This window comes from Tetrao urogallus (genome assembly GCF_951394365.1).
Source record: "Tetrao urogallus genome assembly, chromosome: 1".
NCBI lineage: Eukaryota > Metazoa > Chordata > Aves > Galliformes > Phasianidae > Tetrao > Tetrao urogallus.
Window position 1 is genome coordinate 178,104,050 of NC_136813.1, and position 72,089 is coordinate 178,176,138.

At 40.5% G+C, this 72,089-nt stretch overlaps 1 protein-coding gene across 1 annotated transcript; it reads left to right on the forward strand.

Annotated features, from left to right (window-relative positions):
• Positions 1 to 381: 381 nt before the first annotated feature.
• On the forward strand, positions 382 to 43,127 carry CERK (ceramide kinase; the record flags this gene model as incomplete). The annotated part of the gene is made up of 13 exons (XM_079536802.1): positions 382 to 520; positions 10,474 to 10,587; positions 11,681 to 11,803; positions 14,824 to 14,949; positions 15,347 to 15,410; positions 20,477 to 20,622; positions 28,818 to 28,892; positions 30,111 to 30,263; positions 31,743 to 31,848; positions 34,617 to 34,687; positions 39,860 to 40,065; positions 42,053 to 42,261; positions 43,028 to 43,127. The coding sequence occupies 13 exons, from the start codon at positions 382 to 384 to the stop codon at positions 43,125 to 43,127; spliced, it is 1,632 nt and encodes a 543-aa protein (XP_079392928.1).
• Positions 43,128 to 72,089: the final 28,962 nt, after the last annotated feature.

Here is a 72,089-nt window from a genome sequence, read left to right on the forward strand (position 1 = left end):
TCACCCTTTCATTGCTTCACTGTCGCTTTGAGAGGTATTTGATCCTCCCACAGGAAGCACAACAGCACTAAGAGCTCGGCAGCACCTGAACCCACTTCCCAGCGTCGAGGCCTCGCTGCCTCGCGCGGGCCGAGCAGAGCGGGACCGAGCCGGAATCGGGCGGCGCCGAGCCGAGCCGACCCCGCGGCCCACAGGCCCCGCCCCGCGCGGCGGAGGCCGACCCGGCGGCGCTGGCGTAGACGCTGACGCCGCGTCCCGCCTCGGGGCCAGGCCGGGTAGCGGCGGGCGAGGGGCGCCGTTAGCTGCCGGGTCGCCCCGCGGCGGTGGCCCGCCGCAGGCCATGCGGTAGCGGAACGCGCCGCGCCCGGGCTCTCGGCGGCCATGGAGCGGCTCCCGGGCGGCCGGCGGCTCCGGCTCGCGTCCTCGCTGGGGCTGGGGCAGCGCTGCTGGGAGGTGACCTTAGACGAGGAGCGGGGGCTGCTGGCCTGGCGCGACCCGCGTCCGCCGCGCCGCGGCGCCGGTGAGTGGAGCTGTGGGAGCGGAACGCTCCTGGGCCGCGGAGGGGAGGGGGCGGCGCGGAGCACCTGCCGGGCCGGGCCGCCCGCGTCGGGGCCAGCCCGAACTCGCAGGGGTCGGCAGAGCAGCGACTTCGGGGCGGCGTGACCCTGAGCGCGGCCGGGTCCCGCGGCTTCCTGCCCGCGCGGGGCGCTTTGTCGAGCCGAGCGATTCCCGCACGTGTCGGGGGCTTTCCCCTGTCAGGGGCCAGCCGGTGTAACCCGCAGCGTCTGGGGTTCAGAGTCCAGCCGCTGAAGGCAGATGGCGGTTTAAGGAAACGCGGCCCTTCGGAGTGTGGCAGGCAGCGGAGCCTCAGGGCCGCGCCGGGCCGCCCGGGGGCAGAGCAGCTCCGGGGCTGTCGGCTGTCGCGATGCGGAGCCTAGAGCTGTCCCAGGAGCCCGGCACGTGATGCGAGCGCTGCGAGCTGTTAAGGGAATGAGGCTCTGATAACAAAGGGAGGAACCCGACCTGCAGCTGGATGAGAAAACCTCCGGCTTGTTTAATTTCGCCCTATTGTTTCTTGTTCATACGTGGCAGCCTGCAGCTTTTGATGTTACATTTACGTTAATCACAGTAGGACGTGACGCACTCAGGGAACTTTAAAAGTGGCTTTATTTCATCCATGTGACTTTGATACTGCTAAAAAAACACTTCCATGCTGGGGCTGTTTTGTTTTTTCTCAAGTAGTTATACTTGAAGCAGTTTGCTTTCTGAAAGCCTCTATGGAACAAAAGGTTTAACCTGTGTGCATTCCAGTCCTGGGAGTATTTAATACAGACTATAATAGTCTATAATGTGCTAACAGAGTTGTTTATAGAATTCCCATTTGTGCGGTTTCAGTAGGACTGACTTTAAAAACTGCAGATGGGAGAGTTTACTGCCAAAACGATGTGACAGAATTGTAGGATGACTTCTGAAAATACCTGTGTACCAATGGCCTCAAGTTTTTTGCTATTTTTTTAGGTGGCATTTTATCACATTGTTTGACCTCTTGGTTTTTATAGAATTGTTACTCCCATTATTCTTACGTCCCTACTAGCATGGGAACATCAGGAAATGTTTCATGTACTCCTTCTTTTCACAGCAGCTGCTGTTGTGTGGATAACTGCTGTCATCTTCACTTTAGAGATGGAGGAACTGAGACAGAGAAAGAGAGGAACTAAATGAGCGATAGAAGGGTTGACTAGAAGGTTGTTGTGGAAAGGTGAGGTGTAGATATCTCCAGTCCCAGGCAAGTTCCCAAACTTGACTACTAAAATAGTCTTCCCTTACCACATACTTTATTTAAATATTTTCCTGTTGTTTTCTTTTTAAATCAGAATTTCTTAATTATTTGTGATGTTCAAAGAAAGAAGAGGCAAAGAAGAGGACTGTATGAATTTGTTGTTGCAGTTTACATGACTGCAACTTGGCCATGGTTTGAATACGTTTTTTGAATATGTACTCTTCATAATGATAACATCAAACCCATACTTTGTTGTTGTCCTCTTGCTATTGGGCGTATGCAGTTTGACTTAGTCTAGGTTTTTATCAGCAATATAGCTGGGTAGGGTAGTTTGATACTTTAGGTGTGCAACTAAATGAACTTAAAACTGCAAAGACAAATCTGCTGAGTTAAATGATATAAAAGGAGGTAAGAGGAACTTACCTGAAATACGGAGTTTCAAAGCCTTTTGGGGACAATTGCTCCCACTAGGTGAAGTGGCCCCTCCTTTGTAGAAAATTTTGTTGAATTCTGTGAAGTCCTTCTAAAAATCCTTTTCTGAACTTCTTGGTTGACTGATAAGCTACAGCAAGTTCAATGGCAGCTCCTTTCTACTTTACGATAACTTGCTTTAGACTATACATGCCCAACCTACCATTTGATGGTTTTGTTTCTTTTGTTAATGTTTTAATAAAAAATAAAAAGTTTAGTTACGTGCATTAATTATATTACATATTTTATATGCAGCAAGAGATAATTGTTCTTTACTCAATGCGGCCCAAGCAAGCCAAAATATTGGACACCCATGCTTTACACCATGAAAGAATGCCATGGAGCTTTAAAGCTCTATTATTATACCTCTGAAGTTTACAGGTGTTTACAAGCAAGTTTTCTTGTTTATTCTGCTGAGCCAAGCCAAATATGAGCCTGTCCTGAAGCCATTTCGAGGGCGCATGTCAGAATCCTGGAAGTGGTAGAGGCTGAGTGGGACATAATAAACAAGGCCCTTTTTGGGGTGGTTTCTGAAGCGGTACTCAGCTGGAGATTGTTTAGGTGGCAAGCCTGGTTAGTGAGTGTGGCTGCTCTCCTGTTCTTACTGGACTTTGAGATATGTAGAATCAGAGGAGGAAAGAGAAAGTGGGAGAAGAAATAGAAATGCTTAAGTGTTCTGGAAGCACAGCTGTAATGGATGTAGAGAAAATACAATAAATGATGTAACTTCTCTGCTTAAAGCTCTGATTCATTTGTGTGTTTTCTGAGCTTGTGCTTCAGATGGCAGTTTTATATTACTGCCATCTTTCTGTTTTTCAGCTTTAAGACCTGGGATGGCTCATTGTGTTCCCTGCAATTATATTGGAAACATGAGCATCGTACATGATGGTATAAATAAGTTTTGTAACATGGAAGGTGGTTAGTTAGAAGCATATAATTTCAGAGGTGTAGCTTGACCAAGATTGGTATCTTTCCTCCATTTAGCGTTTAACTACGTGAGTACTGTACAGAATGCCTAAATAGAGACTTAATTATATAGTAGAAGCATTCTCTATTTTTGTTGTTGAGTAGGTAGTCATTGCAGTGAAACAATCTTTAAAAATATCAAATCAGAGCTGCCTGTATTCTGTTTATTGGCTTGCACTTAGTTGTGCAAATTAAAGTGGTTTGGTACATATTTTCTCAAAGTCTTCAGACTTTTACAGGTAAGGAACTAGTGCTATTAGTTAGAGGTACTGTGGAAGTACTGAAATAAGCATCTCTTCCTTACTACATCCAAATTCAGGATCATATAGGAAGCAACAGAGACTGTTGTGTTTAGGGAAAGTGTAGTTCTGTAAAATATGGGAACATCCACTGGTTTTGCATCTTTGCACAACGAAAATATTAAAAAAAAAAAAAAAAAAAGCACTGTTAAAATGCCACTTGTGAAGGAATAAATATTAATTCAGCAATATTACTTCTAATTCTGTCACTGAGAAGGTGATAATGAAAACATAACTTGCTTATTCAGGCTGTGGTATGTTTTTATATCCTTAACTCTTTGGTACTGTTGACTTTCCCTCGTCCTACTGGACCTTATTTAGCAGTATCGTATTTTCAAAAGCTCTCTTCAGTGCTGAGGTTCCCATTTCCTGTTCTCTGGTTGGATTTGTATGAACTCAGAGTGAAACCTTTATCTGAATTTCTTCAAACGCTTCTCATTCACTTCTAGCTATACACCTTTTTTCCTAGGCATCTCTTCAAGTACACTGGAGAACGTTCTTTTTCAACCTTGAAACACTTGTACATGAGATTGAGTTGTAAATCATAAGTAGCTTATGCAAAGCTGCATTGTTCAGTTGTTCTCTATTGTTATGTTATTTCCTTGTGTTGATGGCACGTTCTGTTTTTCAAGAAACATGATAAAACTTTATGTGCAAAATTCTGTAGGTTATGTACTGTGTGTGTGTACTTAATGGAATTTGTAAGTCTTGGCTAAGACAGGACCGCGCCTGGTTCTAAGGCGTTATAAACACAGAATGAGATTGTTCTGTCACTTTCCTGTTCTGGTGGTTGTTGTTGTTATTGTAAAGTACATGCAAGAGGGCTATAATCAAACTAGGCACTGGACTGTGTACTTTTGTTTGTTGTGTGCTCTTAACCTTCTTTTTTTGTTCTTCAAAATTCTGTTCCCTCAGCCTGTTTTTTTCCTGCTTTCTCCTTAAAACAACCCCTTGAGGAAGCCTCAGGGCAAGCGTTAACAAGACCAGTGCCATTCTGGCGGTGTGGATTGTAGAGAACACTGAGTTGAATAAACACAGTACAGAAACGAAGGAGGTGGGCTTGCTTGGCACCAAGGTCTGTTCAGCACCTGCACTGTGCTGATGCATCCCTCATCAAGGCGGCCTTCCTTCAGTTGTTTGCAGGTGGCATGGGGCTGGCAAGGGAATCTGATCCATACTTATGTCTTGGTGGTTCCACTGGCTGTGTTGAGCTGGTAGGATATGGGGAGTAATAACCCAGGCAGTTGCTTCTTCCGTGGAACATGCATTATTCAAATATAGATGAATGGTTAATTAACCAGTACATGTTTTTCTACATGTACCTGGTTGCTTTGCTGTTGTTTTGATTGTCTGCTTATTGTATTTTCTTTTAGTTTTTCCTTAGGGGGAAAACATGCAACTTGTTAAGTAGCTTCTTGTTTTAGCAGTGAAATATGCTAGTCACAACTTTCTTGTGTTGTTTTTTTTTTTTTTTTTTTTTTACTTCTGGTAATTATGCTTTGTACCCTTACGTAGAATTTTCACTTATCCTGGTCTTTATTAGATACTACTTTTTGTAGTATGTAATCAATATAATTTAACATGCCTTCTGATGGAGAGCTTTCTTACTATTTTCTAGCCTCCAGCTGAAGGGAAGTTTAAACTTAGGACCAAAAAAAAAACCAACCCTTAGTGTTTGTGCTGTCTGTAACAGGAAGCTGGTTTTCAGAGTGACTGAAAAAACGTCTTTTGTTTTTAGTCCTTAATATTTTTTAAGTCAGGGAAGTAGTCATATTGGTAAAACTGAATGCCAGTGTACTTATGGGGTTGAGCTGATTATTTAACAGAAAACTAAATGTTGTAATCACAGTTGGTTTTTATCTTTTGGCACGCTGAGCTAGTGCATTTCATAGAGAATTTGGCCTGTGGAACACATGGTTGGCAGTGATAAATGAACAAATCTTGACTTGGGTTCTGAGCAGGTTTGCTTGCGAAGTGTTCTTTGGGAGTTGCAAACAGAGATGATATACTAAAAACCCATTCCTACAGAGAAAATGTGCTTAGTGGCCTTTAGTTCCTTTATTCAGAAGGCAATCTCAGTTAGTGTTTACCTTGTGGTGTGCTTTTTCTTCTTTCTTAATGTGGGGAAAAGTAGTAGGCATTTAACACTGGTGTCATTTTGGTGATACCTCAGTTTGCACTGACTCAGAATGAGCAATGAGTGGCACAGCCATCGTATTGGGAAGATTGTTGATTGGATTATCTTTTTTTCTTTGTTATTTGCCATGTCTCTACATTCAGCTGCTCTGGCTTTATTGTGTTTTGTATGCTAGAGATTGAACAAGGTGAGACATGAAAACATGAACTTGTGAGGTTGTTTGAGTTTAAGCTTAAGAAATTTGACCTGTACTTCAGCGTTTTTGCACTTGAGATTCAGTCTCTTGAATCGAGATAGAAAGGTTGAAAGAAGCGTGTTATTTCACGTGGAATTTTGCTTAGGTAGATAGTGAGGAGGACAAGGGGAAATGATTTCAAACTAGAAGAAGAGAGATGTAGATTAGATGTTGGAGAGCGTTTTCTCTGACGGGGCAGTGAGGCCCTTGCACAGCTGCCCAGAGTAGCTGTGGGTGCCCCATCCTTGGAGCAGCTCAAGGCAGGGTCGGATGGGGCCCGGTGCAGCCTGAGTTGATGGGGAGCAGCCCTGCCTGTGGAAGAGGAGTTGGAACTGCATGGTCTTTAAGGTTCCTTCCAAATGAAGCTATTCTATGATTTTGTAACACTAAGTTATATAGTGATAGAATTATATGTCTTCTTTTTGGTACAAAGGGACGTAGGAGTCCTGGTAGGTGCCAAGTTGAACACAAGGCTGCAGTGTGCCCTTGCTGCTGAGGAGGCTAATGGTGTTCTTGGCTGCGTTAGGCAAAGTACAGTAGCAGATTGAGGAGATCATCCTTTCTCTGTGCTCAGAATTGGTGAGGCCACGCTTGGTATGCTGTGCCTAGTACATGGATGTACTGGAAAGTCCAACACAGGGCCGCCAAGGTGACGTGGGACCTGGAGAGCCTGTCCTTTGAGGGGAGAGGCTGAGAAAGCTGGGCTTGGCCAGTGTGGAGAAAAGGAGTCTCGCAGGGATTTCATCAATGTCTATAAATACCTGAGGAGAAGGTGCGAAGAAAATGGAGCCAGGCTTTTTTTGGTAGAGGCCTGGTGCCAGGACAAGAGGCCATGGGCACAAACTGGAACATAGGAGGTGCTGTCTAAACATGAGGCAGCACTTCAGCGCTGTGTGGGTGGCTGAGCACTGGCACAGCTGCCCAGGGCTGTGTAGTCTCCTCCTTGGAGATCTCCAGAAGCTGCCTGGCTGTGGCCCTTGGCACTCTGCTCTGGGGGTCCCTGCTGGGGTGGGTTTGGGCAGAGGAACGCAGAGGGCACTGCCAGCCTCAGCCATGCTGTGATTTGTACTGATATAAATTCTTGAGCTCTATTCAAACACAAAAGCTTAGTTTTCGTAAGTAGGGAATTTCTGAATAACATGTTTGTATGTGAGAGAGCTTTGCATCTTTCTGGCCCTCTACAACTGCTGTATTAAGGAGTGTGTGCTTTTGACTATACTGGAGATTGGTGAATTCTGTCAGAGCAGTGGAGCTGCTGAAGGGCATTATTGACATAGCTGGTGTTTATAGAAGTTTCTGAAAGATTCTCTCTGATTCCACAGGTTCACAGAGGGGAGGTGAGATCAGGCTAGTTTGTTGTTGTTGTTCTGGTTTTTTTTTGTTTGTTTTTCTCCCTCATGTTTTTGTTCAGTAATGTGTTTTTCAGGGATACGTAATTCTTCTGCACATATTAAACTGAAGTACTTATTCTAAGTGGGTTTTTCTCTTGCCACACCTGTGAAGAGATTTGCTAGAAAAGCAGGACTTCCACAGTCGTTCTCAGAAGGAGAATATATCTGAAGATCAAGGAGAGCTTAGTAGAGCTGATTTCAGGGTCCAAAGTTGTTAATATAAGTTAGGTATTTTGTACTAAAATGCATGCTCCAAATAAATGCTTCCTGTCATGCTGATTTGGAAGTGGTTTTCATAGGACCATGGAATCTTAGAATTGCTCAGGTTGGAAAAGAGCTTAAAGATCATCAAGTCCAACCTCAACCTAACCATACTATCCTAACTCCCCACTAATAAATCATGTCCCTGAGTGCCACATCCAAACTGTTTTTAAATGCATCCAGGGATGGTGACTCAACCAGTTCCCCGAGGAGCCTATTTCCGTGCTTAACAACCCTTTCTGTAAAGTTCTTCCTGATATCCAACCTAAACCTTCCCTGGTGCAACTTAAGGCCATTTCCCCTCATCTTGCCACCAGTGAGAAGAGACCAACACCACTCTCACTGCCATCACCTTTCAGGTATTTGAAGAGAGCAGTAAGGTCTTCCTTCAGCTTCCTTTTCCCCAGACTAAACAACCTCATTCCTTCAGTCGCTCCTTGCAGGGTGTATTCTCCTAGCTCTTCCGAAGAGCGTCTCTTGATCTGTTTGCTATTTGTGTGTTTGGCAAGCTTTCACTTTTTCCTTTTTTTTTTTTTTTTTTTTAAATACAGAAAATGCCTAATAGAACAATAACTTCTGTTGCTACTCCTATCATAGAAGCTAAACATTATCCAGTATATCATGCTTGCGTAATTTCTGGCTGTCAATAGAGTATGACAGCATACAACAATTGAGAAGAGCTGCTGACAGAAGGAGGAAAAAAAAGCAACTCAATTAGTAGCAAATGAGCTGTTGTCACCACTGTGAAGAGGTCATGAAGAATCTTTCATTTTACATTCTTTACTGTCAACATGGCACTTCTTCAAATTAGCAAGAATTATAGGAAATGTAGAGTACAGTAACAAAACTATTGCTCCTTTTTGTCTAATATCTCTTACTTTCTCATATAGCAATATATAGATATTATAATTCTCTTACAGCTACATATTATTTATGAGTTGCAGATGACACCAAGCCGGCAGGAAATGTCAATCTGCTTGAGGGTAGGGAGGGTCTGCAGTGATCTGGAAAGGCTGGATTGAGGCCAATGAGATGAAGTTCAACAAGATCAAGTGCCAGGTTCTGCACTTTGGCCACAACAACCCCAAACAACACTACAGGCTTGGGACAGAGTGGCTGGAAGACTGTGTGGAAGAAATGGACCTGAAGGTGTGGTTGATGCTTGGCTGAACATGAGCCAGCAGTGTGCCTAGGTGACTAAGAAGGCCAAAGGCATCCTGGCTTGTATCAGAAATGGTGTTGCCAGCAGGAACAGGGAAGTGATCATCCCTCTGTACTCAGCTCTAGTGAGGTTGCAGCTTGAATACTGTGTTCAGTTTTGGGCCCCTCACTACAGGAAAGACACCAAGGCTCTGGAGTGTGTCCAGAGAAGGGCAGTTGAGCTGTGAGGAGTCTGGAACACAAGCCTTAAGAACAGCTGGGGTAATTGGGATTATTTAGTCTGGAGAAGAAGACGCTCAGGGTGACTTTATAGCTCTCTCCAACTACCTGAAGGGAGGCTATGGTGATGTGGGGGTCAGCGTCTTCTCCCATGTAACTTGCAGTAGGCCTCAAGTTGCAACAGGGGTGATTCAGGTTGGATGTTTTCTTAACATATCGAAAAAAGTGGTCAGATGCTGGTACAGGCAGCTGGGGAGGTGATGGTGCCACTGTCCCTGGAACTGCTCAAGAAACATTTAGATGTGGCACTAAGGAACATGGTTTAGTGTGGAATATTGGTGATAAGTGAGCAGTTTGACTGGATGATCTTGGTGGTCTTTTCCAACCTTAGTGATTCTATGTTTCTGTATACATTTGTGTGCGTGCTGCTTGCTTGTACATAAATACACCGAATTTTCAGTTCCATTTCAGTTTTTGTTGTTGTTGTTGTTGTTGTTGTTGTTTTTTGTTTTTTTTTTAAGTCAAGATAAAGGCTTGGTAGTTTGAAAGTGCTAATGAAAATGAGACTAACTTCTCTGTTTGACAGGACTCATGAAGACTGAGAATGTGTTGAGAGCGTCAGAGAGGGGGGAAAATGTTGTGGGTGGAGAAAATTATTTCATAATGTAAGAAAAAGAGGTCTTTAGAAGCACTGTCTTTCAGAATTAATGTTGATGAAAGGGAAATACATTTAGCAGTACATAAACATAACATTTAGAATTTGCTTCTTAGGAGATCTGAAAGTTTTAAAGTCTATTGGGATTTTAAAATGTAAGAATTCATATAAATGCCCTTCTTTTGTAAGCTGTCTACTTACTGGAGAGTGGCAAATAGCCTTTGTAGTCTTTGCCACTAGATTGTTGCATGTCCTTTGAAATAACCTGTGCTATTCATTGACACATATCTGGGTTAGGGGTCATTGGAGGGGCAGTTTCTTTGCTCTGAAAGCAGCATTACTGGATTTTTGGCTTCATGTGAAAAACGTTTTTATGCTCAGAATATCTACCTTTCACAGAAATTGTAGTCATTTTAAATATTAATGAAGGTAATGCATAGGTGATTATGGATGGTGTGCTTGGAGTAAATGCAAGAGGAAATTGGAAATATTCAGCAGATTTCTACTTACATTCTTAACTGTGTTTAAGAATGAGTTGCTTTAAATGTATTGCTGTTACTTGGATACTGTTATTATCCAAGTTGAAGGAGGGAAGATTTAGTTTGGATGTTAGGGGGAAGTTCTTTACAAGGAGAGTGGTTAGGCCCTGGAACGGGCTGCCCAGGGAGGTTGTGGATGCCCCGTCCTTGGACGTGTTCAAGGCCAGGTTGGACGGGGTCCTGGGCAACCTGATCTAAATGTGTATGTTTGGTGGCCCTGCTAGGCAGGGGGGTTGGAACTACATGATCCTTGAGGTCCCTTCCAACCCGGGTGATTCTGTGATACTGTATCGTGTATAGAAATAATCATTCTGGTGCTGTTTTAAGATGTACATGTGTAAAACCTTGTGTTCATACAGATAACTGTTTTGTACCAACCTCCGAGATCATTGCTGTAGAAGAAACTGAACTGAACAAGAAACAGCGTAGTACTGGCAAATGGCAAAAAATGGCAAAGCCCCATGCTTTCACAGGTAAGGCACATAGAGGCTCGGGAGGCACACAGTGATTATTTTGTTGGAGATATCATAGGGCAGACAGGAAAGGAATCTTCAGAATTAATATTATTTTTAACAGAAAAGATGTATATAAGATATCTTTCAGCATGCATTTATATTTTCTTTGAAAAATTAAACCCTTCTTTTAGGAACTCATGCCATTTGAGTTACGTCGTGAAGTGCTAGCTAATGTTGTATTTCTGCTGCTGGATGGATCTGCAGTAGAACAATTGCTTTATACTTCACTAGGAAGTCAGAAGGCTGAAAAAAATGACCCCTACATGTTTGGGTTTGTTTGTTTGTTTGTTTTCTTTTTAATTATCCCTAACTGTCAGAATGTGTGCATATAAATGTTGTTTGTGCTACTGACTGTGATTTTGAAGTGCCAAGAAATGTTCAGACTGTTTTGGGGAAACAGTGCTGCAAAGCAGGGACAAATGGGATTGCTCACATAACAAAGGTTGATCTTATAGAATGCTTTCTTCACATTCAGTCCTTCAGTATTACTGTTTGGTGATACTGTAGATGGAAAAGTAAGAACACTTATGTTCTCATCAACCTAGTTCAAAATACACAAGAAGATTTAAACTTTTTTTCTATTATTACAATTTTTTTTAAACTACTTTTTCTCAAGTTTCAGCTTTATGAAATTAAATTCACCCTGTTCTGTTGGTTACATGGGACCTGATACAAGTATATCCCAAACCCTTGTAAGCTTATGGCCGGTTATATCAGGTAGATAACGCAGGCTTGAATATAGCTTAAAAAATCAGTGTATGCTTAGTGAACTTGTGTACATCTTGTGTATCAGTTTATGGAGAATGAATTGCATTTGGTGGTTGAGTACCTGCTATGAGGTAAGGTGAGGACCTAGAGCGGATATTTTCACTTATTTTTGCAGTTTTACCTTTTATGCTTTGAGTCCTTTCATTTGCAGAAATGTGTACTGAGGGTTAATTACCGCTTCTTCAGAAAGGCAGATGTTTCCAAGGCGTGTTTGAAATGCATTTCCCATTTTGCAGAACAGTCTCATTGTGTTTCCCCTTATTTATGTATTTCTCTTTATTAGTTTATTATGTGAAAAAAGCCCGAAATCACCGCTGGCGGTGCAGAGATGTGACGTTTTGGTGTGCTGATGAGTACTTGTGTAACCAGTGGATACAGGCACTGAAAGAATTACTTGAAATGCAGAGTAAGTTCAACTGAAGCACCAACATTGACAGCACAATTTTATGAATGTGTGTCAATTAAGATTATTTTGAGATCTCTGATATCTTTTTGAGCTCTTGAGGCTAGCTTCTGCTTATGAAGTAAGTGAGGTGGGAATTGAAATGTCTCACTTCTCTTGTCATTACTTTGCATCATGCGTATTTTCTAAGCTGTACTAAATGTGTATTTTACTCTCAGTCAGGATTAAAATGTCTTGCACCTTTTCCCTGGATATAATTTTCTCTTTTTTGCAAAATAGAGACACATTGGAAACTTAGCAGAGATTTTAAAAGATTCTGAGAAGGAGCAAGTTTAAAATTGGAAATTTGAGGTACTCTGGAGATCCAAGGGCAAGTATTATAGTAATTGTTACACTTATGGGCGACTTTTTCCGCTTTGCGTATCCACTCTTTGTATTTACCAGTGTGTGAGGGCTGCTCCAAAAGTAATGTCTCCTATTTTATTATGTTGGCCCACAGTGCCATAGGCAGATGTTGGTGGCAGTAGAAGTTGAATCTCCCCACCAGCATCCTGTTACATGTTGTTGCTGTGTGGGAAATGGCAGCAGAGGGGCAGTCTGACAAAATGACATCTGACATCGAAGTGCATATGAAGCAAAGGTGTGTCAAGGAATTCCTCTGTGCAAAAAAAAAAAAAGACCCACCTGCTGACATTCATCTGCACTTGCTGACCATTTGCGGAGACTGACAAGTAGATGTGAGCACAGTGAAGCAGAGGGTGGTGTGTGTCAGCAGTGGTGATTGTGCCTGACCAATGTGCTGGCCTTCCATGATGGAGTGACGGCTTTGGTGGATGGGGGAAGGGCGGTGGATGTCATCTGCCTGGACTTCTGCAAAGCCTTTGACATGATTCCTCACCACATCCTTCTCTCTAAATTGGAGAGGTGTGGATTTGAAGGATGGACTGTTAGATGGATTAGGAATTGGCTGGCTGGATGCAGCTAGAGGGTTGTGTTCAGTGGTTCGGTGTCAGGGAGGAGGCCCGTCGCAAGAGGCATCCCTCGGGTCGGTTTTGGGACCAGTGCTCTTCAACATCTTCAGCAGCGACGCAGACAATGGCATCGAGTGCACCCTCAGCAAGTCTGCAGATGACACCAAGCTGAGCGGTGCAGTCGATACATTGGAAGGAAGGGAAGCCATCCAGAGAGACCTGGACAGGCCGGAGAAGTGGGCCCGTGAAAACCTAATGAGGTTCAACAAGGCCAAGTGCAGGGTGCAGTAACTTCGGTCGGGGCAATCCCAGGTATTTATACAGACTGGGGGATGAGCCCCTTGAGAGCAGCCCTGCGGGGAAGGACTTAGGGATCCTGGTGGACGAGAAGCTGGACATAAACCAACAGTTGCCTGGAAGGCCAACTGTGTTCTGGGCTGCATTAAAAAAGGGGTGGGCAGCAGGGAGAGGGATGTGATCATCCCCCTCTACTCGGCTGTTGTGAGGCCCCACCTGCAGTACTGCGTGCAGGCCTGGGGCCCCCAGTACAAGAAGGATGCAGAGAATGAGTCCAGAGGAGGGCAACTAAGATGATCAGAAGGCTGGAGCATCTCTCCTGTGAGGAAAGGTTGAAGGAACTGGGCTTGTTTAGCTTAGAGAAAAGAAGGCTCTGCAGAGACCTCTTTGTGGCCTTCCAGTGCTTGAAGGGAGCATATAAGCAGGAGAGGGAGCAGGGTTGGGGTGTCCACGAGGGTGGACAGGACAAGGGGGAATGGTTTTCAACTGAGACGGGAGGTTTACGTTAGGTATTAGTAGGAAGTTTTTCACACAGAGAGTGGTGACGCACTGGAACAGGTTGCCCAAGGGAGGTTGTGGATGCCCCATCCCTGGAGGCATTCAAGGCCAGGCTGGATGTGGCTCTGGGCAGCCTGGTCTGGTGGTTGGCAACCCTGCACATAGCAGGGGGATTGAAACTAGGTGATCATTGTGGTCCTTTTCAACTCAGGCCATTCTGTGATTCTGCATGGGCATGCAGATTTTTGAGTGTGACATACATGCTCTTGTTTGTCAGTGATGAAAATGCATAGTTAATGGTGGTTCCTGCATTGAAAAAGTGTTCTGTAGGTGAGAATTTGCTCTACCGAATAGTGTTATTGTGCTCCTTATATCTGTTCTAATAAATACATAGGAGGCATTACTTTCAGGATAATATACTTACCTTTTGTGGAAAGAGTTCTGAGTAATAATTTCTGAAACTCTTGGGCATTTACTTTATGGAAGGCTAGGTATAGTTTACAAGGAATTACCTGTGTTGATATCTGTCAGGAAATAGTAAGAAGGAAATAACTCCACAACAGAAGGCAAGCCAAGGGTAACAGTAGTACAGCCTCAGCTGTGTCTGAGCAGGATGAAGGATAGCAATAGGTCCTATCTACAGTCTAGACAACGCAAAGTGATGCTGACTATCCAGGGGGCCAGGCAGGAACAGCAGAGGGTGGGTGGAGGCAGGACTGGAGGAAGGATAACTACAGTATAGGTCTGAGTTCCATTTTGAAAGCCAAAGCCAGAGAAGAGACTGGAGACAGGTACAGCTAAAATATGATTCAGGTAAGGACTTAAGGCTCAGAGACCAAAAATAGATATTTAACAAAAAATGTTTGTTTGCATGGGCATTGAGTGTGTGCCTCTTACTACTGATTTTCTTTTCCATACGGTACGTGTGGGGCCTGACTTCCAATAAAGTTATTTAAGAAATGGATTTTATGTGCCTACTAAATTGGATCTGAGAGACATATGGCCTGGGCAGTTATCTCCAAATGTTTTTTCTATTGGTAACTTTCTTAAAAGGTGACATTCTCAGAAAAGATAGTGCTTTGGGCCTTTGGTAACTTTAAACCATCCAAACAAGTCTAGCTTTGTTTAGCTGGATTTATTATGTAAGTGTATTGACCTAATACTTGTTTATTCCATTAAAATAAAAATTTTGAACATATTTAGAATGTTGTCTGAGGAAGTGGAAATGTTCTAATAGATAACTGTGTTCTATACCAGAGTGTAGACCAAAGCAGTTGCTTGTGTATATTAATCCATATGGAGGAAAGCGACAAGGGAAGAGGATTTATGAACAGAAAGTTGCTCCACTTTTCAGTTTGGCTTCTATTTCTACTGATGTTGTCGGTGAGTAAAGAATGTTTTAGTACCTTGATAAACATTATATAGATTTTGAAGCATCTCTGTGTAGTTTAGTTCTTTCCTTTATTTATTTTTTTAAGTTTTGGTACTACTGAATTTCTCCATTTATTAAATACTTTTTCAGTTTTACTGTTTAAAAACAATTGTTCACTTGCACAGTTTTTAGTGAAATTTTTTTTTACATTTACCCTATTTTTCAATTCTTTCTTTGGCATAAAATTATTTGAAGCACGGCTTATGGGCAAGTTGATTTTATGTCATACTGGCAGTAGAGTTATCCTTATTAATAAATTAATAACAATTTTAACAAATGCATATACCTTTTTATAACAATATTTTGTAACATTAATTTTTAAGTGTGTATTTTTTCATTTCTTCATAGTAACTGAACATGCTAACCATGCTAAGGAGAACTTATTTGAAGTTAATATTAATAAATATGATGGGTAAGTAACTTCATTTGGTGTTGTGGTTTTTTTAAGTTAGCTGATATGTATGTGTTCTCGTCTCTAACTTAAAATAGCATTAATTGATGATGTGTTTTTTGCAACAAATCAAAGATCCAGGATGTGTTCTTCTCCACAGTAGGACGTGCACTTTTAGGAGTGTCAAAGGAAAACTGCACCGTTTCAGTAAACGTGTTCAAAACATAATATATTCAAATGAAATATAATGATGTTTGCATGAGGCTGTTGTGCAGATCAATGTAAGATTACTTTTGCTGGTCCAGAACCTGAGCGTTCTGTGGCAGCCTGGAAGGTATCATGAATTGTTTTGTAGTGCAGATGACTTTGACACATACATGAGTCCAAAAAATTGCTTTAGTGGCATCTTGACTATGTGTAAAACCACTCTTGTCAAGTGCAGATAACTGCCGGGTTATTCAGCTTTGTATTTTTCACCTGTATTTCTTCTGTTTGTGAAGTTACTGGTTCAGAAGAAGACCCAGCTGAACAGTAAAATTGCATTCTGTTATTATGTCTGCTATAGAAGCAAAATATTTTAGTAAATAAACTAGTCATTCTAGTTCTGTTTCATGACATGAAGTGAATTATGTAGTGATATAATAATGAAAATGTGTGCAGAACCTATGTAAATAAACTCATATCTACAGTATTTTAAAGTTATGTCTTCCTATGCTTGGAGGCAGGTGCTTTTAAGCTGGTAAATTACAAAAATAAAAAATCTCCTATCTCTTCAGAGTATTCTTGCAAATCTGTATGCATGGTTGTAAATCAAGTAAGTGCATAATGTTGGCAAATTGTTACAGTTAAAAACTACATTTGCAAATTGAGTTCCTTGACTTTAAAGCAAGATCCTAGACTTGCTTTAAAATGAACAGGTGTTTTTTGTTTTGTTTTTTTGTAGTACTGACAGTTTCCTCAATTTTGCAAACATTCAAAGAAAGTAACTTAAAAGTTAGTATTCTTAACTATTTCATTTGAATTAAGTATATGAAGTATATAATACTGAAGGTTGATGCGGTTTCAGTACAGAATGGGGAAGAAAATTAAGCGAGTCAATATGTAGAATTGGTTATTGTAAGAAGAGGTTCCCAAAATGGTAATCGTTCTGGCCTGCAGGGTCAGCAGCTACCTAAATAGTCTACTCTCATGTGAGATTTAGAATCTATAGCTGATCTTGTTAGTTTAAAGGGGAGGACTCCATCTCTACTGCAACATTATAGTCTTTATAGATTTAGTCTAGTAAAGTATTTAGTAGTTCAGCATGAAAGTTCTAACACTTTATATTGATGTAAATTACTATTGATGTGAACTATGTGTTGTTGCTAGCTGTGCATGTTTATGTTTCTCATTAAGTCCATTTACCATTTCATCAGAGAAGTAAAAGTGAATATTTTTTAGGAAGTACGGGAGAACAAGTTATTAAACAAATTTTGGGACTTCTAAGGAAAGAAGGAAGGCTATAAGTGATGTTGTAATATCAACTGTGAAGACAAGCAGAGGGAACCCTTGCTTCTCTGAAAAGATTGTTAACTCTCTGAGTTAAAAACAAACAAGCCAAAACCCACAAAAACAAACTACTGAATCTTACCATGCAGTGTATCTGTATTGAACTGTGATAGTTGCATGTTCTAAGTTTAGGAATAAGAGCAGAATCTGAAAGAATAAGATGTTGAGGTGTTTAGTTCCAGACAGAGGCGGTTCTACTATCTTGGGCTATGTAGCAAAATTAAAAGGAGAATGAGTCTTCCCTGTTCCAAAGTTAATCTCTAAATAGAATCTCCTCCTGGCAACTTGCTTTTACAGTGAATGTCACTGAGTGTAGTGGTACTTGAAACACTTTTTTCACATATTCGAACAATGCCTAGTGTGTACTTCAAGGATTTCTGAATCTCTCTTTGATAGTTCCACTTCAAATCTTGTGGTGGGGATTGCTTTTACTTTCTTTAATGTGATTGAGATAAAAAATTGCCCAAAGTAGCGCATGTTCTTGCAATCTCTTGACTCTTCCATTCCCAGACTAGGCCTCAATGGCAGCCTGGGAACTGCAGCCGTGTTTCTAAGCCTGGCTTTTGATCATTATGTACAAGTATGTTTCTGTAGTGAACAATGACATTAGGAAGCAATTCTTCTACTCATGCTACTTTTTAAACAGCAGATCATGCGGTTAACTGAAAACTAAAATAAATTAATAAATAAATCATCATGTAAATGTGTTTTTATCTTCGAGTTCAGTAGACTCTTCTCACATACAGGAAAAGCCTTTTTGGATTCCTGCATCCAATGGTTGTTCACCTGTCCTTGCAGATCACTTAATTTATTAAGTGACTTTTCCTTCATTGAGTGTTTAGATTCTTTATTCAGTCTCTTCAGATTCTCTATTTAGAAAAGATGTACTTGAATTTTTTGGAACTAGATAGAGATTCCTAATGATAATTGCTTCCTTGCCTTCTCAGTGTCTATGCTTAAACCTTTTATGTGTGTTTTCTGTTTGTTCTTCCCATCTCTTCTAATACAGATTTCCTGCAGTGAGTGTACTATTCTAATAGCTCAGTGGTAGTCTGGCTTCCCCTTGAAGATGATTACTTCAAGTACCATTCATGCATTAACACAGTACAGGTTCTTGTACGTTGTTATGTAGAACGTAACTGTTTTACACGCTGTAATACTGTGCAAATAATGACTGTGTGTGGAATGAACCTGATACGGGTAAGGATGATACTGGAACAAGCCCATGTAAAATTGTTTCATTTTTTTCTAGTTTTTGAATTAGTTCAGAGAGTTTGAGGTTGGAAGAGACCATAGATCATTTAAAAGTCGTTTGTCTCATGGGCTTGCTACTCATGTCCTTTAGCATATCTACGTGAGTCACTCTGAAAGTAATGCCTGCTATTTATTTCCATGGAAACTACAACAGCTACAAAGAGCACACTAACTGTCAGCTACAAAACACTGTTTTTCAACATGGTCACCATTATAATCTGTGTTTTCACCAGTAATGCCTGCATGGAAAAAAAAAAAAAAAAAAAAAAAAAACACAAACAAACAAACAAAAAAAAAAAAAACAAAAACAAGCTTCAAGGATGTCCCTAGTGTGGCTTGTTTTCACTGCTGTCACCACTGCTGAAACATATCACTCCACTCACTGTGCCAACATCCACTGTTTGTTCTCCACAAATAATCAGCAAGCATAGATGAATGTCAGTGGGTGTCATTTTCTACACACAGAAGAATTCAGTGACACACCTTTACTTCACATGCACTTCTGTGTCACACACCATTCTGTAAGACTGCTTCTCTGCTGCCATTTGTCACGCAGCTGCAAAACGTAGTGGTATATTGGGGGGAAGGTTCAAACCTATTGCCCTACCATCAACATCTGCTTTCTGAGGTCATGGGCCAGCACAACAAAATAGGGAACATTAATTTCAGATCAGTCCTTACTGTTTACTGATATCATCTTAACAAGTGAAGTGCTATTCCATTAGAAAAATAAATCCGAAATGGAAGAAGATCGCCAAGAAGGTCTCTGTTAGAGTAGTCCTCCATGGGTACCTTCATACGTGTGTCTCGCACATTGATGACCTGATGCTTGCAATGAGTTTGATCACGCTAATTTTGTGTATGTGATTTATTTCTTTTCAACTGTCAATATTTACCCTCGATAGGGATACAGGTTCATATTATTCTGTCATCACTAAGCCTGCACGTACTGTGTGTTACATAAAGAACACTACCAGCACGGCATAGACCTTAAATTCATGTGGAAACTTTTGCCTACTTCCTCTTAGAGGCTACTCAGAAAGATGAGACAGGTTTCTGAAGCTGAGAAGTAAAGTAGCTAAGTTTTGAAAAGATATTTTCATTATGAAAATGAAAAACAAAAATCCTTTTCTCCCTTCTCTCAGTCTCTTAGGTCTTGGCTTAGAGCTGGACAGTGTATTTATAAGACTATCTTCTCCATTCGTGAAATAAAAAATGACTGGTTTCTCAGGATTTCCTCATGCTGAAAAAACAGCAATAAGTAAATGTAAATCATCAGTTCTTAAATGTAAATCAGCTAACTTGTCCAGTGGGATATGTGCTCATTCTGCAATATCTGTTGCTGACTGTGGAAGAGTGTTAGTTTCTGCATTGGAAATAATTGCTGTGGAAAACAGAAAATATTCCGAATCATATATGCGTAACTTTTGATTCGTCTCATCTCTATTCAAAGTGTATTTGAACTGCAGTCTCTGGAACTCCAAAATCATAAACATTCTTTAACCAGAGTGGGCGTTTTATAAATGTGCATGAAATGTATACTGCTGTAAAACAGTTTTTTATTTCCTAGTATTTGCTTGGGTGTGAACTCTGCTGAGCTTTAACTTTTGAAGATCTGTGTAGCTGCGGTACCATCTCTGACTTGAATTAATTTTGTAAACCAAAGCTTTGCTTCTGGTAACATTTAGAGCTCCGCATTGTTACGAGTGGCTATTTAGATATACGTGACTTCTGTCTGTCTGGGCTAGCAGCATGGTCAAAAGAGCATGCAAGCATGTGCTTTTCTGTTTCTGACCTTCACGTAATGTGTGCCCCTATTAAATGTGCACTGTTAAATCACTTCTGTCTGCATCTATAAATACTAACTTTCCCTTTTTGTAATTTATAAATACTAACTTACCTTTTCCTTTTTTGTGTGAAAACCTAATTGCCATTTTGCTTACTTCAGAAGCTGTATGTACGGTCTTGTTCAATGTTTTCATTGTATTATTATTTTCCACTGATATCTGTCTGTCTGCATACAGCAATAGAGGATAGAGAGGGCTTTTTAGGTTGCATTCCAATATTTTTCAAGCATTGCAGAACTGTCTAGGTGCATTTATGGTTGTGTAGCTTGAATTTTTTTTCTGCGTTTTGTTTAATGCTAAGTTGATTGTGGGCTATTATAGTCTGTAGAAGTGGATGAGGAGAAGACAATTTTGATGTGCATTGCATGCCCTAAGTAGAACATTTGCCGTGTTGTTTATTGACTGTTAGTGTGCATTCTAATTTGTGTTTCCTGGCAGTGTTGTTTGTGTTGGTGGGGACGGCATGTTCAGTGAAGTGATGCATGGTCTCATTGGAAGAATGCAGAAGGACTCTGGCATAGACCAAAATAATCCCAAAGCACCGTTAGTCCAGTGCAATATAAGGATTGGCATAATTCCTGCTGGTAAGAAAGGGTTAACTTTCAGATTACTTCTTTGATTTCTACCTGAAATTTTTTCTTATTCATAACTTCTCAAAATTAGAGCTAAGCTTGAGAAACAAGCAATAGTATTACATAGAAGCACCAAAATGAAGTCTTATATGGGTAGTTCTAGAGAAATTTATTGTTTCTTCCTTTCTCTTTTAATTTATGTCTTATGTTAATACAAGATAAGATGTGATAGTAATGCTTTCGCTCATCTGAACACATTAATGAGTGAACTTTATTGAACAGAGACTTACCTGGAGAAAAATAGTTTCTGAGTTGCACGTGCTCCACAGGGTTAGTTAGAATTGCTGTGAGAGCCTCATGGTGTTCTGATAGCAGTTTGATTCTGTTTTGTTGTGTTGTCTGTTTTTTTTACCACCTTGGTTGCTATTACAGAAAGCATTCAGCAACTGTAGCTGAGGAACAAACAGTCCCCAGGTTCCAGACAGAGTTGCACTTTCTGCCCTGGCTATTTTTGAAGAGGTGCAAGGTGCTGTAACTTCACAGTTCAACCACATTTTCAGGCAATCCTGACTACTGTTGTTGAAAGGCATTTGTAAAAACTCTTCATTATTCACTTTTTTGATGGTAACTTCTTCATCGATCACAGTAAGCTTTGGATCAATTTTACTGTTAAATGAGTGGCCCATGTTATCTCACTCCTCCACTTTGCAGGATACATGCATGACACTGCCACCCAAAATTATATTCATTCTTGCAGCTGTTCAGTGGCATCTGCAATTTGAAGGACTGTATGAAAAGGCAATGCACTTTTCAGTGCCGTTGGTATGCTGTTCTCTTTTGCTTGCCAGACACTTGAGATTTGAATTAAAGAACTGAGATGCGAAATAAATATTACGAGCGTCTGACTAGAACTAAAACACAGACTTTATGAGAAAATTTAACATCAGCAATAAAAATACATCAGGTGAAATAGAATATTTCTACCCTCAAGCATTAGGTGACTTTTTTATGTGCCTCGTATCTTTGTGAAGAATGCATCTAAATCTAAATGTCTGCATTGTTGCTTGAAAGAAGGTTAACTTATATTAGCAGTACAGTCAGGATTAGTTACCTGCAGGTTGTAATGTGAATATAGCTTTATATTATTTCATTCCTGCTAGCTAACACGTTAAAAGTTCTGTGTGGGACTTACTATATATAGGCATACTCTGATCTTATTTGTTGAACCTTAGTATTAAAATCAGATGTAAATTAAAGCAGTAGAATGTGAAGTGCTCCACCCTTCATCTCCCTTACTTAGTTTTGCTTATTAGATAAGAGTTTTTGCTTACATGATTTGGTTTCAGAAAAATTTGGTTCTTGGTGATATTACTGACAGTAAGTAGACATTTAGGAAAAAAAAAAAGAGAACATTATTATTGAAAGCTATTTCTTTGCTCATGGGAAAAGGAAATGAACTAGAAGCATCATAAAACTGAAAGATAACCTTGCTTTTTCAGCAGTTTCTTCATGCGTTTTTTCCTGTTGCAACCGAAATGTATGAGCTTCACTGAGGATTTAGCATTGCTAACATGTATCAAGTTATTTTCTTCTCTGATGTGCTTTAGTGCTTTTGTGAATATTGTTGTGTTGTAGCTGTTTGCTGTTTGAATGCATACTATATGCTGTGTTGTTCCCAAACTAACTTGAGGTATGGCCTTGTAATCAGTGCTAAGGCTCAAACATTTTCAAGTCATTATTCTTTACAGTGGTGTATAAGGAAGCTTAAAGTTCTGTTAATTAGCTTTTGGATTTTAGAAGCACTGAAGATGATACTTGTCTTGATCTGTTTGTATCTTGTGCAATACTTAAAATGCTTTAGTTAATGAAAATACAAGAAGATTGTTATAGGAATTTGGTCTGTTTATCAAACTCATTGAACAAATCTTCACCCTTTCATAACATACATAGCTATTGTAGAGACCTGAAATTGTGTATGAAATAACCAGGGCTGTGCAATGCAGTGTGCTTGGGAAGGCAGCATGATTTTTTATTTTTTGCAGCTTCTGCTGGAAGTTTTAGTGAAGCTGTCTTCAGTGCTGCTTATGTGACTGCTGGCAGGCAGTGTGCTTTGCTTGATGTGTTGGAGCTCTGAGCATGTATCGACTCCAGCAGATCCCTTGATTCCCAAAGAAAGTAGAGTTTGTTGCCAGATAATTGAAATGCTTAAAAAGAGGTAGTTGTATTTTGTGGGTTTTGTTTTGTTTTTCCAGCTAAACTGACAGTCCTAAAATAAAAAGTGAAAAGGGGTAATGCAGAGCAAATCATAAATAGAGGAAGGCTTTATCCATAGTGCTTTTTCAGTTCATTACAACCAACGTTTTGTTAAAACCTTAAGAACGAACATGTCAGTGGATACTGAAGGTGACCATTACCCAGAGATTAAGTTCTAAAGTCTAGTTTATTTTGTGTGGTTTATTCAGTGTTGACAGGAGCCTGGGGTAAGGTGACAGCATCTCTGTGGGTTTGCTGTATTAACATGGCATATTGCTGTGCTTTTGTTGTGTAGAGACTGTATTGAAACTAGCACTCAATTCAGCAGACTTGATCTTAGTTCAGAGACTGGCAATTAATTGGAGGTTTGAAACTGCAAATGCAACAAATATTAAAGTCTTTCAATGCAAAAATCTCTGATCTTTTTTTGAGGAATTAGCTTTATTTCATAGGCAGAATCCCATTCTCCATTAACTTCTTAACATTTAATAGTTCTTGTAAGGCATTTCTTTCTGAAAAAAGTCTTTTCTTGGCCCTTTCAGGATAGCTGGCAGTAGACTGTTCTGATTCCTTTATGTGTCTTTTGTTTAAGAAAAATAAAGCTGTTTTATGATTTCTTGTGTATTTTTATGAAATAACTTGTATTTTAGTTTACATGAATAAAGGCTTCTATTCAAATATCTTCTTTAATTTCAAAATTTCTATATTAGTTGCAGCCATTTTTTAAATCTGCCAGTTGACTGTATTTCCTGTTGAAAGTACTCAGAAGTTGTAGCAACCAGACAGTTCCACACCGTAGGGTGGTAACTAAAAGGCAGTGCACCTACAGCAACTTCTCTTTACTTACTATTTCCTGCCAGTGCCAGCTAGCCTTAAAGTAAATTCAGCTGTGGTTTTTCAGTATATCCAGAGTGATGATAGTATGCCTACATAAAACTTAAAACCAGAGAGAACCTTTTATATTTTAAATGTGACATTGAGGTTTTGTCCAGATGTTTTACTTTTAAAATTATACGCTCTAGAGTAAGCCAGAGTGATTCTTTTTTTTTTTTCTTTTTTTTTTTTTTTTTAACTAAACCTGGCGTAGAAGAAGGAGACAAAGCCATCAACTGCTGTTGGAAGCTCCTCTAGTAAAAAAAAGATCAGATTAAGTGCCTTTGTGAGCTCAGCAGGTAAAAAAATCTTGCTGCACTCTGTGTTATGGCATAATATTAATGTGGTTTCACTCCTTACGGAAGCTGATGGCCTACCCTGGGAGCAGAGGAAGAATTTTCCTAGTGCTAGGGAGGATTGTATAACATGCAGAAACAAAGTGTTAATTGCTGTCATAATTGAAGCTTCTTGCATATCCAGTTTCTTTTTGTTTTGCCTTCAGTCAGGGGTATGACCTAATGTCTGGGATTAAAGCGTATGTGCTGAATGTAATCAGCATATTGATGTGTAACTGTGCAAAATAATGCTAAAAACTGCTAAAAAAGGCTTCTTGCATGAAAAATGGTGGGGGATTCATTCACAAGTTTCTAAAGGAGATAGAAATGAAATCATTGAGTGTGACTGGATCCCTATACTACAGTCCTCTGGGCTGTAAAAATTTTTTTAAAGATTCCGGTGTATCCACAGCCTTCCCTGTTATAATGTTTGTAATATTTAATGGTCTTTGCAGTTTAGTTAGCATCTCATTTCAAGGTTGAATACATTCAATTTGGAAGCTGAAGTCCAGTGTTTTATGTTGCACCTTTATAATTCTAGATCAGTTATACTTGTGGAAATGACAGAGCTAAATACTACATTGAACATGGGACTGCTGTGAGGACTAGTAAGATGAGATAAATTTCAGCTTTTAAATTTGCCGTTGTTGTTATTCTCGTTGTGCTGTGGTATTTAACGTCTGCTGAAGTGGTTATCTACCAAAAATGAAACGTACAGACAAAAAAAATGTCCCAGATCCTTTGGAGGTGTTTCTGTTTAAGCCAGCCTGCTGTTCCAGAGGTGTGAAATTGTTTTCTTGGTTTCTGAATGCCCAGATCATTTATGTCTCCCAACAACAGTAACTTTGCTTACTTCTGAACGTGTTGGGTCCTCGTCATTTGAAAATCACTTCCCAGAAAAGTCACCTTTTAGGTATTTCGAAACACCAGGCCACTCAACCAGGAATACGCAGCTACTCTGCTGTTAAAGTGACTCACTTAAGATTTTGTTATTAGGCTGACTTAAGAAAAATTAACAGGAACCACACTAAAGCTGTTATTCTGTTTATTTGCAGTGTAACATTCTGTTACCATGCTAATTTTTCTTTGAGAATCCTGCAAGTGCTGTATTAGTGCCTTCCTCATGACCAGTTTGTGTGGGCTTCTCGCATGAAGCAATGAGTGCTTCTGTTTTGTTATTAAATTCACTACTTACCCTAGGGTCAGCATCTGACTGTTGCTTCTGTCATCTGCTTAGTTTAGTACTGTAGTCACAGTCTTCTGGTTCTTTGGGATTTCTTCACATTTCTGTCAATGAAAGTGCAGAAATGAATAGTCATCGCCCCAACAGCGTGTTTTGTTTTGAGCGAATTAGTGGTAACTTAGTAGTCTTAATTATTTTTTTCAAAAGATTAGTTTGAATACTTTGCTTTTCTCTCATTTACTTTGGCTGTTTATTGTTGATTTTTATCCATAGAATCTTATGGCATGAATTCTTCCATACAACAAGTAAGAATGCCATGTTTTTACTCATCGCTGTGGTAGTTTCTGTGACTGATCTAAAGCTTGTTAAGTGGTATCTGAGCACCTTGAAGGAGGGAAGATTTAGGTCGGATGTCAGGGGGAAATTCTTTACAGAGAGAGTGGTGAGGTGCTGGAACAGGCTGCCCAGAGATGTGGCGGGTGCTCCATCCCTGGAGGTGTTCAAGGCCAGGTTGGATGGGGCCCTGGGCAGCCTGGTCTAGTGTTAAATGTGGAGGTTGGCAGCTCTGCCTTGGTGGAGAGTGTTGGAGCTTGATGATCTTTGAGGTCCTTTCCGACCCAGGCCATTCTTTGATTCACTGGTCTGGACAATTTGTCTACTCACAACTGTTCAATAATATTTTCATGTGCACACAGTGGGAAATGGCTATCTGGTTACAAATCTGGTTGACTGTACTGCATCTTCTGTAATGCAGGCCCTTACTTTCTACCAAAAATGTTTTATGGAGAGTATGAGTTACTAGCTGTCTTACCTAAATAAATATATATTAATCACTTCTTCTTTACAGTTAAATAAAAGTTAACTTGATTCATTTTTATATCATTACTATGTTAAATGTTTTAAATTTGTAGAAGGATAGAACGTAGAAGAATTTGCCTAGATAACAGTTGTGTGGTTATATAAACCCCCCTAATAAATCCTCTGGGGAAAATCACAGAATCACAGAATTGTAGGGGTTGGAAGGAACCTCCAGAGATCATCGAGTCCAACCCCCCTGCCAAAGCAGGTTCCCTACAGCAGGTCGCACAGGTAGGCATCCAGGCAGGTCTTGAACATCTCCAGAGAAGGAGACTCCACCACCTCCCTGGGCAGCCTGTTCCAGTGCTCCGTCACCTCACTGTAAAGAAGTTCTTGCGCACATTTGTGCGGAACTTCCTATGCTGCAGTTTCTGGCCATTTCCCCTTGTCCTGTTTCCACTCACCACTGAAAAGAGTCTGGCCTCGCCATTCTGCCCCCCACACCTTAGATATTTATAGATCTGGATCAGGTCCCCTCTCAGTCTTCTTTTCTCAAGGCTGATATAAATGATATCATACATGATATGTGGTAAAGATTCAAAGCAACTAGACCCATTTTGTCATGGACCAGCTAAGCTAAGGCCAAAGAGTTGTTCTACCCTCTGCACCCCATTCTCAGTAGGTTCTTAGTATTAAAATGTTCAGGATGAGAACTTCCTTTAGCTGAGATACTTTAGGTATTTAGTCTGGGATTCAGCTGTTTATGTATGGTGGCGTGGTGCCCTTGGAAATGTACTGGTCCCCTATGTCTAGTGTACTACAGGAGCAGTTGGAAGCCAAGCAGTCTCATCTGTAGCACTTCAACACTGGTGGCTGCTGTTGTTTAGGTAACAGGATTAATCTCCTTAGGAGAAATTTAGAAGTGAAATCGATTCTCAGATCTTGATCGTTATGCTTGACTGTCTGTATGTTTGGTGGACGCCTAAATTCATGTTATAATCGGGGGGTGCCTAAACACTACAGTCAGAGGAGCCTGTCAATCTTGTGTTGTAACTGGCAGTATTTTGCATTCTTATTTTCTGGGCCTTCAAATGGTTCAAGGTGCTGAATGGGACTTCAGGCTAATCCTCGTAGCGGAATACAGCTTGAAGAAAGTTGAAAGGCTGGATAGGTATGGCTAGGTTGAGGTTGGACTTGATGATCTTGAAGGTCTTTTCCAACCTGAGCAGTTCTATGATTCAAAGTACTAGGCGTGTACATTTAGCAGAATGAGAACGGGTCATTTCTTCTTGTGGCTGTTTTTCACGTTTGTTTGAATCTTCTAAAAAGTAATGAGTTTTATTTTTTGCCTAAGTGGAATTAATAAGTATACATAACAATATGAGACACAAGTAACATTTTCTGTGTACCTTATCTAATGTGATATTGAAAGAAATTGGAGCTGTTTCCTCTTCAAATACATATGCTTGCAGTGGTACACTTGCAGCATCGCAAACCTCCATCTCTGAGGAAGAATATCTGAATCACAGTGTTTCTTTTGTTCTGCAGCTCTGCTTTTTTTTAACTGGCTCCTGCAGCTGCTCCTTGCTCACTGTGGCTGCCTTCTGCATAATATTTGCTTGATAGAAGCTTCTTCTGTGAACATAAGTGATAGGGGAAATGATGTCCTTTAACTGAGAAATGAGTCAGAGGCAGAAGGATTTTTTTGGTGTTCCTGTTCATGATGGTACATGTTCTCATTGCTTTCAAAGCGAGAAAGAACCATAAGTGAATTTTTAGACAGTGGGCATTCTTCCATTTCTAATTTTCTATTTTACTTCAGTTTAGAAATCAAGTGCTCTCTATCTGGTTGTGAATCAGTAGCAAATCTAAGATCAGATATGTAAACAAAGTAAGTTTTTGTTTTTCTGTTCCCAGCCTTCCCTTTCAGGGAATTCCTTTTGAGGAGAGGCAGTAGAGAAACCACAAGATAGACTTGGAGTCAGTTGCTGTAACAAATTATATGCATTGGTATATCTGACTCTGACTTCCAAGTGCTTGCTGCAGAATAGAGTTCAGAACTCTCCAGTCAGCTCTTAAATAGTTCTTATAGAGCTTAAGAGTATTGTGTAGCTCTAAATGGCAGCTAATAATACTGAGTGGGCATACTGAGTGAGGAGTGGCCTGAAGTAGTTAGAAAAAACAGAATGCAGGTGAAACCTAAATCTTATATTTTCATGCTTTTAGATATTTTGCTGAAGACTGTAAAAGCATATTTCTGCCTAGTTTGCTCTCCTATCAGTAAATCAACTCCTGAAAGCAAATATTAACTTTCAAATAATCAAACAATGCACAACTTTGTGTTTTTAAGATGCAGTGAAGGAAGGAGGGGATGTTGACAGCCTGGGACTTAGAGCATTCCCCCAGAAAGTGGGAGACTGGTATCTCTTCTTGAGATCAGCATACACCTTCCTTCACCCCCTTCCATAACTAATGCAAAAGCTTGTAACAACATCCTTAATTTTCTGATTTTCCTTCACTAACTGCTATACATTAATTTCATACATATTGGAGAGCCTTTGTACAAGAGCAAATAGGTTCTATTTTCTGCAGGAGGAAAGTTATTGTTCCAATATAAATCATAATTTTTGTATCATGTATTTACTTCATTCCATAAAATACAAACAGGCAGGCTGCAATAACACAAAGCTTTGTGTTTGGAGGACCATACCAATAGTGCTTGCTTTGAAAAGATATAAAGTAATCTCTTGGTCTTCATTTTTCAGGTTCAACAGATTGCGTATGCTATTCAACTGTTGGTATTTCTGATCCAGTAACGTCAGCTCTTCATATTATTATAGGTGAGTGATCACACTTCACTGTTTTGAAAATATTATCATGCTCTCTGGCACAATATTAAAACAGCAGAAAAATAGATTAAGCAGTGTAAATTATTGGATGATAAATCTCTCTTATAGAAAGCTATCATGAGTAGCATGTACGTTTTAGAAAACACTATTCGTGTAAGTAATCTTGTGCAATTTAATACTTTCATGCCAGGTTACAAGTGTGACTTCTGTTCGATTGGAATTGCTTATAATTGCCGCTTTGTAATCTGAAAATCATATATTTGAGAAGAAGGTAGGGAGGAAGACAACTATTTATCTATAAATGCTTGTTTGGTACGTTCCCATCAGTAAGTGGAGATGCTGACACTGCCACTCTCAAAGTCCTCAAGTAATAGGGTCCCTGAATTGTGTTGGGATTAAAGGAGGAGGAGATAGCTTGTGCATTCACTGTGTTGTGACTAGTGATGTCAGTCCCATCTGCCACATACTGAAGAATAACTTCATAACAGTTGCAAGCTTAGGAGCTGTTGTTGCAAAGACTTACACTTGTGCTTCTCTGCTTACTTATGATTAAAACTGTTCAGCACATCTGGAGTTTAGCACCACTTGACTAGGATTGAAAAGCTGTTTCCAATATGTACTTAATATATCACAATATTTTAACTGGGCATGTCAATATAGGTATTTAAATTTCTATGTATGTTTCTTAATTATGTGGAAAGGACTTCACAGTGATCTGTGCTGAAAGGGTGAGAGACAATGGGCATAGAGTTAAACAGCATACAGTCAGACTTTTTAAAATAAGTAAAATACAAGGCAAAAGAAAATCACATTAAACCACTCCCAAAGCTTCCATTACACAGACATTCAGAGTCCTCTTGTTACTACGAAATACAGGATCTAGTATTCGGTAGATGTACAGATGCAGCTTTGACCTCTTGTATGGTATACCCTCCCCCTCCTACATAGCATGAGTGAAGTCGTCTTTATGTATTTCTAGAATACTGTCCATTCTTTTTCACTTAGTACTAAATGGTTTTTAAATATTGAAAGAAATCAGTCCTCCAAAAATATTTTCTCCTTGTGCAAATATTAAAAAAAAGTGTAAATGACGTGTATAAATATAGGTTACATTTTTTTTTTTAATTGTACAAGTCTGTAACATTAAAGCTATTATGACACTTGCATCTTGAAAAAAAGAAGCCTTAATAGAACCTTGCACTTTTCTAGGTGACTGTCAGCCTTTAGATGTCTCATCTGTGCATCATAACAACACGTTTTTGAAGTATGCTGTGTCATTGTTGGGTTATGGTTTTTATGGAGACGTTTTGAAAGACAGTGAAAAGAAGCGGTGGATGGGTCCGATGAGATATGACTATTCAGGTAACTTGAATAATTATTATGTTCTTACGTAAGCATATTGGAGCAGTTGATGCCCCTTCCTTGAACCAAGCTTCTCTGTACCTTATAAACGTAAGGAACTTGATTTTAAATTTCTTATGATGTCAATTACGTTGAATCATGTTGTCTCAGAAGGCCAACCATATTCTGGGCTGCATTGAAAGAGGAGTGGCCAGCTGGGTGAGGAAGGTGATCGTCCCTTCTGCTTTTTCATTGTGAGGCTCTACCTGGAGTGCTGCATCCAGGCCTGGGACTGTAGATGCAGAGCTGTTGGAGCAGGCCCAGAGGAGGCCCCAAGGATGCTCAGAGAAGTGAAGCACCTTTCCAAGAAGAAAGCCCAAGGGATTTGAGCTTCTTTGTGCTGGGGGAGAGAAGGCTCCAGGGAGATAAGCCCTCAGTGGGGCTTTCTAGTGCTTAAAAGGAGTTTATAAACAAGACGGAGACCAACTTTTTGCATGGTCTCTTAGTGACAGGAAAAGGAGGAATGGTTTTAAAGTAAAAGAGATTTAGGTTATCTATCAGGAGAAAATTTTGGACTCGGAGGATGTTTAGGCACTGAAACAAGTTGCCCAAAGAAGTTGTGGATATCGCATCTCTTGTGGCATTCAAGGCCAGGTTGGATGGGGTTCCAGGCAACCTGGTGTGGTGGGAGGCATCCCTGCCACGGCAGAGGGTTGGAACTAAATGATCTTCAAGTTTCCTTGCAGCCCAAGCTGTTCTATGATACTGTGTTCTGCAAAACTGTGTAACTTGAGGAATAACGTTAAGAGTTTGCTTATTAAAGTATGAATTTGACAAAATAGCACAGTTAGCAGATTAACTTGTACCTAATACTTTCATATTTTATGATCTTATAAAGAAACAAAAAATTTTGAACTGTCATGAATTATGTTGAAAGCATCCCTAACTAAAATTTGATTATCTTCTTTAGTAGTAAAATTGCTAGCACTTTAGCACAGTTCTATATCATTCATAGAAATGTGTTGATACGTCTTGCCTAGTGATTGCTGCCCAAAATTAATATGTTTTTGGTGTTAATCGTTTTGACTTTCTTAGCTGGAAAGAGGCTCTCTTCTGTTCTGGACATTCAGCTCACGAATTGCTTGTATCTTTCAGTTTTATGGATGGAGCTGAGTGATTTAGCCCAGGTAACTAATATTTGGGCAAATCTTATGCTTCTGGAAAGTATTTGTTGCCTTTTTTGATTTACGGTATGACTAAAATTTTCTGTTTTCTTCTGAAGACATCAATCAAAGTAAGAGCCCCTCATGGAAACGTTGAAGTCTTTGTGGGGGAGAGGAGAACATGTCCTCTTCCAGTCTAAGACATCAGAGCTTGGGGAGAAAAGCTATTTTTGGTGGTCCTTAGAGAAGGAAGGAGAACAATCAAAGGATGTAAGCAGAGATGTTTGCAATGTGGCTTTGTAAAGGCTTAATGCTGCTTAATACCTCTTTTATGTAGGCTTCAAGACTTTTCTTTCTCATCATTACTATGAAGGAACAATTTCCTTTCAACCAGCAAAACACACACTGGGATCTCCACGAGATAAAGATAGCTGCAGAACAGGGTAGGCTACTGTTTATCTCTGGATACTCTTTGATAATGTCTGTATGTAAACTGAGGTTACGGCAATGTTGCTATTTGATATCAAAACTCTTGCTCTGAAGAGTTTTTTTTTTAAAAAAAAAGTTGTTTCCTCATTGAAGGGAATACCGTGTTTTTTTCAGGTTAGAAAAAAAAGTAATTTTTTTGTTAGTGTCCTCCCACTCCCGGTTTTAGATTAAACAAAGCATAACAGCATGCTGTTAAAAAGATACTGAGGGCACTATACTTTGTTACTGCTAATAAATGCCGGCTCTGGATGCCTCATAGCTTCTGAAAATGGGAATAATTACTCAGAAATTCTCAAATGTTCACACTGTAATTTGAACTAACAATTTTATAAATTGTTGTTGTCATGAGACTGAAACTTGTGAGGATAGGTCATTTAATGAACTGCTATCTATTTAGTCTTTTTTTTTTTTTTTTTTGTAGAATATTACCCTCTGTTAATTTAGTGTGATATTCTTCAGTTGTTTATTCAGTCAGGGGGCCTAACTAAATCTTCTCACTTCCTTTCTCTTTGCTTTCTCCTGCTTCAAGTTATGTGTTATTATTTATTATTCTTGATATATGATTGCAGCTAACAGGGATATAGCAGTTGTCTCAGTAGCTAACAGCACATCAGGGTACAGAGGAGTCAGAAACTGTGAAAGTATGTGGAATACAGTACCTGGTCTCCGGGAACTAGCTAGAGCTACAGTTCTGACACGAGGTGCCTTGATGCTAGCAGTGCTCCAGATGGAGAAAACTGGCATCCAGGTCTCAGTATGGAAAAGTGCCTGATGTGTCTCCCTGAACCTGGGTTTATGGGCAACAGTGGCCTCACTAGTAAAAAAAGGTTTTGGTAAAACACTGAATTGCCATCAGAGTATAGAGGTGAGCAAGCTATCTAGCAACTGAGAAGATTAACATGAGATTGAAAATATCTTTCCAGAGGCAGGAGCCCAAATCCTTCAATGCAAGGAATGAATGAAGTGTGTGATAGTCACTGAAGACTGCTTCCTACAGGAGACAGAGGAAACCACCTGCAAAACTGACTGATGTTTTTTTATGACTAAAGAACATTCTTTATAAAACATAAATTTTGTGGAGGAGTGGCACCCATCTGTCAAGTTGGAGCAACCTCTGCAAAGAGAATGGCTAGCCTTGTAAAGAGGGTCAGATTATAGGTATGAAGAGGCTTTCTATAACTTGGAAAGAAAAAAAGGCCATAATAGGTACTGAGAAAGTGTACAGAAACTACATTGAGAGTGAGAGCTTCCCCCCTGTCATACCATCCTGACTGAGTGTCTATTTCAAGTGCCTCAGCACAATTGCTGAGTGCATAATTGCAGAGCTAGTGTCTCTTTGAAGTTGCATAGAAAGGGTAAGACTGCCCATGTGAGTACTGTATGCATGTGAACTCTTTGGACTTGAGGCCGTCTTATCTAGTGGGTGACAGCCTTGCCTACAGCAGGTGGTTTGGAAATGGATGAACCTTAAAGTCCCTTCTGACCCAAACTGTTCCATGCCTTTAGACACCTGGAGGAAATGAAGATGGGGATGTGGTGGTTGATGGTAGTCTTGGCAGCAGTGACTGTGAGCTTACAAAGGTTAAAATCCCCAGAGAAACAAGCAAGGCAAAGTGTTGAATTACAGCCCTGAATTTCAGAAGAACAGATGTTGGTTTATTCAGGAATCTTGGCAAGATCCCATGCAACATTGGAGGACAAAGAGGTCTAGAAGAGTTCATTGGTTTTTAAGGATGTATGTAGTACATGAACAGACCATTCTGTTCATATGCAGAAACTTGAGTAAATGTGCAAAAAGAGCAGTGTGATAATCCAAGATCTTTCTTGGCCAAAACCGAAATGTAACTGAGAAGTGAACAGAAGGTAGAGGTGGAATGGGTTGCCTCAGAGGAGCGCAGAACACACTGGCTCAACGTGTGGGGATGCCACTGGGAAAGCCAGAGTGTGAATAGAGTTGAAATGAGTGAGGGATATGAAGAGCGTTATGTCGTAAAAGGGATTATTTATGGATGTCGATCATAAAAGATGGAAGGAAATGTGGACCTACTGCTTAGCAGTGCAGCAGACCTACTGACAGAAGATAGGGGAAATGCCTCCTTTGCCTGTGGATGAGAGAGAAACAGTGGGTGTTAAATATCTTAATTTTAGCAAGGCCTTTAATAGTGTTTTCTGTGGTATTCTTAAAATGAAGTCAATGAGGTGTATAGTACATTAGGAGATAGGTGTAAAACTGGTTAGGCTATACGGAAATGTTTCGAGTGCTGTGTCCAACAGATAGCTAATTACTAATGGTGTGCCTCAGAAAACAATTGTGAGGCCAGTACTGTGCAGCACCTTTGTTTAAGACTGAGATGGTGGTACAGAGTGAGCTGACAGTGGTTTTATGGGTGGTAGCAGGTTGGGAGGAGTGGTCAGTGTGTTGAATGTCAAGGCTGCTGTTGAGGTGCATCTTGGCAGGTTGAAGAAATGGTTGACAGGAACACTGTGAAGTCCAGGAGAAGGAGTGGGAACCTGGAGTTAGGTTGTTATTTCTTACCTCTGATAATCTTCAGCAGTGTATTAAAGTACCTGTAGGGTCTCCAGGACTATAGTGATTTGTGCCACATCAAGGCTGTTGGTGCCATGCTCCATCTTATAGAGGAGGAAGTTCTTACAGTTATTAGGTAAAGCACAGAACTGAATATGTTTGTTTTCAGGCACTGAATAGCATTTCTGTTTTCAGATGTTATGTTTGCAAGGAAAGTGAGCAACAGCTGGCAGAACAACGCAAGAAGTGTGGATTCAAACATGAAGGTAACTTATCATAAAAAGTAAAATGATGGAGTATTGTGGAACTTACTGTTTTTCTGTGTATATCAGCTCAGGTGTGTTTGTTGCTACAGGTTGCTAGAATGATGTTTCTTTTAAGGTTAAAAAAAAAGATAAATGAAAAGCATGTTAAGGCATCACTTCCACCCAAGCCTCAGACAATTCTGGTGGAATTGTATTAATTACTTACATATTTTGATGTGTTGGGCTTCCTTAAGGAAGATATGTTCAGTGAACTGGGACTTTGTCTTGCTTTTGTGAGTAGGATTTGAGTGATAAACTGTGAGTCAGTATGGAAAGAAGTTCAGTGAGAGAACTTCTGGAATAGATGAGAATTCAGCTTAGTGTTTGTTTACACACAAGTCACAAGTTCTTTAAGTTGCTAAGTACATGTGAGACAGTGAATATGGAAAATACTAGCCTAGCTAGCAAATTTAAGTATTTCTAAGTAAATGGAGGAATAAATCTAATTTAATTGAGATTTTTCTCATCTTTCTCTCATTGTTATACATATATATATCGTGTAACATATATGTTACCTCATATATATCCTCTTCTCCTCGTTCAGGCCATGTTTACACTTTCATATGGGCACACCTTTTCCTTTGTTTTGTTAAAGCAACAATTTACACGCTGGATGCTATGCAGTAGTCTTCCTATCTCTTTATGCCTAATTACTGCCTCCTAGTAGGAAGCACTGGCATTGATGCACTTCTAACTTTGCAGAAAGAAAATATGGAACTTCAATTGGCTGACTTTAGCCTCTGGTCTCAGTTTGTCTTCTTGAATATCCTCTCTCAAACATCCTTTACTTTGAGGGCTTATTTATCCCTTCTTTTTTTTCTTGCAGAGCCCAGTGCATAATATTATAGTTTTCTTAACACAACAGTTGGTTCTTATGACCTAGTTTGTCTTGTAATCACAATTACTTTGCACAGTTTCTGTGTGTGGTTCTAGCCATTTGTTTGCAAAGAGCATCATTGTGCTGTAGAGCTTCACTGATAGCCTGTAAGCCTGTATAACTGAATCAAAGCATAAATAAATGACTTTACGTAATATCGTTTTAGGATTTAAATGTGATACCAAGATTCTTTTCAGTAAGAAAATCTCATGAGTAGGAGGAAATAATTGTAGTTAGAAGTTGCCTTTTTTCTTCTTTTTTTTTTTTTTTGTTCATGATTTTTGTTCTTAATAGCTTTGATCCAGCAAAGGAGCAAGGGCTGAAGAAAGTGAAATACATACATTAGTGAACAACTGACTGCTTTAGTCTGCTTAGCATGAGACATGCAAATGATTTTGTAGGACATTGTCCTAGATTTTACTTTCAGTAGCTGCTTTTCTTTGCTGTGTAGTCTCTTCTCCATGTAGTACTGCTAAGTGAACAGGAACAATTTGTTATTCCTGATTTGCACTAAGAAGGATTTCAAACTACCACTTTGTGTAAGCTTTTACTCGTGAGATGTATTGGCTAACTCTTTCATTTGCATACTTGGTTTGTGTACAGTTCAGATGAGTTTAGAAGGATGTTTGCATTGACCATCGCTTAACATTTCATTACAGTTGTGATAAAGTCTGTGTGTATGTGCTGAGCAAATTTTCAGTGCTAGCACTTCAGGCTGATTTCAGCAACTGGCAGTATGTGTACACCATAGGCAGTTGAAATGAGTGCCATTTACCTTCTTCCTTGTTTATGATTGCCCTACTGTATAAAAGATAGCCTAGGTATGTTGCGATATTACAGGAGGCACTCTGTGCAGAATGGTTAGGAGAACAGCTGGTTATTTAAGATGTGATAAATACCCAGATTTTGTTGTTACTGAGCAGGTAAGCTTCTTTAGAGAGTGACATGCTTCAATTTTTACTGAACAGTGCTTTTCCACTAGGTAAAAATGTATGTAGCCATTCTACCCTCTACTGAGACTTGATTATTACAGTGAGCATACTTAAAAAGTTAATACATCTAGATGCATTCAGGACCAAGTTATTAATACTTCTCAGATAAACAGCTAAAAGTTGCATCATTAAAGGAGGTTTTTTTGTTGTTGTTGTTTTTTTCTGTTTTGTTGTTTCTATATCAAGAGAATGTCTGGTTTTCTTTTAAAGTAAGTGCTTGTAAAGCTCTGGACACAGATGACTGATAAGCATTGTGTGTGAAGTAAAATTCAGTATTAGCATTAGTTGAGATTCTGAAGTGATTAATATGGTCTGTTACATCTATTACAGTTTGTGGACTTTCAGATTCAGGAACATTCTTCCCCCCTCAGTGTGCAGGTACCCAGATGAAGCCAGGAAACAACACTGAACATGTTTTCCTATGCAGATATAGACATGGACGCAGCACAGTTGTGGCTGGACACAGAGACATCAATGCAGACAGGATGTCAGTATCTTCATAGATACTGACCACACAGGACATGAGCACTGTAACTATCCCAATCCTGCTTTCTCTCCTCATCAGGATTGAAGTTTGCTAATAGAACATACACATCCCTTACTGTCTTGATTCACAGTGATGTCTGTATTCAGGGATCCCTCAAATATTAGCGTGTACTTTAAGTCTCTCTACTATCAGTGCCCAGATCCTGGGTCTTTTGCCTAGTTTGCAACAAAACCTACAGATACTCTAAGTTATCGAACTGTGATCTCTGTGGGGGGGGCAGGGAAGGGGGGGAGGGTCCTTCACACTCTGGCACATCCAGAATCCAGACCCCAAGCACTGTTAGCTAGCTTCCAGCTCTGACTGGGAGTTTTTACAAATTAAGTTCTGGTTAGTGTGACTTGAAGTTTTCAGCAGGTGACATGCACATCAGGGAGGTTTCTGGTCAGTTTGTGCTCATGCTCAAGTGATGCCCTGCTATCTCTCCATGCTTGTCCTTCCTTAATCCACTTCTTCCCTTTCTCCAGCCTTTTCTTCTCCCAAATAAACAGCTGTTTCTAGCTGAATTTCACTGTTTCCAGTTTTGCTACATCAGTGCCCCGGATTGATATTGCTGATTGTACCAGTATTGCATAGGTCATCTGATTAAGTAGATGCTGTTGGCTTTTCAAGGTTCATCTCCCCTAAAGGTGGTCTCCCTCAGTTCTCTCTACAGTCCTTCCAGTAACTCCCTTTACCACCTGTGAAATTCAGACATTCTACGTGATGCAGTCTGTAACTTTTCTCACTTTCGCACACTGAGAACTGTTGGGTCGCACAATACCTCATGTTTCCAGTAGTTTCTTATGTTCTGTTTGGCTGCCTTAGTTTCAGAACAGTCTCATCATTTGCCTGCAGCCTGAACAAAGTCATTCTGTAGTTTGATTTATGTCTTTCTTTTCTCTTAAAATACACATTTTAAAGCTAATTTAAGTGATTTCTCTCTGTAATGTCCTTTTTGAAAGCACGTAAAAAATGATCAGCAGTAAAGCAAACACAACTGATACTAAAACCGCTCTGGCAAATGATGCAAAAATGTTGAATCTAACAGAGCTGCATTTCTTTTATTACTGATTTGTTTATCAGAACATACGGAGGATAGTCTAAATGGAAGAAATACGAAGTTGTTTTTAGTTTGCTTTGAGACTTCTCATATTGTCACATCACAATCCTACTCTGGTTTTCCTGGTGTTGAATTTTTCTAAGTACTAAAAAAGGGGGAATGGCAAGAAGTTTCAAAGAATTTTTTAAAATAATTAAAAAGAAAAGTTCAAGAAGCTCATCTTTGTTCTTTCAACTTCTCCATCTACATTAATTTTTTTCCTTCTTCTAGTGTATAAAGCTTTGACGAGGTCAATTCAAAATAAGTGTGTTATAGAATTTAGGTCCACCATTTACTTAGGCGGAGGTGGTAGTGACTCTGTAAAGTAAATGTAACAGATGAGATGCTGAGATTTAAGAACTAAGATAGTAAGGAATAGTGGAAATTGCAGGACACGACATATCTATATACAAATCACCCATCGTCTCAATAATGAACCACCTTGAATAATTAATTATAAATTAACCCCAACATGAGCAACTGAATAATATTAGATTTCTAAGTTGCTATTAATTATTTAATGTGGCTCAAAAACTGCCTGGCTGTGGTTTGATGATCAAATTGGTTAAACAGACTTTCATAAACAAAGTTTATCTTGTTTGTTTGTTCCTTAATTTTTACCCCCATCATCTACAGTGGCACTTGGACTACAGTTTTCAAACTGTGCATCTCCACAGACTATTCTAGATCATTAGTTCTGTGGAGTTTTTCATTTGATATATCTGAGCCCACTTATATTTGGAGATGAAGCATAATGGTATAGCTGCTTTATGGCTTTTTTTTATTATTGTAGTAAGGAAGGCAATCATGTTTAATGTAAAAATGCAAAGGCTTTTCTGATCTATTTTTATCCTCATACAAGAAGCAGTGCCAGTATAAACAATTTTCATTCCAGAAATTTCCTCTGCTTCCTGTTAGTATCTACTTCATCACACATTTAAAGTCAGTTTAGGTCTAATAGAACAGTTTTATATTACTGAAAACTCTTTTTCTTCCCAGCAGTCCCTGAATATTTTTGCAGTATCTTTGTTACTACTGTTCATCTGCAGACGTGTTTTTTAGGAGTTCCTAACAGGCTGCTGATCTGCTGCATGCTGGCCCTTCCTGCATCCAGAGTCATCTTCTCTCTTTTGATCTTTTTTTTTTGTTTTAGTTTGGTTTTGTTTGTTTTTCAATATAGTTTGTGGCATTGAGGCTGACAGAGGAGTGGGTTGGAAAGCAGACACTAAGCCACTGTCTCTGCATCATTGCTTGCTTAAGAATAACATGTTGAACAGTAAGAATAAAATTTTTTAACCCCTGAATTTTTTAACCTGCAAGAGTTGTAACCTGCCTGTGTCTTTTCCTTGCCTGAAACTTAGTGATTTTACCTCCAGAACATTGATCCTGAATTTGATATGTTATCTCAGGAATGGTAAGCAGCACTAGCAGCACTATAATGATGGTGTGTGCAGGAGGGAAGCAACTTCTTCTGTTAATATATGAGATCTAGGAGTCTTTTTTTTGTTTAGATATGTATTGACAGTGCATAAACGTGCCTAGTAAAATATTGTACAATGCCAATAAAGATTGCTTCTTACTGTTCTTATGTGTAGATCAAGTAATATCCGATATCCCTGTGTTTATTGATATGTTTCAGAAGATGAAGAAGAATGGAAGGTTATTAAAGGAAAATTTCTAGCCATCAATGTAGTAAACATGAGCTGTGCCTGTCCACGAAGTCCAAAAGGTCTTTCACCAGCAGCTCATTTAGCAGATGGTTCAGCTGACCTCATTCTAGTTCGTAAATGCTCCAGATTTGATTTTCTGCGTTATCTTGTCAGACATACAAACCAACATGACCAGGTATGTATTCCCTTTGGCAGTGAACTCTCCAGAATAAGTTTTAAGGTGTGAATGCTTATATTTATACATGACAAAAAAGAATACCTACAAAATATATTTAAAAAAAAAAAAAAAAAAGCTTATGCATTTTGTATGACTTAATCTGAATATGTGTATCATCACAAAAATCACTTAAGCTAAACCAAGTCTTGGGCCGTAGCGTTCTAAACAAATTCCACTTATGCTAATTGAATTCTGTCTTATAACATTTTCCATATATTTAATATTTGGATGATATTTAAACTCTTTTGGCTGCCAAGGCACACTGCTGACTCAAATTCAACTTGCCATCAACCAGAACCCCGGATTCTTTTCTGTGGGACTGCTCTCCTTCTTCTCAGCTCCCAGTCTGTACATATATTCAGGATTAACCCTGTCCTGGGTGCAGAACTTGGCACTTGCTCCTGTTAAACTTCATATAGTTGGTGATTGATCAACCCTCTAATCTGTCAAGACCTCAGTGCAGTACTTCTCTATCCTTGAAAGAGTCGAAGTTCTTCCTAACTTAGTATGCATTTGAATCTTGAAATCAGATTATTTATATATATATATATATAAAAAAAAATCAAATAGAACTGGTCTCAAACTGATCCTACTTATTTCTATCTGAAATTATTTTATTTTGTTGGTGTTTAATATCTCTCTTTACTCTTGTTTTCCTCTACACCCACTTCTGTAATGTAATCTGGAATTCTTTGATCAAGGCAGTGCTTTGTGTTTCTCAGCTGCATTCTGAATCACTGAGGTAAGGCCCAGTGAATTTCTACAAGACCATGTGCTGGGTCTCGTACTTTGGCCACAACAACCCCAGGCAGTGCTACAGGCTTGCTAGAGGCAGAGTGGCTGGAAGACTGTGTGGAAGAGAGAGACCCAAGAGTGTTTGTTGACACTTGGCTAAACATGAGCCAGCAGTGTGCCCAGGTGACCAAGAAGGCCAATGGCATCCTGGCTTGTATCAGAAATAGTGCTGCCAGCAGGAGCAGGGAGGTGATCAACTTCCTGTACTCAACTTTAGTGCGGCTGCTGCTTGAGTACTGTTTTCAGTTTTGGGTCCCTCACTACAAGGAAGACATTGAGGGCCTGGATTGTGTCCAGAGAAGAGCAATGGAGCTGTGAGGGGTCTGGAGCACAAACCTTCTGGAAAGTGGCTATGGGTATTGGAATTGTTCAATCTGGAGAAGAGGAGGCTCACGGGAGACCTTATTGCTCTCTACAGCTGACTGAAAGGAGGTTATGGTGAGCTGGGGGTCAGCTCTGCTGTAGCTAGAAGGAATGGCCTCAAGTTGATCCACGGGAGGTTCAGGTTGGCTATTAGGAAGAATTTCTTCTCAGGAATAGTGGTGAGGTATTGGAACAGGGAGGTGATGGAGTCACCATCTGTGGAGATGTTCAAGAAACATGGAGATGTGGCATTGAGGGACATGGTTTAATGAGGGGAATATTGGTGGTAGGTACATGGTTGGGCTAGATAATCTTGGATGTCTTTTCCAACGTTGCTTATTCTGTGATTATCCTCATTATTCTATGATAAGGCTCAGAAAAGGTCATCTTTAGAGTTGTAGTTGAACAATTCCTAAGGATGGTACAGGGATCCAAGCCAAACCTTTTTGACTTAGATTCCACATTATAATCTATTTTTATAGGGTTTTTTTTATAGTTCTTATATCCCCTTCTAATCTCAGAACCTTTTACCTCATTATCCAAAACGTGGCTGTTTGCTGCTACTTGACGAACACCATTGGAAAGTAAGATTCCAGTTTTGCTTTTCGTTTTAAAAAGCTGCACAAATCAGAAAAGATAAGTCATTCAATGCCTCAGGTAATCTTCTCTAAAAAAATTGGAAATGACAGACTTCCTTGAATGCAGAATACTACATGCTGAGTTGCTTTACGTATCAAGTATATTTAAATAATTGTAATTGCCTTTTCTGGTTATTTTTTCTTTGTAGTTTGACTTCTCATTTGTAGATGTTTATCGGGTGAAGAGTTTTCAATTTACATCAAAGCTTTCAGAAGACAATGAAAGCAGTGTCACAGACATAGGAAAGAAACGTTTTGGCCAATTTTGCAGAGATCATCCAGCCTGCTGCTGCAATATTGCTAATAGCACTTGGAACTGTGATGGAGAAACTCTGGATAGTTCAGCAATTGAAGTGAGGTGAGCATCAATTTTTCCCTGTGTGTACCATAAAAGGTATTGAGCCTTTTCATTGATTTAATTGTGCTCCTAAAGATATTTTCAAGACACATCCCCACATAGCATATTTGAGTGTTTTGATAATAAACTTAATTTGTCTTTGGTTTTGCTGTTCTGGTCCTTTCCAGTAAATAGTTCAACTATCTCTCATAAATGATCTCTTTGAGAGAAGAGAGAACCCAACCCCCGAAGTCCTGCTTAGTTCTCACCTAACATCTTGGTATTACAAAATATGGCATGTGCGCAGTATTCCTGTATGTTTTTTATGTCTGATAAGCCCAGTATTGTCTTAAGCCTTAGCAGATGGAGAAAGCAGTTTGTAGTTCTGCAGATAATCAAATTAGAAGACAAGAGTATCTTGTTTTGAAGTGCTTTTTTTGTATGGTTTGTGTGTTTTTCTGCTTCAGATCAAAGAGAAGCAAAAATACAAAACGAAATATTTGTATTTAAGTTTCTTTGGTGTATACAGTGTATATTGTATAAGGTCAGCTTCTCTTGATGTCCCATGGAACTTAATATGTGGAATAAATCACTAGCAGGAATGATGGAAGGGTGAAAGCAACCAGCCTTCTCTGCAGGGAAATGAAGGCTGTTTTTGTAGTCTGAAGTTAGGAACTTTTGCTCAAGTGCCCAAGATTCACAGATCGTTAGAACTAAATATACATTATCATTTCTTCCTTTTTTTTTTGTTTTTAAAGTATGATTAATTGACTTCCATCTTTTTCAGGGTTCACTGCCAGTTAATGAAACTGTTTGCAAGGGGAATTGAGGAAAACAGTAAAGATGAAGCTGCCTACAGCCACAGTAGCATTGAACAATTACTATAAGTACTGTTCCTCCGATGAGGAGAAGAAAAAAATAAATGCTCAAGGAAATTGAGTATATATGCATTTTAGTCAAATTGACAAGTATTTTAAAGTTTTAGGATTTTTTTTGTGATAGTTTCAGTGTAATTTTAGATTTTTATTTCACTATTTTTTTTTTTACATTGTAGTCATTAAAATATGTCTTGGAGTAATGTAATCTAAGTTATGTTAGAGAAGAGAGAATTGGCGTATGTGTATGTATTCACAACAATTGAAAAATACTGTGCTTTTTTAGAGAGCTGATTTAGCAGTTGTGTTGCAATAATATGTAATTGTTATAAAACGTTGAACTTTATATCGCCATCAAACCAAGATACAAAGACAAGATATTTTCAGTATCTGAGAGAATATGTTCTGCTGGGAGTGTGAAGTATTGCATGTGGCTTAAATGCTGGACAGCAGTGTTGTCCTTGGCATATATTTTTTTTAACCTTTCCTTTGTAGTTCTGACAATACTTTGCAACTTATCAATGCAATTCAGATACACATTCCTGGCTTTAAGTAATAACAATAACAGTCTAGAAATATTTTTAAAAACAAAAGCACATCTGTAGACAGATCATAACTTCTATATATTCTATTTATAAGTGCTTCCTTGCATGCTGCTGTTTGGGATTATAAAGCATCTAATGACTGGATTATACCAAATACTGTGTACTGCATTGAAATGTCTTGCAAGCAACTCACAGGAATGTGTGATACCAGGAAAGCATAGGCAGGGGAAAATAAAAAATATCTTATAAAACACCAGCAAATTTTACATTTCTAAAAATGGTTAAAATTAACATATGAAAAGCTTTCCTCTTCAGTACAGGATTCTTTGAAGATTCTATGAGATATGTTAAAATGTCTTTGCAAAGTAAGATGTTGGAATATTAAGTTTGAAAATATTATTTGATGATTGAATGTCTTTTAAACAATGTTTTATTTAACTAAATAGGAAGCAGAGTAATGTGTGATGTGAAGTCAAAGGAAGAAACTGGCATCTGATAAATCACAAATCACTGTGCTTATTTTTACAGCAAGTACCTTAGACTATCAAGTACGACTATGGAGCGATTATTTAAGTTATACTTGAATTTATGTGTTGTGGCTCACACACAACCAGTGTGTAGTCTTGGGGCAAAATTTTCCTCTTGTCAAGCAGGTTACTTCCTGTTTGGTAAGGATCAGAACTTAACCTCCATTTGTTAATGCTTACTGCATCTCAGATTTTTTGTGTGTGTGTTTGAACAGCTAATTATTCTCTATTCATGTATATTTATTGGTATTTCTGTCATTCAGCTTCTACTGGTTTCGTGTATATTTGCTCTGTGTAAGCCATGGTGATTGGTCAGTTTATTTCTGAAGCACTTGAAGTTTCTTTTATATGGCTGATTTATTTTCTTTTCTGCTGAAACATTCCAATGTCCTGTAATATCAGAAGTTGTGCTATATTGTTGCTACAAGTATTATTCATACTGTTGCGTATGACAGAAAACCAAAAAGATTTGTGAGTGATAATTACTTAAGTACAGTCATACAAAGTTTAGGATCTGTTTTTCATTATATAAAATGTCAGGGAGATACTTGAATACTTTTCCAAAAGTAGTACTGTTTACTTTTCTCAATATTGTACTGAGTCTGAAAAACATTGGGTAAATCAACTTTTCAACATTTGTAATACGAAAATGTTAAATATGCTGTATATTTTTAAAGCCATGTTTAGCAAGGAAAATGGTACATTTGAATAAAGAACCCTATTGAAAATGAGATGATGCAGTCATACAAATGCAGATACCTTCTGAAAGTATAAGTTGTTTAAAAAGAGCTAAAGCTTGGTCTATGCTGAATATTGTAAAAGAACTGAGATTTCAAATTACTGTAATTCTTGGCCAGGGTATGACAGTGTAAACTCCACTCACCAACAGATGAAGTGTTACAGCTATCCAGATCAATTTCTCATTTGTGAGAACAGCAGAAATGCTAACCAGCTTTTTTCCATTAGTTTGCTAGTAAGACTGTTACTTAAAAAATGGTAGATTAATCTGGTTGTGATGTTGAAATGCTTTGAGTACTTGTAATGTCTGAAACTGTGCCTGGTGTTTCCAAAAAAAAGGCCACTGGGAAGGCCTCCATTCTGAAAGAGAACTGCCACAAAAGAAGGAGGAAAAGATCATTCAGTAGTATCGTAATGAAGTGTTAAGTTAATGCCGAAGGTATTGCAACATATTAAATATCTTAGAAAATAGGAAAGCTGCATAGTTGAATTGAATAATTCTATTTGTAGCATATTGTATTAGCGAAGGTGAGCTGTACGACATCCAGTTCATTTTTAAGAAGAGAGCTGTGTAAGTAGTATATGCTTTCATTTTAATTCTAGTATTTTTCCCTGAATGTAGTCTCGGAATGAAAATCATGTGTGGGAAAACCAAGTTTGATTCCCTGTTTTGTTTTTTATTTCCCAATCTTGCTGGCTTCAAGATTAGAAAATGTGCTCTGTTTTATGAGGCTAAAGGAATTCACTGGAAAAAAAAAAAAATAATAAAATGATGTTGTACAGAGATACTGTGGTTTTCTTCTTTTTACAGATTGATTTGAAAGAAAATATCTGTTGTGAGATTTTTGCCTTTCGTAGAAAATGCATGCACTGTACTGGATGTGGGTAGGTTAAAGCGGCAGAGAAGTAATTTGTAAGCTTTCATTAGCACTGACCACTACTTTATAGGCAGCGTGAGTGCAGGCAGTACTGAGACTGAAGAAAAGCAGCTCCCGAGGCTGGATTGCCCCTAGAACTATTAATCCTATTAAGAGAAAGTAAAGATCGAAGGGGAAGGAAAATCTTGGTTGTAAGTATTTGGAGTTATTGGCTTTGGAAAATTGTAAACTACAAAATGTCAAAGACAACTGCCATTGTAAGAAGCATGGACTACGTATTATACTAAATTAATACCTACTATATGCCAAAAAGGTGCTTTTCAGACTTTAATTGCAGAAATTATTGATGCAGTACACTTGCTACTAAGAAGTAAAACACATTCTTCGTATGTGAATGGTGGGCACAGTAAGAGTAGGCTTTTCAGCACTTCACAGATTTCACTTTTGAAGTTATGCAGCAAGTCAGTGTTTGCAAGAATGTCACCATACCACTCTTGTGTTTGTGAACACAAAGATGTTATGTATCTAGAATCAGAAATTTCTCCCAACACTTGTCTTGCTGTTTCCTTGCTGAACTCCTGCCTTAATATGTATGATAGGATTTTATCTTTCTTATCAGTCACATTGCTTATTTCAAATTTTTAGCAGATTGTTAAGTACATTCAATAGATTCTAGCTGGTGTTTAGTTTCTAGCAAATGAATTCTGTCCACAATGTAGCAGCAGTTTCCTCAGGCATGTCTCACCCACTGATGTGCATGCAGCATACATCTTTGCCAGGGCTTATGCATATTCTCAATTAACATGTGACTAGTCCCATTGCTTTAAAGGAGGTGGGGCATTTGGTCTGTTTTTAGTCCTGTCAGATGCTCTGCTATGAGAGGATTAACAGTGTTTTCATTCATTTTCCCATTGTTTAGAAATAGTTCCTAGCAAGCACGTATTGACTTGCCAACAAGAGGTTGTCTTCAGAAGGTGTTTGCTTCTTTAAGACTCTTGCATGAGAAGAGCTTGCTTCTGTTTCACCTAAGGTGTGGGGTTGATTTGTTTGGTTTTCTTTTGGTAATAAAAGATTTTCATAGTGTATAACAAGGTGAAAAAAAAAATAAGAAATAACTGATAATCCATAAAGGAAAAGTACTGAAGGAATAAGAGAGGTGATGCAAATTTAAATTTTTAAAAAAAAAAAAAAAAAAAAAAAAAAGGGAGAGGGACCAATCCTGGAAAGGATGAAAAAGAAAATGCAAAAAAGTTTGTAGAAGGAAAATACAAAATACAGATATGGCAAGGTCTTTAGGGTTATTTTTTTTTTTTTTCTGGAAAGCATTGCCTGGTCATTTGTACTTTAACTGCACAGAGAAGTGGGCAATAAAGGCCTGGATAGATTACCAGAAGCTGAATATTTATGACTGGCAGACAGAATAAAAGGTTTATTGCTCTTGAGAAGACATAATCCTGAAAAGTTGTACTCTATATTTGCAAACTTCAGCAGAAGAGGAGCATCTCAAAGAGAGGTGCTAAAGGACAACTGTAAAAGCAACTCCGTGTAGCAATGTGTAGTAATCTGAAATGGCTGATGAGTTTAATCTGCTGAATATTTATTTTTCATGTTAATATTTAGCAACTTTATTTTAGGAAAGGGGGGCATTGGGCAGCAAGCAAGGAGGGGAGCTGTGTTAGCACGGCAGTGATGCTGAGGTTAAAGCTGCAGGACAGCAACTTGCACAGCTAAGGGGCTGATCCATAAACTGTAATTTCTGTGGGCGAAGTTCCCACAGAAAATGACTGCATACATAAAGCCCTGTGTTATGCCTGAGTATTCATGTAAGCTGTTCTTAAAAGCATTCAGTGATGGGAGTTCTGTGAAGTAGCTTAGCTGTTAGAACAGATTGGTTAAAGATTTTTGTAGCTAAAAATCTTCAGTTACTTGCTTAACTGAAGTAGCGTTACTGCACTGTTCTGAAGTACTGTTACTGTAAGCTGGTTCTGCTCAGAGTGGACACAGGGACTTGTTCCCTCCAAGGGAGTTCCCATGCATATGTTGCCGTGCTCCCTCTCAGTCTGCTGTTCTCTGCTTAGCCAGGATTAATATGCAGACAGAGCAGGAAAAGAACGATGTTTGAGCAGAATAGCGATATCAAGAAAAAAGGCTTGAAGCTGATTTCTATTTACCACCAAAGAAGTGACTGTAGAAAGGCAGAACTGCCAGGCTCACTCTGGAAAAGCAACACGTATCTGCATAGTCTTCAATCAAAGTCGGTACTGTTAGTTCCTAGAGATCATGTCTTCATAGAATGCTGTCAGAAGCTGTGATGGATGTATTTAGGACAGGTATCTCCCCTTAGCAATGCCTATCAAAGAAAGAACTACTCTGAGAGTTGCAGGGCCCAGCCTAAGAAGAATCAACCCAATAAAACATCTCTCAGGTGCTTCTCTTTTTCATTTTGTCTTGTAATGCTGGACATCACAACCAACACCCTGCTGTTGGTTTAGGTGCAAGTTCCTATCAGATTTTCAGAAAATCCTCTGGTCATTGGTAGCGGGGACCAGGAAAGAGTGAACATGGGCATATTCGCTCTCTGGAATGGCAGATTGTGCTGTTTGTTCTTTCCTCTGTGCGTAGGCAAAGCTTTGGGCTAACAGAAGAATATGTATTTTTTCCTAGATAGAAGTTTGTACAGATTCAGTGGAGGAAAGCCAGGCAGGGAGAAAGCAGAAAGCAGACACCTGCTGCCATCTGTGCTGAGGGATCTGTCCCCAGGCTCTGAATGGGAGCAGCAGGCAGGGGCTGTGCTTCATTGTAACTCCTACCCATGAGTGGCATAGAGCAGAAGGGGGGGGTGAGACGACCGCACATCGAAAGATGGGTGGCTGTGCACGCTCAGCAGTCCATTCTCATCTCACAGTCAACGAAAATGTTGCCTACACCTCTAAATTGCTCAAGTTTTGGGACGGAAGGCCATTGCTGGCTGTTGTGGCTCCATGTGCTGGACCAGGTAAACCTTGCTGGTCTTGGATAATTCAGTAACGCTGTTGTAAAATCACACAGCAGGACTTTGTTAGCAAAGTGGATTGTGCTCAGTTTTATCACCTGAATTTAAAGAGGGTAAAGCAGATGAAAAGGTTTGCTGACAGCCCATCCTGAACTGACAGTCTGATTTGGTGCATCTGATGTTAGAAATGCAAGGAGGATAGGACACTATCGGTACTATTAGAGATTTCTACAGAGATTTCCAATGTCCAACTTCTAACTATTGCTGAGACATACTTGACGGCTAAGGAAATTAATGCTATACCATTTTAAAAGCACAGATCTTTGTGCTTTGAATGCTTTTCAGTCCCATCTCTCAGAGATGATAGCCAAAGCTTCCTGGGCCTCCTTGCTCTCTTAAGTGGAAAGCATTGACTGAAATGCACTACACTTATTGTGTTTTTAATGCTTCTTCTGATGCTACTCAGGTGGGCTTAGGTCTCCACTGGGAAGCACACATAAAGTCTTAATGACTTCTGGAATGTCCCCCACAAGAGGAGTGCAGGGGCAGCACTGAACTCTGTTCTCTGGTGACAGTAAGGGCCCAATGGAATGGCATGGAGCAGTGTCAGGGGTGGGCGTTAGGAAAAGGTTCTTCATTGAGAGGTCTTCACAAATTTGTGTGGTGATCAACCACCAGCTGCGTGAAGATTAGCAAGAGCAAGAACCTGATTCTGCACCCAGGATGGGGTCAACCCTGGACAAACGTACAAGCTGGGAGATGAGGGGCTGGAGAGCAGCCCTGCAGAAAGGGATTTGGGAGTTCTGGTTGACAGCAAGTTGAATCTGAGTCAGCAGTGTGCCCTGGCAGCCCAAAGGGCCAACCGTACCCTGGGCTGCAGCAGGCCCAGCATTGCCAGCAGGCAAGAGGAGCGCTTGTCCTGCTCTGCTCTGCACTGCGCGGCCTCATCTCCTGCACTGGGTGCAGTGTGGGTGCCACAGCTTCAGAGGGACATAAAGCTATTAGACAGCGTCCAGAGGAGGGATATGAAGATGGGGAAGGGTCTGGAGGGCAGGGTGTGTGAGGAGCGGCTGAGCTCCCTGTGTTTGCTCAGCCCAGAGCTGAGGAGCAGAGGGAAGGCCTGATGGCGGCTGCAGCTCCTCGCAGGGAGCGGAGGGGCAGCGCTGAGCTCTGCTCTGTGTGACAGCGACAGGGCCCGAGGGAACGGCATGGAGCTGCGTCAGGGGAGGGGCAGCTGAGGGTGAGGGAAAGGGTCTGCACCAGGGGGCGGGGGGCACAGCACTGGATATATATGGGTGGTGGACACAGAACAGGCTGCCCAGGACAGTGGGCACAGCACTGAGCTGCTGGAGTTCAAGGAATGTTTGAGTAACACTTTCAGACGCAGGGCTTGAATTTTTGGTGGTCCTGTGTGGAGCCAGGAGTTGGACTCAGTGATCCTTGTGGGTCCTTTCTGACCTGGGATATTCTATGACTTCTACTGACATCAAACTGATGTCTTACAACCAGGTTTGGCCCATGTGCAGGTGAAATCAGAAGACCTATATCATGAAATGACGTTGCCATTATCTCTGGGATAAGACCGCAGGCATTTTAGCAGGAGTGTTGATAACCATGTGGTTTTCTTACTTGTTGACTATGAACTGCCAAGCTACAGAGCTGCAGGGGTTGAGCGGAGCTACCTGACTGAAGGCGATACACACTGAGGAGAGAACGAGGGCCTGGGACAAGTGCATTGGCACTGCACATCTTGTGGCAGCTCTTGGCCTAAGAGTTGTCCAGTTGTAGGTGGTAATGCTGTGCCAAGAAGATTTTAAGGTCCTGACACAAGTCCCAGGTCTTTAAAGTATGGCAAGCCTGCTCTCATGAGTGATGGCCTTAGGACTTGAGCCATCATCCCTTGTTTAGAACATAGCTAATGCAGTTTGTCTGGAGATACACTGTGCACTAGGCATGGTGACTCCTACTTAAAGCTCTCTGCAGCCTCCTGCTTGTTCTTTTGCCCTTCTCTCATGAGTATCAACCTGTACCAACAGACTGATGAACAGGAGGAAGATTGTCACAAAGGGTGGCTGAGTGCTGACATAGCTGGCCAAAGGCTGCATATCTCCTCTTTGGAGATCTCCAGAAGCCACCTGACCGTAGCCCTGGACACCCTGCTCTGGGTCACTCTGCTGGGGCTGGGCAGAGGGACCCAGAAGTCCCCTGCCGTGTTGTGGTTCTGTGAGAGATTACCTCACTGAGACCTGATATAGAGGTCAGCAGGGTCTATATGATGTGTAAAGTTAAGATGGAGAAGCAGCATGGTGTTGTTTGGGCTTATGCCATATGCCTGGTGGCATGGATATGGCATGTAGGGGACTCCTGACGTCTTGCTGTGAACATGAATGGAGCTCGCAGGCCTGAGGCAACTGGCAGCAGAGGCTGCAGAGAAACCATCATCTCCAAAAAAAATCTCACATTCATGAATGTATTAAGACCTGTAAATAACATCAGATATTTCACTGCAACCTCATTTTCCTCGTTTCAGACACCTGTCAAAGTCTTGTTTTTCAGCATTCACTGGCATTGCTTACACAATGGTGTCAGTACAGAAAGGCTCACCAGCACTGAGGGGCTCTATACAGCTGTATGTGAAACAGTGCTTCAAATGTTGCTAACTGGCCTGTGCTGGTGTGCAGCCTCAATTAAAAAAAAAAAAAAGAAAAAAAAAAGAAAAAAAGCTTAGTGCATGCTGAGTTTGGAAATAACACATCTAGAGAAGACTGCACACACACGAGATTTGCCTTTGGGTAGAAGCAGATTATTCTGCATACAAATACAGCGGGATGGAGACAGCATAGATAACTCTGCCTGTTGTTTTCTGGTGCATATGCTGTTTGAATTTCTGAACCTGCAGTCCAAAGTCACCATCTTGGACATATTGCCATTAACTTCCAATGAGGAAAGAAATATGTCTGTTTTGTTTGTAGAGCCTTTGTATCACAAATCAGAGTTTCCAATCCAGGAAAGGAAAATATTATCTTTCAGCAATCTATCAGGCAGTGCCTTTGCATGCAGTTATATACATGTCACTTTTTTTCTCCACACTCTAAGCTGAAGTGGAGAGGTCTAGTGTTTAAATCACGTTATGACACTGAACTTTCTAGTCCATTGTTTAATAATTCTATGTGTTACTGTAAATACTTAGTTATCTGCCTTACTGCGGTAACTGCTGTTCAGTGTTTTCAGTTCAACAGTCCTCCAGCTCCCTCTACTGAAAATTATTTCTCTTGAAAATAGCTGCATTTCAACATGCAGCATTCATTTTTAAGGTAGTCTGGCAAATCTATTTCCTGTGGGTTCTCTCCTGTTGAGATCTGCAGTAACATGCTTCAGTTCAAGTTTCCTGTTTTTTCACAGTGGCAATTTCTACTTTTAATTTGCTTTGCAGGATTCATCGTGTTCAAACAGAGATAGATGCTGCAGTGTTGCTTTTTTGTCCTTATAATTGAATAATTTGGACAGTGTCTTCATTAAAAAAAGAATGTGAAAGAAAAGGGAAAGTATAACAGTTAAGGTCTGGGATCCTTGAATTCCTGTTGAGCTACCAACTTTTTAAGCCCATGATTTCTCTGCAATATAAGACTGTTGATCATACAAATAAATGTGTCTTAAAGTTTCTTCTCCCTCGGCTCTTAGATCTAGTTCTTGGTGAATAAGGATTCACTGTGCTTCTCTGTGCTAAGGAAGAATGTCAGCTGCAGCACAAACAATGAAAATAAGCATCCACATATGTTAAGATGGTAGTCTACAAGAACAAATCCAGAAAACAACCAACTCACTCTGTCCTGTATTGTCAGTAAGTGGTGCAGTGGAGGCTGAGGCATGACTCAGTAGGTTGGTGCTGCTTCTCCTCCCCATCTCAGTCCTTAGTTCCAAGCTGAGTCCATTTGATCCTTTATACCATATCAGCATTTCTAGGTGCTCTGTTCTACCCTAGCTTTTCCCCTTGTTCACCAGCACACCCAGGCATACATGCCATCACCTCTCCCAGTTTCTTCCTCCTTCTCTTCCTCACTGCTATCCTTTCACTATTCACATTGCTTTCTTTTACCATTTTCTTTCCAAGTTGAGCAGTGCATTTACTATCCTTTGATCTCCCTTGGTTGGCCTTTGATATTCCCTGGGTCTGGCTGCTCACTGCTTGAGTGATGGAGACCATCGAGCTCTAGTCTGTGTGAGTTCTCTTCTGGAACTTTTCTGCTTGATTCTGTGAACCTGGGGGTCCTGGCAGACAATAGTTTGGCCATGAGTCAGCAGTGTGACCTTGTGGCCAAGAAAGCCAATGGCATCCTGGGGTGCATTAAAAAGAACATGGCCAGCAGGTTAAGGGAGGTGATCATCCCCTTCTTCTTTGCCTTGGTGAGGCCACGTTTAGACTACTGTGCCCAGTTCTGGGCTCCTCAGTTCAAAAAAGACAGAGATCTCCTAGAGGGAGTCCAGCAGAGGGCCACCAAGATGATAGCTACGGCAGGGGAGATTCAGGCTGGACATTAGGAAGTATTACTTTTCAGAAAGGGTGGTCAGGCACTGGAATGGACTGCCCAGGGAGGTGGTGGAGTCACCGAGCCTGGGGGTGTTCAAGGAAAGGCTGGATGTTGTGCTGAGGGACATGGTTTAGTGGGAGCTATTGGGAATAGGTGAACGGTTGGACTGGATGATCTCTTAGGTCTTTTCCAACCTTGGTGATTCTATGATTCTATGATTCTATGATTCTAAAGGGCCTGGAGCATCTCCCATATGTGGAAAGGCTGAGTAACCTGAGTATGTTTAGCATGGGCAAAAGAAGAGGGGATATGATGGATGTTTATAAATATCTAAAGGGAGGTAGGAGGCAAGTGGATAAGGCCAGGCTCTTCTCAGTGCATGGCCATTAGGAGCAGTGGCCTAAAACTTGAACACAGGAAATTCCATACTAACATGCAATAGAACTTCTTTATGGTAAGGGTGAGGGAACACAGGAGCAGACTGCCAGAGAAGTTGTGGAGTTTCCTTCTACGGAGATATTCAAGATTCATCTGGACCTGTGTGACCTATTATAGGGTACCCGCTTTAGCAAGGTTGTACTCGATGATCTCCTGACGTCCCTTCAACCCCTGTGATTCTGCAATTCTGTGACTTCTATATCACCAAGAAGTTGTTTGGCGCCTGGACGCAGCCTTGGGCATCCAGGAGCTTTATGTTAGGGCATATTCAGGCCATATGCTCAGCTCTGGATTTCTGGCTCTGTGAGTGCTTTCTGTCTATTTGAAAATTCTTCAAAATTGCTTTTATTAAGGGAAGATATTGATGTATCACAAATGAATGACAACAGCAATGTGAAATTCTTATTCATTGTTTGAAATTCAGTTACCAATAGGCACACACTCACAAAAGAAGCATTTAAATACTGCGTATCACTGACGAGGGTTCATACAGCACCATCACAGCAATCTGCTGCCTTGCTCAGACTTTTTTAAAAGACCGTTAAAATACACCGTGCCGCTGTGAGCAGTGAGCTTCTCGTACTTATTTCTACATTAAAAGGGGTCTCCAAGGAAACAGAAGTACTGTGTGGCACTGCTAAGATGTTTGTTCCCTCTTTTAACCTTCCAACAGCCATCTTTATCGGAAGCCTTAAAAAAAGTAATGATTTCTTTAGCGTGTACAGGTATGGACGATAGGAATGTCAATATTCATGCCCTACATATTTTCTCCTGTATAGCAGAGCGATGATATATGTGTAAAAGCAATTTTGCAGAAAATAGGATAGAACGATTTCAGTGCAAATGTTCTTAGCATTTATTGCTATGAGCTGGCTTGTTTACAATGGGATCCATAATCCAAACAACACTTGATTGAAGTGCATCCTAATGTTTGTAACTGGATTTCATCAGAAACTATAAGCTGCAGAAAGGAAAATGCCTGTTTCTACAGCCAAAAGGGTTGTGTGTTCTGTGCTGGCTGTGGTCATCTTTTAAATTCAGGAGTATTAAGATCCCTGGGGCTGTCAGTGGAAAATGATGAGAGAGAACACGGCACTATCAAAAAGGTGACAGGAGAGGTACCAATCCCTCTGCCCTTGGGAGAGATGATACAGAATGGGGAATGATATAAAACAGAGCAGTTCAAGCCAAAAGCCAGGCCTCTTGTCTATTTGTGTAGTCTGGAGAAGAGGAGGCTCAGGAGAGACCTTATCACTCTCTACAATGACCTGAAAGGAGGTTGTATCAAGGTGGGTGTCAGCCTCTTCTCCCAAGTAGTAGTGATAGGATGAGAGAGAATGGCTGTGAGTTGCACCAGGGGAGGTTCATGTGGATATCAGGAATTAGGAACAAATTCTTCCCAGAAAGAGTGGTGAGGCAGTGGAGTCGCTGACTCTGGGGATGTTCAAGAACCGTGTGGATGTGCTTCAGTGGGCAGTATTGATAGTAGATGGTTGGTCGGGCTGACCTTAGAGGTCTTTTCCAACCTTAATGATTCTATGATCCAATTATTCTGTGATCCCAGCCTGTACTGAAGGCTCCATCAGCAGCACATTGATTACTAAATCCAAACCAGCTGCCTTTGGCTTGTGTCCATTCCACTTGAACAACCTCATGTCGCATTTTGAAAGTCAGCAGAGCTCCTGGAGTTTGGCAAAAGCACAGCAATGCTGAGGGCGAAGAAGCCACAGGGGAAAACCTGCTGCTCTGCTCTGCCAATATATGTGCTTAACTCAGGCACATCTCAGCACGCGTTTCACCAGAACTGTGAGCAGGCATTGTGCCTGTGGTACTACCTTTTTTGTCTACTTTAATATACTCTGTACCTGATGAACCAGACTAATAAAGCATGAGGTTCATTTCCAGATGAGTGTTGAATAAGGAAAATTTGCATTTTCTAGTGAGTACACAAGCTCATCTAAACAGCAAGGAGAAGACAGTCTATTGACATTATGTAAAGGAGGCATATCGGTTTAAAGGGTTCTGTTTGCTTAGAAGAGTGTGAAGGAGACTATTTAATTACCTGTCTGGGGTTGACAAAGATAAACACCCTGCTATTATTCTATGTATTTGCTTGTAACTCAATTAAGGGTGTGTACTTAATTGTATCACCAATAAGAAGAAATAAACGTGGAGGTGTTTGAAAGCTGGAGGAAATGAGACGTCCCTCAAGAAACATGAAAGGTCAGGAAGTAGAGAAGGCAGGGAAGCATAAAATTATGGCATTGGTATTCAGCGAAGATCAGAAGTGAAGGGCTGTGTTATCTGAATTCCCAATTGTAAGGTTGAATTGAGGAGTTAACAGAAAAAGTGCGGACTTACAAAGCAGAGCGGCACTGCGCGGCAGCATGAGCTGAATCAAACACTTCTGGCTCCTCTGGCAGTGTGAAGGGGAGCTTATGTTCTCTGGTTATTTCCGTTACATTGAATCTTCCCTGACATGTCTGTGATATATGCTGTCCTCTGCGTACAACACTTTTCTTGAATGATAGCAGGTAATGCATGGCACTAAATGATTGGCCTATTTCATTTACTGCTTTCCCGTATTAATCTTGCCATTAAAAATTACAGAAACAGCAAAGGAGATTAATTTAAGGGGTTTATTTATTTATTTATTTAAAACCATTGCAGGGGGCTTTCTGATCATCTCCCTACACATCCTTTTCAATCTTCCGATCCTTCAGCTGCACGCTGCCCTGCAGCCCCAGAACAGGACAGGCAGCGCTGTGCCCACAGCTGTCTGATGGGGGCAGGCTTTCAGAGGCCAGAAACCAGGTGACTTTATGCTTTCTTTAATCCATTTCTGCAGAATGCATGTCCAGAGGAGGGCGGCTGTGAAGGTTCTGGGGCACAGGTGTGATGGGGAGCGGCTGGGTCAGAGGGAACTGGGATGGGTCAGTATGGAGAAGAGGAGGCTCAGGGAAGGCCTTATCACTCTCTACAGCTGCCTGAAAGGTGGTTGTGATGACATGGGGGTTGGCTTCTGCTGCCAGGTAACAGCGATATGATGAGAGGAAATGGCTTTAAGTTGTGCCGGAGGAGGTTCGGGTTGGATATTAGGAAACATTTATTCTCAGCAAGAGTGGTGAGGCACTGGCACAGGCTGCCCAGGGAGGTGGTGGAGTCACCATCCCTGGAGGTGTTCAAGAAAAGGGTGGATGTCACATTGGGTGACATGGTCTAGAGTAGTCACAGACGTGGGTTGACTGTTGCACTAGATGATCTTATTGGTCTTTCCAACCTTCATGATTCTGTGATTCTGTAATAAGTATTCTCATTGCAGCAAATTTGAGAGGGACAGAAGGCAGCCAGGGGACATCACTGGGCCATGTCACATTGGAGATGGTGCTTCTGGGTCAGTACAGTGTCAGAGATGTGGGGAGAAGGAGCGTCCATGCTTTTTGTCTGTCATTACAATGTCTCCTTCTAATCCTCCTTTTGACCTACTTGACATTATAAACATGTTCTTTACATCCTCTGGAGAATTCCCTGACTGCAATTTATCATTGCAGTGGTTTGATTAAATTTAATTTTGAACTTTCTATATTTTTTAAATTACCTCAGCTGTTTGAGAGGAAACTACTTCTTTATAAGACAGTCTGACAGCTGATTGTTTTGAGTTTTTTTTACAGTATCTGACATTGCTGACACCACTGTTCTTATTATAAATATCTGCCACATTAGTTTAAAGCTGTGATTAAAGCTGCTCTGCATTCTGCTGGCAAGGCAGCCGGACCCGCACAAATTACGATAATAACCACACACTCCTTCCTGCGAAGAGCGCTGCTTCTGTAGCTGTGTCCAACAAATGCTGCCTTTTAAGAATGAGTGCTCAGCTATAAGTGACATTTTTCTGGATTTCTTTTAGAAAAGTAAGTTATTTATTTGCCTGGTATTTTAACTAAAGTACACTATCATCCTTAGGGAACAATTTTGTTTTTCAGCACCGGAGCAATTACTTTCAGCCATATCAAGCGCCTGATGTTTAAAAGTCTGTTATGGTTTCTTGGATTTGAGAAACACTGTCTCTAAAGGACTCCTGAACTAACTTCTCTGTGGTTCTCACCTGCACAGCCTCAGAAGCACGTCACCACTTATCTCTCAACACTTTTGGGAAAATGCACATCCAGCTGGGGTCTGATATAGTCAGTTGAAGTGGGAGATGAACACAAATGGTCATGATGCCGTCATTTAGGCAGCAGGACCTTGTTTGGAAAAGCTGTTGTACAGGACAATAACTGAAAAGGAGCTCTCTGGGGTTTTGGTCTAAGGGTCAAGCTGATGGCTGGTGTGCATAAACTCAGCTTTTCTGTGATTGAAGATCTCTTGACCTCAGGAGAAGGCAGGTTAAGGCAAAAGTCCTCTCTGGATGCAAGAGCCCATCCTCTGTTATGTGCTTCCCAACTCAGACTGCTTACCATCTCCATATATCCTTGGGCTTTCCTAAGAAAGTCTTAGTGCTCACGTGACATTGCCAAGGGATACACTTGGCTGCATGAAAACAACCACACCAGACACCCCATTTCTCATCTCACCACCACCAGCAGACAAAGTTTGGATCAGTACAAGGCAGCAGCATCACAGTTCTGCTTGCTGTTCTCTATTATTGTCATAATACCCTTCCTCCACAGCTGAGTCATGCCCTGATGGAAAAGTACAAGCAGCAGGAATGTGTTCAGGCTCCCCACACATCGTTTTGCCCAAGACCAAGTTTCTCTAACCTTCTGAGGAGACTGAGATGCCACCAGCTCCCTTCTTGGTACTCTGGGCTGAGCAGGAGTGTTAGAACCAGGAGACTTTAAGGAGCCACACCATAGATGGCCACAGCAGCTGTGTCAGTTGTACATATATTCCTGAGCAGGACTAATCCTTGACGCTGGAACAAAGGGAGCAGGACCACAGAGCTGAAGGCAAGATGCCTCATTAAAAGGAGTGCTTGCACCTGCACTATTACTTTATTACTGGCATGCATCAGGTTCATATTGACAAACAGTCCACTAAGAGACAGTCTTAAAAGCCCATCTCATAAGAACAAAACATGCATATAGCCAGATCAATCTATAATTCATACATTCACCAGAGGCATTTGAACACTCAATTCTTGCCATTCTGAATAATTAATATATTCCTTCTGCTGGAAGCAAAGAGTGTAGATGAATATCATCCACAAAATGGAATTGAGTAAGACTGTGCTACTGCCATATTCTCATGGCAACATTTACCAAAACTAAACCAAAACAAAACAGAATGAAAAACAATGACAAAGCAAAAAATAGTGATGCTCACCATCCGGGTCATTCTTAGGTTCTTAGATTTTTCAAACAAAACACATGACCACCATCTAGAGTCAACATAAATGGTTTGCACTTTGTTGCAAATCAATTTGTTGTCTCCGCATGCTTCAGCAGTACTGCAGATCAGCGTAAGCTCTGCGGAGCCTGTCTGCTCAGGCGCAGAGGCATAGCCAGGTAGAAGATACAGCACTGCAGTCCACAGCTTTAACTACTGCTGCTGCTTTATTTGAGTCCTGTGCACAGATGAACTCTCAGTTGCTGTTCTCCTGATCTGTTCAGGTCACCTGGATTAGAAAGTATTGGAGAAAATATAAAAACAAACATTCTGAGCAAATTAAATTAATTGTATCTGTGGAGTTAACCTGGCTGCCTTCTAAATCCTTTGACTTTCATCTGCAGTCCAGCATCTAAGTGTCACACACAAAGGCCTGCATCAAATACCTGAGGCCAAGCATAGCATGTGCATTATGCAATACCTTTGCAATGATCTTTGGGCAGGTTGTCAGCAGAATTACTGTCATAACCTCTCCTGAGAGTTCTGTGAAACCTACTGTAAGCATTCTGGCCACTGGCTCTTTTCTGTGTGTGCCCAGGCTAATGACTAGGATCAGCTACACTGGAGTCTCCAGGGGAATTTGTGAACGTGTTTTGCAAGAACATCAAGCAATTAATTTGTTAGCTTATGTTCTAACATGAGGCCAAAATTAGCCCATGAGATCCTTCTGTTCCCATTAACCTGAGGCCAAGGGCTGGGAGGTACCTGTGAGCTGCCCCCACGGTGTTGTTCCCACCATTAGGCACTGGCCAGTCACCGTGAGTGTCTGTACTGCACACACACTTAATCCAGCTTCTTCCCAGTGCCTCCTGTCCTTCTGCTAGGGCTGAGTGTGCCCAGTGATCACCTCTCAGGAGGAGGGTGCTGGGCAGCAAATGAGCCTAAATGGAGCTGAGCTGCCTGAAGGGAGTGCCCAGACATACAGGGGGCTATTAGCAATCCAGGGGAATTAGGCTCTGCGGTCTGGGGCAATTGCACTCTGACTAAATGCAGACTCATACGCAGAGGGAGAAGTATACTCTATTTTGGAAGCCTAAACTAGAGCAGATTAAATTCAGCCATAGAGTCTATAGACAGTGAATGATATTTGCAATGCAATTAGGCCATTTCTCTCTGTGTCTTTCATTCCAGAACAGATATTTTTATTATTTTATTCATTTTCTTATCTTACTTTAAAATTACTTCATGTAGAGAGTCAGTTGCTTCTGCTATGTTCTCACTGTCGATCTGGCTTGATGGAATTTCCATAAAGGCAGCCTCTAGCTCCAGGAGCAGCTTGAGGCTGAGCATGCAGCTCTGGTGCCATAGGAAGGTGCTGGTATCTGCCTGGCATGCACTTTGCCTGCCCTTAGGAGTGGTAGAATTATATTCCCTTTAAAAATTACAAATTCTTCAGCCTTTGATTGATTCTGTAAGTTCTTATAAGGCTGGCAAAGAAGTCACTTCCTTGTACTGCCTGTGATGTCTGAGGGCACTTGGTCATTTGAAGGCAAAAAGGTCAGTATTTTGCTCCCTGTTTTGGGAGTATTATGTCATTTTCACTCATTAACTTCCACAACGTTGTATCTGTTGTTTAAAAACGTTTTGGGTGAGTGTTTTGACCTCATAAACAGGGGCCTGCATTACTCCCTGTGGCTTCAGAGGTGGGTGGAGGGGAACCGCTTTCTGTAATTATTGTGAAAGTTTATTACTTGAGTATACATCTGGCCAATGCAAATTTCACTCCATAGCTACCACTTCCAAAGCATGCTTTAAATGTGTCAGGGTTCCCCTTCCCTAAGCAGTGTGCTCAGGGGTTTCTTTCCGTGCCTTCTGTTTCACAATTGCTGTTCAGGCCAGTTCTCAAAAGTCAGACAGGAACCCAGTGGACTCTGCTGAACATACAGATCTCCAACTCTGGGTTGTGTTGAGTAAGAACAGTTACTGAAAGAAATGAAAAGTTCTGAAAGTGAGTTTCTTGACTGAAAGTCAAGAAAGTGGAAAATGCATTTTTCCAAGTTCAGGCGTGGACGGTCTATGAAGTTATTTCCTATGATGTCCTGATACAAGACTTTGCTTTCTCTTTTTGGAAATCTCTCCTGTAAGCACCATGAGGCTGTGTCCCATGGCATCTGTGACCCCAATGCTCCCAAGGGCACTGAGGGATCAGTGACGTTCCTGCAGGAGTTGGCTCTACTCTTCCCAAAGCATTTCACACAATAGCTTTTAAAATGGATAATACCATTTTTTTTCTGTGGATGTACATACCGTGTTACTCTAAATCTCTCCCAAGATATATCTGTTCATACACAAAGACAGAGAGCTGATTTTGCTGCCTCAATCACAATTTTAGTTCTATTACAATGATAATTAATCCTTCACATACTGAGGCTTATGTCTCCCTAATTCCCAGCTTGCCTGGGGAAGTACCTTCCTCTCCCATAGCCCTCAGCAGTACCCTGCAATCCAATTTCATCTCTGTGAGTACCTGTGCACAACAGAGCGGTTCTGAGGGGCTCTGTGCTCCATCTCCATGAGCTGTCAGCTGGCAGATGGGGGCAGAGTTCCCAAGGGATGGGAATACATGCTCAGCCATTACTCAGTACACACTTATGAAACAAAGCCTTTATCCTACTGTCTTGCTTTACTTATATATATATGCAGGTATATATCTTTCTGTTCTCTGTTCTTTCCATGTGATTAGTAAATTGCTCTCTGGACAAGGAAGTGAAGAATCTTCAAGACTGCGCTACCAACTTTTCTTTGGTTAAAAACTGACAACTCCTTTACCCTTCAAAAATATTCCCTGGGTCTTAACAGAAGATCTGAACTTGTTTCAAAGCCTTGCATGCCTCAGTACTGGCACCGGTTAAGCTCCTGTGTGTTAAAAAACTTACCATTCCTCTTTACTGTCTATGCTATTTGGTTAGCATTCACTACTTCACCTTTCTTTATTCATTTTTTATGCTTCTTTAATATTTTTTGCTCTGATTACTTGTGATCTGGTTCCAGCTTCGAGCTGTGTTGTGCAGTAAGCCAAGTATGCTCCTTAACCATGAACCCCCTCTTTCATCCCTCCACTTGTTCAGTTGTTGCACACAAACATTGAGTTCACATTAATTGTCCCTGAACCTTTTAAGTGCTTCCCTTGCCTCTGCTGAGCCGACAGGTGCTGGTGAGGTCAGGAAGGGAAGGCTAAGAGCTGGGCAATGGACAGTGCTGCAAGGGTGTTGGAGCAGCTGCATGTGTGTGCTTTGTGCCTTCCCCACAGCTCTGAGGAAGAACAGGAGGAGAATTAACCTCATCATTAAGAGAAAACAGAGGCCTTTTTTCTTCAAGTGCTCTTCTCTGACCAGTTGCAGGTCTGAGCAGAAAGTGCTGCCTGTAGGTCAGAAGTTAATATTTGCTCACTCAAGCAAGGTCCCCTGCTGAGTCCAAAAGAAGGTATGGCCTAATTAAATTATTCCCTGTGCATGTGCCTTTCTTGCCACTGATGGGGTGCAAACATCCCAACAGTTACTGACAGCATGTAGTTGAATACTTCCTACCCCAATTCCTCATGGGACCATGGGGTTCTATTCTGAGAACCTTCAAGTTATTCCTGTAGCTCAAAGAATGTTCTCTTTAGAGGTGGTTGTTCTTTCGCCTTCCTGAACTTGGCAGATCCAATTTGTTCATAACCTAAATGAATATCAAGGAGAACCTCCTGAGACTGCCCAGCATCTCTTGATACCTTTTGATTTCTTGATACCAAAAAATGCATCATCAAAATGTCTGTATCTTATTATTTTGATAGTGCAAGCTTATTGGATACTTTGCTGCTATGTGGTACAAAATACAGCTTTGAATAGGCATTTACACTTACATGAATTTCAGATCCTTGATTTCCATCTTTATCTTGGAAGCACAGAGATTTGTGTCATTTAAAGCATATAGCATATGGTGGGTATTTGGTACGTGAGAAGGAAAAAAAAGCTGAGGCATATAGATATTTGTTTATTTCTGTAATATCTCCAGTAGGAAACTTTAAGCTTAGCTGCTTTATGTACTGGTACCTACTGTGCAGATAGAGCAGAGAGCCCATTAGCAGTTAATTAACAAACACACACAATGCAGTTAATGATAGGGAGAAGCTCAATTCACAAATAGATGGAGGGACAAGATTCAGCCATAATATGGTTGTGTAGTGTATCTGCTGATTTCAGGAAGAGCTGCTTCATTTTGCAGCAAGCTTAAGTCTTCACCAGACTCTGCTTATGAGCCATACTGAGAATACATCCACATTAAGAAGGTCATGAAATAAAGCAATAATTATAAAATACCACTCTATTTTAAAAACAAAGCAACAAATATTTGTAAATATTGGAAAATAACAAAGGAAGGATTAGAGTATAGAGGTCATTCAAAGCCAAAGTTGAAGTGCTGGTGCCAGCAGCTGTGCAGGCTGGGTGTAGTGGTGCCCTTGGCCTGGCAGCTGTGGTTGGTCTGTGGTTGGCTCTGTCTCAGGCACCCAGAAGTCTGATTTAAAATGAGACAATAAGGTGTGAATGCAGCACGTGCTGCCAGCAAACCCAGCTCTCACCCGCTGCAGCTCTCAGGATGGCTCTGGAAGATGGACCCCATTTCAGGATCGCTCCCTGAGAAGTAACAGGGAGGCACAAAACTCCGCTTCAGAAGCAAAGTTTTGGCAAAAGGAGATCTTCAGAGGATGCCCAAGTGTGGACAGTTCCCCTGTGCTGTGCTCCAGGAAAGCAGAAATTTAATAGGTTGCCAGACACGATTAAAAACATAAAATATTTATCCTTCTTAATTAGACTGCAGAAAACTCATCACCAACCACCCCCAGTGCTTGATTTTGAAGCAAATAATTTTGAGTTGACTTTTAACAGAACTTTATGCAACTTGCTGAAACCCTCACATCTTTAGTAGGACTAGAGATAAAACTGCTAAATAATAAGACTGTAAAAGATACTCTGTAATTATGTTGTTCATAACTTCAGTTGGCTTTGGCTTTTGTCAGATAGTTTCTCATCAGAGAAACTTACTTAACCAAATGCCAGCAGCGATGACAACCAGCAGCTCTAATTACACATGACAGACTACAAGACAGCATTTTTCCATCCTACCAGATGCTTCCACTGCTGTGGGCTCCCTCATCTATGAATCTCTGCCCCCGGTAGAACTTGGTAAGACGTGTACCTGTCATTTGGGACATCACAGATATGTGGCAAGACGTGCAAAGTGTAACAACGTGCAGCAGAAGCACCCAAGTAAACAGCCCCTTTCTGTCACAGAAGACTTCCTTCAAATGCAGGAGCTGTGCAGGCGGGTGCGTGTCACTCAGGTGCTGTGATGGGCTCTGTGCTGCAGCGGGCCTGGTGGCAGTGGGAAGATATTGGGTGCACTGCTATCTAAACGCCCTATTGCTGAAGTGCTCCCCGTCCTGTGCTTGACCAGACTGCCCCAGGGGGCCCATGGGCTCGTGCTTCATTACACAGCTGAAGCATGCGGGACGAGCTGATGGCTGCCATGGTGTGAAACTGCAAGGTGTGTCAGCACGGTGCTTCCTATTCCAGACAAATCACAATGTAACGATCTGCCAGCATGCACCAATGTATTTTCCCATTTTTGTTTTGTGTAGAAATGTTTGTTTTAATATCACTCTACTTTGCCTCCAGTGTATAGAATGAACTGGCCTAATTTTTGTTGCAGGGCACAAGGAAGGCAGAACAATGAAAGTGTTCCATGGGTGAAAGATCCTGAAACCATATTTGTGCTGTGCAGCTAGAGCATAAAAACAAGATGTGGCCATACACTGATAAGGAGGTCACTAATGAGATACTGGTAGACTAAACACCACATTGCTGAAAATGAATAAATAAATAAATAAATAGCAGAACCTCATCAGTTGATTGGTTCATCTGTGATTCTAACATACAGCAGGATGAAATATTTTCCAATTGCTATCTACTACAAGTGCTTCTTAATGGATTCTGGGAAGCAGAAAGGCATGTACATCTTTATAGCAAGTTTACCAGGTTTTTGTGTTTTTGTGTATCCACAATGCAAAAATTGAAATTAAGAGCATTGTGGGTTGTTACTTGTTCCACTTTATCTGGAACAAGAACTGAGGAAGTTTAGAAAAGAAGCTTGGAGATTTCCTGTTGTCTGAGGAAGAAACATCAGTGTATCTTCTCTTACTTACATTCTTCAGGAAAAATCAGGAAGTTCCTCCTAAGTTTTGTTCCTCTGGTTATGAGAACTAGGTGAGCCCGCAAGCTTGCTACAAAGAAATCATCAATGAGAAAACAAACTTAAAACAATCTACCAAGAAAGTTTTGGTGGGATTTTGATAGACTAGAAGGTATATTTTCTATCCCATTTTAAGAGCCAAGAGCCTTCCAGCTAGTCCAGATATTTTGAGCCTAGAAAGAACTCTAACATTTCAAAGATAGGTTTTATATTTGTTAAAAATAATTCATACTTTAACAGTCAAGATATCTCTAAGCTTTCTAAACCTGGGAGACTGGAAGTGTTTCCTTTCTGTAAAGACTTCAATTTCTAGTCATACCCAATAAACTATATATGGGGCATTACAGTTCTGGCATTTCTAGACATAGAAAATTTGTTACTGTAGAAGCGTGGATTTTTACCTTTCCAATAGCTCACACAGGTGTCATTCTGGGAGAAACTCCATGTCTGCAATGAAAAAAGAAGAAGTACTAGCTACAGGGAGCTGTTCCCTTTTGGACACTGTTGAGATAAATCCTAGGTGATAGGATTTGACAAGCAGATGAAGTGGTCAAAGGTGTATGATAAATTCATATACAATAAATCACTATAATTGAACACCCCATCTCTGAATGCACCACTCTGTGCCATCAGTCAGGTTTCTGTGTGAGTTCAGTTGATCAATTTTCAAGGAAATGGGAGAGGCAGAATATCCTAAACACTTTGGGACTGGCTCCCATGGGAGTGCAGCTTGGTTACTGTGAGAGCAGAAGGATGGGACACAGAACTCTTTCAAGTTGGTCAGGTCTTCCACAAGGGCAAAGGTTAAGGAAGAAGTTAACAGTGGACAGTTATGGCAGATGAATCTGAAGCAGCCAAGCAGGTGATCATGGGGCATCTTAAACTAGATGAAGCTGCCCCGTGAGCTCCTGGTTGGGTGGTGAGTACTTGTTTGGAGAGGAGCTCCTGTGACCAACAGCTGTTCATTAAGCACCACTGAAGTGCTTGGAGAGTTTAATGAACTTCACAGCCCCTGCTCCAGGTCACACTCAAGAGAAATCCATTGCTTTATTTCTTATTTCTTTACCCTGCAACTATGTGCTTCCACTGTGAAGGGGAGGGGAATAGCCCATTTGGGCTTTCTTACTGATTGTCTGATGTGGTTTTTTGACGAGAGCCAGAGAGGAATGGGAGAGGGTTTTTTTGTTTGTTTGTTTTTGTGAAATTTATATTTTGAGCAATAAATACATGCATAATATGTCTAGGTTTTTAACACTGGGTACTTAGATTACTAAATTGTAGCTGTATAAAGTAAGTCGACATGTAGAGCGAGAGTATAAAACACCGACCAGTCATTTCTCCTGACTTCTGCACATGCTGTACTTCACAGCCAAGTTCTTGATGCTTTACTTTCTCCTACGTAAGCATACTGCTCTTAATGATAATGTACTCCCTAATTTGTTCTCCCACTAGTTTACATTTTCTATAGCTAGTTTTTCAAACACATAATAGCACTGTAGAGCTTAGGCAATTATTTCCAATGTCTGGGCATATTTATCAAGTGGAGCCAAGTATTGATCATCTGTAGAGAATTTCTCAGCATTTTTTCATATTTTCTGGCTGGCTGAAGTGAGGGTGCAGTTCATTTTTGTAAGTGAATTGAAAATTGGTTTTGTATTTCTGTTTTTAAACAAAACTCACCAGGCCTCACTTTCGCAGGTTCATAACAAAAAATAGTCATGCTATTTGCTTTCCTCAACTGCTACTATCATTAATTGGCTGTTCTGTTTCAAATACGGCACTTCATGCTTTTCACATGTTTAGATCCAAAGAGTTTCAGTGAAATGAGATAACTATTCTGTGTGACAATGATTGTTCTAAGGTTTTAAGACTAACTACTTAATATTTTTTGTTAATTTCATTTTTAGCTGCATGTCAGTGAACACAGCAAGACCAAATTTCTATCACCTGAACACTTCTTACCATGAGTATCTGCTGCTTTCAAAGATGAAAATTTACTTTCTAGTATGATTTATCAGGTCCAGCATCATACCTACACTAACAACCAGTCATAGCTTCTCTCTTCAGATATTCAGCCTTCTCTTCTCTGCTGAGGTCAAGCAAGTGGGAAATCACTGCAGACTCATGACAGTCCAATACAGTAAATGGGTTTTCCTCCTATCCCTGTTTTACAGATCAAAGAGCACAAAACTAGATGGAAGTAAGAAATTCAAACAAAATCTTATGCAAAATATCATAAGAGGAAATTCTGGTTCCATAACCATAAGAGGAATCTTCTGGTGTCCCTACTTTGTCTCTTATTGATAGACTGATCGTTTCCATTTATTTCAAAGATTTATTTGTATTGCTAGTACTGCTGCCAATAGCATTGTTTCAACTGATGCACTTCTTAACTTCCTGAGATTCCAAAGTGGTCTGTCTGCAAATCTTTTGCTTTCTGTTCTGTACAATGTAATGGAAAGAATTTTTGGAGGTAAAAGTACTATCCCTGGTCCTATCATTATCCACCCTCATAAACAACTGTACGCCCTCCTGTTTATATGCTCCCTTCAAGCACTGGAAGGCCACAAAGAGTCTTTCCAGAGCCTTCTCTTCTCTAAGCTCAACAATCCCAGTTCCTTCAACCTTTCCTCACAGGAGAGATGCTCCAGCCCTCTGATCATCTTAGTTGCCCTCCTCTGGACTCATTCTCTGCATCCTTCTTGTACTGGGGCCCCCAGGCCTCCGCGCAGTACTGCAGGTGGGGCCTCACAAGAGCTGAGTAGAGGGGGATGATCACATCCCTCTCCCTGCTGCCCACCCATTTTTTATTGCAGCCCAGAACACAGTTGGCCTTCCAGGCTGCAAGCGCACACTGCTGGCTCATGTCCAGCTTCTCGTCCACCAGGACCCCCAAGTCCTTCCCCGCAGGGCTGCTCTCAAGTGGCTCATCCCCCAGTCTGTATAAATACCTGGGATTGCCCCGACCTAAGTACTGCACTCTGCACTTGGTCTTGTTGAATCTCATTAGGTTTTCATGGGCCCACTTCTCCAGCCTGTCCAGGTCCCTCTGGATGGCTTTCTTTCCTTTCAGTTTATCAACTGCACCACTCAGCTTGCTGTCTGCAGACTTGCTGAGGATGCACTCCATGCCATCGTCTATGTCATTAATAAAGATGTTGAAGAGCACCTGTCCCAAAAATGTATAACACAATCCACCTAGCATTCACAGTGACAAGCTTTCATTTCTGTAACCCTCATTCCATGTGATATTTCCCTACACGTTTCCACTGAAGAAACTTCTGGATAGCAGACTATTTGCAGGAGTGACATATAAGAAATGTTAACAAAGAGAATTGACAGAAAACTTCAAACTGACATGTTTTTACTGATTTTCCAGGATTCATTTTTTGCTTTCTATGTACATATCCACCTACAGTCATTTTAATGAGTGGGGAAGTTATAAGAGGAAACAAGAAGTCACACCGTGGTTCCTCACAGATGGGAGACATCCATCAGCCACCAGAGCAACCATTGAGACAGGCAGAACCAGATCCTATTTGGGTCCTACTGCATTTAGGCGAAAATATAGGCACTGCCCTCCTTGGCACTACCCAACCTTGAATGAGATGCACAAGCTCCCCTTACACACAGAATTTCCCATACTCCACTCTCTTGCCCCATACTTGTGAAAAACAGTCATAATCTTTGGACAGGAAGCATTTGACTATTCATATAAAGTGGAGCCCACTCCATAGCAGTATAATGGCAGTGGAGCCAGCAGCAGACTTAGGATTAAAGCATTGTGAGGGGAAGGTTTGGAATGATTTTCAAGGACTTGCCATCATTTAAGTGAAGCCAGACAGGAAGTTTGTCACCCATATAGCTGAGTTACTCACTCACCTGATGAGTGCTACAGACATCAAAGCTGTAGGGATCACATAAACTGAAAGCCAGAAACAGACCCAGAGCCGCTTTTGTATTCTCTTCCTATTAGGTTATCACATGATCTGTCCAGTCTGCTTTTAAATCATTTTAGAGATGTGACTCCTAGCACTTTTCTTGGGAAGCTATTTCACAGTCTATTAGACCTCTTGTTAAAATTTTGTCTGGATAGTCAACTGGAATCTCCCTTTGCTCAGTCTCCTAACTTTATGTGCAATTATGCTCCTTAGAAGCACTCTAAACAATCTCCCTAATGCCTCATGGTTTATATCATTCAAGACATGTAAACAGTCATAGCATTTTTGGTCACTGTATGGGGCATCTTGAAATACTTAGCAGCTACATTTTCCATAAATCATTCGCTATAGCCTTTATGTTTGACATTTTATTCTTCGTAAAGTTCCTTCTAATTTCTCATAACTTCCTTAGTGGGATGGTGTCCAGGCCTGCATGCAAGCTGTAATTTGTACAACAAAGATTCCATGTTCATAATGTTTCTAGGCTACACATAGTTCCAAAATCTGCTCAGCCCCTAATTTCACCAGTAACTGTATCTTTTTTTTTTAACCTTATACAGAAGGAGAAGTAAGCAGCTTTTCGGTTTAATTAGTCTGGTTTCTGACAGCTTTAATATGCAGTGCTGTAAAGAACTGCAAGGTTAAAAGATTTTCCTGGGTTCCACAGAACCAGAAAGAAAAATAAACATGTTTTGCCTATAAAACAGAAGAAAATCTATGTAGGATATTAAAATATTTTCCTCCATTTGTTTTCTTAGAGCACAGAACTGCTCATTTCACAGTGTAAAATAGGAACATGGGTTTGTCATCCTAACTCCTCAAATAAACCCCACATAAATATATTCATAGTACCATCCCGATATTTTTCATGACAGCATGACAATCAGATGTCACATGCAGAATGCTGTCTGCTGATATTCAGAACATTCAGTGTCACTGCATGGTAGAAGTTCTTTCTGCATAACATAATGCACAGAGAGTACGTAGATGCTTTTTGTTACAATATTTTTACAGAAAATTCTATCTGGGAATTCATAACTGATGCATTTTATTTGAAAAAAAGAAATTATGCTTACATGAAGTGATAAGAACAACCGATTGTAATTTCTTCACAGGAGTGTGAAAAACTGCATGGGGAAAAAAACAACAACAACAACAACAACAAAAAAGCAATCTATTTCCAGATCTGAATTGTGGAAATGAACGCAATTGCACTAAAAATGAGCAACATCAATGCTCTATGGTCTTTGGGATGATTTGTGGCAGGGTCAAAATAGCCTTGTATGATGATATACAGTTATTAATAATGATGATGATTAATGCAATAATAGTAACAGTGATGATAATCAAAACAAAATTGTTCAGAAGCATAAGACAAGACTTGTGCTCCATTGTGCCAAACAAATACAAAATCACTGTCACATACCTACCACCTGGACTCTCCAATTCCTAACAGAAAGAACAGCTTTTTTTTTTCTCTTGGGATGAGCAGCATTTTTGAAGTGCTCTAAGCGTGGCTGGCATTATATCCATCTTCTCCTCTTGTTCAGTACAGTGAGATAAAAAAAATATGAACAACTATGTGAGGAAAAAATGTGAGGAAACCATAGATGATATGTTTTACAAAAACCGTGGTAGAACCAAAGATTTGAAAGGCATCTTTTTATTACCTCTTTCTACTTGAGGATATTCCCACCTCTGCCCCTACCAGCAACATTTTAGTCTCCTCAGTATTAATTTCCCAGAGTCTGGTTTCTGTCTTGTTGAGAGGCTGCTGCTGATTGACATGCCAAAATCTAAAACCACTGTCTGCCAATTCCAGCTCACTTAGAGCTGCTGATCTGTATTAATGCAGTAACCTTCACCAAGCTCTTTTTCATGTGAATGAAGCAGGTCACAGAGGAAGGCTTGCCAGTCCCATAGACTGAAATCTTCTTCGGCAGTTCAATGAATAAGCCGTGTGTTACGCAGTGGGAGCTGGCTGTGGACTGCCTGGCTATGCATGTGACTTCTGTGGGAAAATGAGCAATATGGTTGCAATTTCTAGGGAATGTCCAATTAAAACGGAGGAACTTTTCATCTCCATTTTAATGCTTGTTGGTGCACCTGACTGGACAAGAACCACTAAATTGGGAGAGGTAAGGTGAGAGGTGACAGTGAGTTTAAAGAAGAAAAGGATAATCTTTTTTCTCTCAAGCACAAAAAAAAAAAAAAAAAAAAAAAAAAAAAGTTATTTTTTTAATTCTTCATGTTTTTGGATAGGAAAAATAATGCCATAGGACCATATCTCAGAAGCATGAGAAGATGTTCATGGATGCTGCATCTTCAAGGTACATTACAAAACAAACCTGCCTCTGCCATTTCCTTTTGAATGACTATCACGCATGGATCACATCTGCCAAACTACCAGAACCTCTACTTGAGAAGGCAGACATCTGAATCATAGAATCTTTAACGTTGGAAAGGACTACTGAGATCATCTAGTCCAACCATCAACCCATCCCCACCAATACTGCTGACTAACCACATCCCTCAGAGCCACATCTCACATTCTTGAACACCTCCAGGGGCAGTGACTCCACACCTCCCTGGGCAGCCTGTGCCACTGCCTCACCACTCTTGCTGAGAGTAAATTTTTCCCATTATCCAATCTGAGCATCCCCTGGTGCAACTTAAGGGCACTGAATGGCCCAGTACAGGTGTCTTCTGCAGGAGATTTACCTGATTGCCTTTTTCTGGATGTTTCTTTTGATACTTCTGAACGCTA